The sequence below is a fragment of the Crocuta crocuta genome, unplaced genomic scaffold (assembly GCF_008692635.1).
Source record: "Crocuta crocuta isolate KB4526 unplaced genomic scaffold, BGI_CrCroc_1.0 scaffold36, whole genome shotgun sequence".
Taxonomy (NCBI): Eukaryota; Metazoa; Chordata; class Mammalia; order Carnivora; family Hyaenidae; genus Crocuta; species Crocuta crocuta.
In genome coordinates, this window is record NW_027532203.1 from 5,605,142 (window position 1) to 5,677,230 (window position 72,089).

General features: G+C 41.5%; 1 protein-coding gene across 1 annotated transcript; it reads right to left on the reverse strand.

Moving 5' to 3' along the window:
* Positions 1-873: 873 nt before the first annotated feature.
* CDH20 (cadherin 20) lies at positions 874-52,563 on the reverse strand. Its single transcript, XM_077777576.1, has 11 exons — positions 52,171-52,563; positions 43,985-44,279; positions 43,336-43,455; positions 40,546-40,713; positions 35,652-35,839; positions 26,040-26,293; positions 19,155-19,291; positions 16,399-16,520; positions 12,266-12,383; positions 7,154-7,405; positions 874-2,478 (listed from the first exon to the last, which is right to left on the reverse strand). The coding sequence occupies exons 1-11, from the start codon at positions 52,414-52,416 to the stop codon at positions 1,973-1,975; spliced, it is 2,406 nt and encodes an 801-aa protein (XP_077633702.1). The 5' UTR covers positions 52,417-52,563; the 3' UTR covers positions 874-1,972.
* Between the last annotated feature and the right edge of the window lie 19,526 nt (positions 52,564-72,089).

Below are 72,089 nucleotides of genomic sequence, written 5' to 3' on the forward strand. Positions count from 1 at the left end.
ATAGAGCATATGCTTCTGGCTCCTGGACCCTCAGCAGCCTTCTCACACATTTTATGGATGCAAAAAAATTTCACACCATTTTATGGAAGGGTTGGCCTCCAGAGCAAGTGGGCTGATAATCTAGTCTTCCTATGTTTGAGAGAGAGAGAGAGGCCATACACCATAGGTTCTGAAAGTGTGATCTCTGGACCAGCAGCATCAGCACCACCTAGAAACTTGTGAGAAATGCAAATTTCCCCAGAGGAACTAAACTCTAATCTTGGGGTTTGGGGGGAGGGTAAGGCCCATAAGCTATTGTTTAACAAGTGTTCCAGGAGATGCCGACACCCAATTAAATTTGGGAACGACTGCTATAAACAGGAGCCACAGAAAACAATTTTGTTCATGATCAATCAACTGTGGGGCAAAGAAAGAAGAATAAAAATATGGTCCCAATTCTGTGAACTCATCCAGTGTTGGTGAGCTGCACATATTTGCACACATTGACTTGTATATATTTGATTTGCCAATAGAGGAGAGATAAAAGTAGCATAGTGGCGTGTCTCCTTGGTGGCTATGTGTAAAACCCTTTCACAAAATGAAAAATATAGGCAAAATTCAGCATTATATCATTGATGTTATCAAACCATCCTTTACTCTTTTCAGAGATGGGGGAATGAAGTGTGTTCATGAAAAGCTTAATGGTTGGAACCATAACATTCATATGTCAACAACTGAAAAGGAATGCATATCTTCAGATTTCTTTGTTGCTGCCTTTGTCTTACGAATCAGCTCCAGCGCCAGGAACCTGAGGCCAGGTCAAGATCAGAAAGCCATTTTTGGGCTCAGCAATTAAACAAATGTGCAATAGACTTTCCCTTCTATTTAGCTTTTATTAAAAGAAGTGCTAGGGTACTGAGATGCAGTACATCATATTTATTACCAAAATTATTAACAAATATACAAAACTTATACATGTAATTTTCTTACATCCATTTATTCTCTATAATACTGATTTTTGTTCAAGTAGGTTATCTACAGTATGTAAACATCCCTTGGATTGACCTCACACAGATTAGGAAAGCCCTCTAACCCATGCTTTTATCAGATACTTTTTTATTTGGCTTTCATTTGTAGCATCTAATCTTCACATTTGGCACATGGAAGAGACATCTACAGTGCAAAAGAGGCAGATTTTCTGGTTTCGTTCTGAACAATTTTGCAGGGGCCAGTTAAAGAGCCGAGGAAACGGGCACTTTAACTTGATGGAGTTGGAGTCATCCTAACGCCAACAACTCTTGGTTCAGCCATTAAACTTGAGCACAAAGTCAATGCCTCTTCCTTCTCCCATCCCCCACCCACCCATCATGCAAGGCTGATTCGCCTTCACCTTGTCTCAAAAGGGTTAAAAGAAATTCCATCCATCCCAGGACAGGTAGGTTAATTTCACCGAATGACAATTTTTCAGTGTTCTTTTGTGTGGGTTGGTTTGTGCAGTTTGATGAGCCAGCAAAACTCTTAAGTGGCATATAAGGTAAGACTTAAAAAAAAAAAAAAGAAAAGGAGGGAAAGAGAAAAAGAACAGGATACAAGAATCAAACTTTCTTTCAGCCGCCACCTGTGTATGTAAGACCAGAAACTCTTAGTGGGTGGCGAGGGACCAAGGCCTCGGCGAGTGGCAGAGAGAAGTCAAGTTAATTTCGCCATAACCTAACCTTGGGCTCCAAGCCCTTGCATACAGTGTCACAAAATTTCAAAAGAAAAAAGGAAAAAGAAAAGAAAGGTAATTGGAGTTACTGCCCCCCTCTTCCTGTGTTTCCTTTCGATTACTTAACTTAATGTAACCAAGTAAAGCTGATCCAGAGAGAGCTCCCGTCGCCGCTCACCCCTTCTCGCTCTCCAGCACAGTATTGCTCGTGTGGTCGGCTGCGCCCACGGTGAGCGTCCACCGAGAACGTCTGGGTTTGGACGCGCGCCTGCCTCCCGGCTTCCGTCACCACAGGGGCGCCGGCCCCTCCGACGCCCCGTAGAGCTCCGCCAGCTTCCGGAAGCGGGGCCCCCAGTCCGTCAGGAAGTCGAAGCTCTGCTCCGAGTCCGACGTGGCCGACTGCAGCGAGCTCAGCGACCCGGCCACGGAGCCGTCCCCCTCGAACATGTACGTCTGGAGGGAGTCGAAGGGGGGTGCCCACAGGTCCATGTCGGCCTCGTAGAGCTTGGCCAGCACGTAGCTGTGGACCGTGCTGTTCACGGCGCACGTCTGAGGCACGTAGCGGGAGAGGCTCTCGATCTCGGGCAGCATGTCCTGCCGCGTCTTGGGGGCGCCTCCGCCCTGCGCCTCCCGCGGGTTCCACATGGCCGCGATGTCGAAGGCCTCGGTGTCTTCCTCGCCGCCGCCCTCGTCGTCGTAGCGGACGATGTTCTCGTGGATGTTCTCCTCGTCGTCGATGATGTACGGCTGTTTCCGGTGCCTCCGCATGGACAAAATGAGCAGCACCAGCACTGCCGGGAAACAAAGACGACAGGGTGTGTACCTGAGAGCCCTGGCTGTGTGTGCGCTGTGACGCGAACTGTCCACGATGGACCGCAGGTGTGGGGAGTGTTCTTTGAGTGGTGAGCTCAGAGACCGCGTTTGGGTGCTTTAAACCACAGGGGCTACCTCCTGCTCACACGTTCTGCAGGTCAAGTTGAGACTCTAGGCCCATGAAGCCTTACGGTTTTTCCAAATGGTCCATTTAGAAGAAGTTGTATATAAAATCTCTTTGCCTTCATTAGCTTATCGCTTTGAAATTGTGTGGGGGTGTGTGTGTACAGCCAGCCGCCCCAAATATAATCCCATTAACTAAGCACAAAGCATCCTGGCCCTCTATGGAGTCTGTGCTAAGTATACATTTCTCCTATTATAACGTGGGAATCTTATTATGTAGGTGGACTACAGCCTTTTTAAAAAAATTTACATTAGTATCTTAATAGGATTCTACTTTGTAAATATGCACTAATACGGATGCATATAGACATGGGCTGAGTATGAATCAAAGGCTTAGTCTTTTTATACCTCTTTCAAAAAACAAGTCTAAGTGACCTCTGTTTTCCGATAAACTCAGATCCTCAGAAAGCCTTCCATTACTGCGGTGGTTGTGACTCTGCATCCAGTGAGGTTCATGGAAGGGAGGGAATGAGCAGTGACATTTTATATAACTCATGTAATCAAAGAAGCACTGTGCTGTTAGATGTGCCTTTGCAGATTTGGGTAAAATTTTATCCTAACAAATATATTTTTTTTCCAGGGTGTGTTTGCTGGGGTTTAAGGGAGAGATAGAGATAATCCCATTGAACTGTTTATCTCTGTGACTGGAAATGTTTTCCAGGAAGTGTGGTGAGGTTTTAGCTGTAGAACTGCTATTGATTTCCCCCCACCCCCATATGCTTTGTTACAACTGGTGAACAGTAACAGCTTGACAACATTGCACAATAAAACTGCAGTTAACCCAGGGGGAGAAAAATGAAATATAGTTGTGTGCGCCCAGTAAGATTATGAACTGCTTAAAAAATTCGCAGTAATGATTTTAAAAATTTGAATGTAGAATGTGGTTTCTATAGATTGCATTTAATGTTAGTACCCAATCTATTCCCAGATAGCTTGGGTGACAAAATGCACACATAGGAAACAGTGATACATTCTCATGTATTTTTTCTGTGTGCCAGAATGCAGCTCGTGGACCACAGGATTGTGTGATTTCAGAGAAGTGGACTAATGAGGCTCTAAACAAGTAGGGGCTTAAACTGGGTGTGGAAGGCTGCCGTGTGATCTGGATGGATGCAGGCTGGATAAATGGGATTCTGTGTGAACGTGCTGTGTTTGTGGGGTTCAATAAACAGTTCCTAAACTCAAATTTTATTTTCAGCGCACCGTGCAAAGCAATAGAGAAAGAACACTGATGATTTTTGCTCTTATAAGTTTGTAATCTAAGGAGATTATAGATACTGATGATTAATGCAAGTAAGGCAGTGATAGGGGCTATCATAGGGTTCTAAGTGATGCAAAGGGAATAGAGAGGCAGGGCCAGGCAATTCTTCCTAGCGGACTGGAAAACCTTCACATAGATTATGTGGGAATTTCAGTAGGGGTGGTATTCTAGAAAATGCTAGAAAGCAAAATTAGAAGAGTGTTTGAATATCTGCTGGAAAGAATTCTGTAGATAAGAATTAGGCAGCTTATAGACCTGGTCCATCTTACATTTATCTTAACAGATATCTTACATGTATCTTACAAAATAAGGTACAAATATCTTATATTTTAGATAGTCTGATTTAAGTAACAAGTGTTGGATAATGCCCTGAAAAATCAGATTCTGGGAAACATGGTTGGTCCTATTCAACTGCAAGGCTTCCCTGACAGAAGAGAACAGTTCTAGGGGTGTTTTGTTCTTTAAATATTATAGGCTTTGTAATACTTAAAGGGCCAAAGGGCCTATGAAATTTTCTAGGAAGTAGATACATACTGGAGACAAGAAAAAAAATCCTATAAAGTCAAAATTATGTTTATTTAATTGTCCACAAAATGGATTTTACTGACAGATCCACTGCAATTGAATCTTACTCAGTTTTATGAATTATATTTAATTTAGGATGTGCATTCTTAGAAATACGAGTGCCTGAAACTATGAGGATTGTATATAAAGTTGCATAGCTCTGCTCAGTTTAGCTCCTGACAACTGTCTATTTATTCTGTACAATTCAAAAGATAAGACATAATGGGTTTGGGAAGCACAATATAAATTGCCCCTTGGACACCATTTCTAGCTTGAGAGCCTTTCTGTGCCAGTCTTTTTAAATCAATCATTCCGTAATGATGGCTTTTTCTACTCTTTGTGGGAAAGGGTGAAGTTATAATGTAGACATTTTCCGAGGAAAGAAGTAGGGACAGCCAGTCTGGAAATTTCTCCTAGGAGCAGGTTCCTGCAAAAGGCCTCTAGTAGTTTATACTGTTCTGCACTCAAGGACTCCCACTGCCATCTCATGGACAATCAGGGAATTGCAGGAAGGTGTTACTTGTCAGTGCAGACTGGGAGCAGAAACCAAACACTTCCCTCTGATCCCAGGGATCTGAGGACTTAGAAAAGTTAGGTATTTATATGACTTCTCCCTTTGTATTGCACTGAACTAAAGCAACAAAATCAAACCACATGCTGGTAAATGTTTTTTTGAGAAGCGTATTCCGTAGACCGACCTAGAAATTCAGTCAGGTGCTGATATTTTGCAATCAGAACCTTCTTTCTCTGGTCTGACTCAGCCTTGTGGTGTATAGGTAAACCTGGGATCAAGGGGTTATGTGGATTTCTGAATGTCTATTCTTTTTTTTTTTTTTAATGTTTTTATTTNTAACCGACTAAGCCACCCAGGCGCTCCTCTGAATGTCTATTCTAATTTAAATCTGCAGGGCTGTATCTTGTTCCTCGCAGAATGCTAGGAGTTCTCTCACATTGAATGATATGTCTCTACTAAGTCTGCTTTTTTCCGAAGCAAAATATGTGTGCAGTGANCGCAGGGCTGTATCTTGTTCCTCACAGAATGCTAGGAGTTCTCTCACATTGAATGATATAAGTCTCTACTAAGTCTGCTTTTTTCCGAAGCAAAATATGTGTGCAGTGAATTAATTCAATCAGAAAAGTCAAGATATGTGTACAGATATTTTTGTGGTTTCCAGAATTAGTTCAGGTGTTTTATTGTTTGTTTTTGAGTGTTGAGTTAAAAAAACAATTGCTCCAATGGCCTTGTGTGCAAGGGAGGTGGGTGGCAGCTTGGCTGAATGATTTGAGAGGAGGAATAAAGGCCCCCTCCCTCGCTAGTGCTCTCCCGCCAGCCTGTCCTTGCATCTCTGTGTTTCAGCAGCAGTGGCACCGCGGCCCTGTGGGCCCTGCGCGTGCTCCTCGGCAGATGGCCACAGTGCCGAGGGGCGCCGATGAGCCTGGGAGCTTATTGTCCCAGATATCCATGGGGCCACTCTGTCAGTCCTTTCAGGCCTCTGCCCAAAGGACTGCTTTTCAGTGAGGCCCGCCCTGACCACGTTGTTTAAAGTTTACTGATTTTGAGGAGAGAGAAAGTGTGTGTGTGTGTGTGTGTGTGTGTGTGTGTGTGTGTGTGTGAGGGGGGGGCATTTACGGAGAGAGAGAATCCCAGGCAGGCTCTGCATTGTCAGCCTAGAGCCCCATGTGGAGCTCAGACCCATGAACTGTGAGATCATTACGTGAGCCAAAATCAAGAGTCTGACGCTTAACCGACTGAGCCAGGCAGGCGCCCCCTGACCACTTTGTTTGAAATGACACCTTCCCTTGTCTCCTGTCCCCTGAGGATACCCTGCCCTCTTCTCTGTAACACCGCCTCCAGAATTTGGGGATGAACAGTTAGGAAAAGAGCCTTTACTGCTCAGATACAGGGATGCACAAGGTAGGGTCGGCCTGCATGTCACTTCCTGCTCTGCCTCTGACATTTGGCCTCTGACCTGTCACTGTCTCTTAATTTATCTGAAACGAAGGGGTTAAAAGAGGTGTTTCTCATATTCTGCCCCAAATTGTCCTGTTGTTTTCGTGCTGTTGAAATGAACTTGCTGTGTTCCGAGGTACACTTTGTGAAGGCTGGGGCATGTGTGTTTTGTCAGTCCCAGCACATGGAGAGGTACCCTGGCCCGTGGTCGACGCCAGATAAATAGGTTTGCTTTGATCTGGCCAAAGAGCCCATAAGTTCCTTGAAGGAAGGGCCTGTCTTCGGTTTCTTTATTCTTTCCCGGCCTTCCTCTGTCCTCTGTCACCTTTTCAGTAAGCATGGTGTAGAAAACCGGGTCTGAGCAGCGGTGTCAGAATGATAGCTGTAAGCCCTGGCAGGACCCCACGGGGTGGAAAGGAACCACCTCCTTACCTAAGAGGACAAAGATGCAGGCCAGGATGGCAATGAGGGCGCCCCGGCTCAGACTGACCGGGAGCATGTAGGCCTCAGGGCTGCAGGACAGGACGTGGCCGTCGTCGTCACAGCTGCACACCTGGATGGTCAGCGTGCCCGTGCTGCTCAGCNACCTTTTCAATAAGCATGGTGTAGAAAACCGGGTCTGAGCAGCGGTGTTAGAATGATAGCTGTAAGCCCTGGCAGGACCCCACGGGGTGGAAAGGAACCACCTCCTTACCTAAGAGGACAAAGATGCAGGCCAGGATGGCAATGAGGGCGCCCCGGCTCAGACTGACCGGGAGCATGTAGGCCTCAGGGCTGCAGGACAGGACGTGGCCGTCGTCGTCACAGCTGCACACCTGGATGGTCAGCGTGCCCGTGCTGCTCAGCACCGGCTGCCCGCTGTCTGCTATCAGGATGGGCAGGTAAAACACACTCTGCTCCTGCTGCCGGAAGCCAGACCTCCTGGTGAGAATCCGGGCAGTGTTATCTGCAGGTGACAGGGATTCCGGGGTTGAAAACGGGGAGAGGAAGAAAATGGAAGAACCAGTGAGTAAATTAATTTCTTGGGCCGAGGAAAGCAAGAGGGCAGGGGTGGGATGTGGGATGGCCAGAGAGGGCGGTCAGACATTGCCTGGAGGCGTTTAGCTGCGGCCACTTCTGGTTTGTCTAGATCAGCATTTGAATTCAGAAACCTCAGATTTTTGCTTGCTTCTAGGCAAAACCCTGAGGCCTCGGAGAGAAACCTTTTTTGAGAGTCTGTTTTACCCTGTGTGACATAAAGTGCCCAGGGCCAACTGTTAGACTTCAGATGTAACTGCAGTGTTCCTGTGAAAACTTGATATGAGTGAACAGTCACTGGCCACTTGTGGTCCCTGTTGTTCCCGCTCAGCAGCTTTCCAAGGCCAAGGGGCTGCTTTGTACCTCCAGGAAAGGGATGCCGCCGAGCTTCCGTGGCTGTGGCGGGTTGCTTATTTTTGCCACTTTGGCTGGAATTCATGTCTTCTGCTATTTTCTTTTCTGTCTCTGAAACACAGTCACCAGGTCCTGATCACATGAGTGATACGCCCGGTTCCTTCCCCCTACTTGATGGTCTGAGTTTACACAGTTAATATGAACGTGGTGAGAATTCGTTCCTGAGCAGCAATACTAGGCTTTTCCCTCCAGGTTTAAACGGGATTAGCAAAATTATTTAATGTGTTTCCACAACGGTGGGTTGTGTGTGTATTTATATTTATATTTGCCTAAGGTAGTGTTTTGGGATCTTTTATTTTTTAATCTGTGCTTTCAAGTTTCCTCAAGTGGGTTTGAATTCTAAGTCATATATTTTTTGCAAAGTCAGATCATTTTTAGCAGAAGAAAAGTTGGAGAGATGTGGTAGGACATGCAGGCAGTGACTCTCAAAGCTGATATCAACGTGGAAGTTCCTCTGGTCGTGTTTTATATTTCACAGGGAAGAGTCTAGAACTTCACAAAAACTTCTGAGAGCCTAACCAAACTAAACATTGTTAATATCAATATTTCTGGTTCTCTTTCCCTTCTTGGACATAGTAAAGGATTATACTTTTCTACCGTCTTGAATTCTGGCATGTCTACAGGATTTGCTTTTGATGATGATAAATGAGCAAAAGTGATTCTGGTCACTTCCAGGCAGAAGCACATGACAGCTGGTATGTGGGTCTCTGTGCTCTTCTCTGGGTGTGGCATTGTGCAGGAACGTGTAAGATGGAGGTCCAGGCAGCCTGGGACACCAAGTGACGTGGACAGCTGTCCTCATTGCTCAGACCCACGGTCTGCTTTATGTGAGCAAGAGATTAACTTTAGCTGTGTTAAGCCACTGAAATTTTTGTGCCACTTGTTGCTACAACATAGGCTAGCCTATTCTGATGAATATATTCTCCCTTCCAACTCCTCCTTGCCCTGCCTTTTCATGGTAGCAGTTACGGGTTACTGAATGCTTATGTGCAAATACTTAGTCTTTACACGAAGTATCTCATTTAATTTTCACATTTGATGAGATGGTGATAATCTGACCCTTTTACAGTGGGTGAGTTAAGGCCTAGAGAGATTATATAATTTGTTCAGTTTCTTAGTAGCAGAGCTGGGATTTGAACTCTGGCCTCTCTGACTCCACATATACATTTCTTCTATTGTGCTGTGTAGCTACTTATTTAGTTTAGTTGTACTAACTTTAGAAAATTATCCAGCCAGTGCAAATCCCTTCCTGTCTTGGTACAGACCCCTTTCCTCTTTTATTTCCTTGTCAAGTGGAGGAATATAGCAACTCATTGCTGACCTGAGAATTATATTAATCTTTCTACCTGCCGTACAACCCACCTACTTCTCTGTTTATCCAGATTTAGTAGCTAAGTATTATTAATTCTGTTTCACAGTGTTAATTTTGTTTTTCCAGAAACCAGGTTTTTCTCAAAAAGAATTCTGTTTTATTTTTATTTTTCAGTTTAATCAAGGCTAGGTTGTAAGACTTGTAGAAAGCTTGACCAGAGCTGAATTTCATAAAAGTATTATGTCATGCCTACTTAACACAACATGTTTCTTGATCTCAGAATTATTTAAGGTTAAGTAAAAAAGATCAGATCATTGTGTTGCTAAGTCTAGTCTTAGAAGGGATCTGGTATATAGTAGTCACTTGTAAAGATTTTGTTGCCTCTGATAACCAGGGCTTTAGTAACCTACTTGGAAGCATTATTTGTTTCCAAGGGGACACAAACATTCTTTTTCCTACAACAGTTCCCAATTTTTTTTTTTAATTTTTTTTTAATGTTTTTTAATTTATTTCTAGGAGAGAGAGAGAGAGTGAGAGACAGCGTGAGCAGGGGAGGGTCAGAGAGAGAGGGAATCACAGACTGAAACAGGCTCCAGGCGCTGAGCTGACAGTCAGCACAGAGCCCGACGCGGGGCTCGAACCCAAGAACCACGAGATCATGACCTAAGCGAAAGTTGGACGCTTAACCGACTAAGCCACCCAGGCGCCCCAACAGTTCCCAATTTTTAATCCTCCTCTTAATGCTTACTCACTTTCTTCTTCTTCTTTTTTTATAATATAATTTATTGTCAAGTTGGCTAACATACAGTTATACAGTATATAGTGTGCTCTTGGTTTTGGAAGTAGATTCCCAATATTCATTGCTTACATACAACACCCAGTGTTCATCCCAACAAGTGCCCTCCTCAGTGCCCATCACCCATTTTCCCCTCTTCCCCCCACCATCGACCCTCAGTTGGTTCTCTGTATTTGAGGGTCTCTTATGGTTTGCCTCCCTCCCTCTCTGTTTGTAGCTATTTTCCCCCCTTCCTTTCTCCCACGGTCTTCTGTTAAGTTTCTCAAGTTCCACATGAGTGAAAACATATGATATCTGTCTGTCTCTGACTGACTCTAGGAAAATACACTTTACTCCAGTGAAATGCCCTTAACTTTACTCACTTTCTAATCTTGGGGCATTTGCTTTCTTTCCTGATCTATCAAATGAGACAGTGAGAATCAGAGGGATTAGTAACTTCCTTGAAACCTTAGAGAATTATTATAAATATCAAACAAAGCAAAGTATGGGAAAATGTGTTTGAAACTGGAAAATGCTATATATGTACGGTCCTTTTAATAATGCTTTGAGGATTAACAAGGCTCTACTTGAGGTAATGCCTTGTTGTATTCATGAAAGGCTATCATGTTGAGGGCACGGGAGTTGAGGTCCTGACAATAGATCCACCAAACCAGATGTTTAGTTTTTAATGAGCCTTAGTAAAAGATACTCATGGGATAAAAAAAAAAACAAAAAAAAAAACTCATGAGGAAATTAAGAGTTCATTCATTCTATTGAAGATGTGCTGACTTTCATTTTGGAAAACCTTCCAAGTAATGAGTCATTTCTTTTATAGTCATCATGTTCTAGTGGCTCTTCTTTTTAAAGTATTGGCTCATGGATTGGTGTCCAAAGTCATCTTTAAGCAAGTTGCCACATTTTGCTGCATATGGTTTCTGCATTGGATCCGACAAATAGAGTGAGAGAACAGTGACATTTCACTGAAAATTTGGAGAAAGACTATAATGTATTATACGCCCCAACCCCAGGGTTTTCACTATAAAACCAATCCTAAGTGAGCTGAAATCACTTTTTGTAGGAAGGATTTCCCTGTGAGCAGATAAATGAATACTTCAAACTTTGATCCAATAAAAATGTTGGGATGTTTAATTGTAGTACTTCTGTTGTTAGGATTTATAGTATCCTTCCTTCCAGAATTAATAGAGTGATTTTATGATGACATGTAGAAGGTTAAAGGAAAGACTTGGAGGAATATTTCCATTTAAAAGAAAACGGGTTTAATAGTCTCAAGTTTAATGGCAGAATATGATTGAGGGGGGAGTGGAATTAATACTTTAAGTCTCAAATAATTGGTGTTTGAGACTCAGACCAGGCAGGCCTAATCACGACTTTTTGTTACCCTTTGTTTAGGTTGTTATACAGTGACAATTAATATTTTAGAATTGGAATAAAAAATGGGGCTGGTAGGGCCCAGAGAAGTGATGATCTCTGTCCACAAGGTCAGATAGAAGAGAGTTAATAACAGAAGGAGTTCACTTGACATTTCTAAATTTTTTTTTCTGATCTTCTTTGAAAATCATCAGGCTGGAGAACAGAAGCCCCTCCTTGTCCCCTCTGTGACCAGTGAAGAGTGTGCTCTTCATTTCTTAGCTGATCATAGTGCTTCCTGGAAAAGAGGGGTCTGGAATTTCCATTCCAGCTAAGTTGTAGTGGGGAGTGCTTTCTAGAATAGGAAGCCCCACCTGGCTCTCTCTTTTTAAAATCATTGTAAAGTAATAAAGTTGTTTCAGCGCCCAAACCACTCTTTGTGAGCCTCTGTTTGTCCTTTGTTACCTTAGGCTTTGTCTCCCTTTTGTTCTAGGAGCTCTTCACTGTTACCACCTTTGATGCTTGCCCAGACATGTTCCCTCAGGGTTCTCTCTTTGTCTAGTTCAATGTCTATCATCTTTCTCAGATTTTCCCCAGAGTTATAGAACATACAGACATGGCTTTTATCTGTGGGAATGAAAGAAGGCTTCTGCCTGTGTGCCTGGCACAGTGTCACACACAGAGCCAGCTCTAAACCATTTGTCAACCAACTGAAAGTTTCAGAATCAGTAGAGGGCATTTTTTTGTCTTTGATGTTTTGAGACAAAACTTTAAAAAATACTGCAAATGAGCATTAATGTCTTTGCTGCTACTAAAGAGCAGGTGACCTTTGACATGACGCTGTTTTCATGGTAGAGTAACCAAAAGTATTGAGCCCAAGCTATAGAAGGGCCTTGGTGGCCACCTGTCCACCTGGTTACCTTGGTTGTCCCGAATGGTGAAGTTGGGGTTGTTGGCAGCTTCTGGAGCCAAGCTGTAGTAGAAGTGCTGACCGCTGTGTGGGTCGTCAGGGTCCACTGCACTCACTGTCTGGATCAGCTGAGGGGGTGACATGGAATCACGTGAATCAGAGTCAGAGGAAAAATCTTAAGGACCCAGTGAGATCCCAGACCCTAAAATCCAATAGTGGATTGTTTTACCTACTGAGAAGACATCCTGTAACTTCCCTGGAAAATCTCCATGGCATCACACAACTCAGGATTGAATTTTGGTCTTTATTGTTGGGCCTGAGTACACTGACTGGCACATGGTGACTCTTACCTCAATACGTCAGGGGTTAGGCATCCACATAACAAATTCTCACACCAGCACCAGTCATTTTTAAGCAGTCTAAAGAGAAGACTGGGTAAGAAAACTGTGGGATGCCACAGGCCCTGCTTGTTTCTGTTTTTCATTTTTCCACTTTACCTACTTAATCTATCATTTGGGTAAATATTTCAGGGTCAGATTGCTATCTTTGAGAAGCCTCTGTTTAAAAATGACCAACACCTAGAAGAGAAATAGACACATCAACATCTACTGTGTCAGGTTAATGGAGCACAGATAGGAGGGGATGGGTCGCAGGGCAGTTGCTTTTTGTTGGCTGGAAGGAAAGCTAGGAAATGTGGAGAACCCAAGATCTAGGGTGGGAGGTGTGGAACAGACTAGAATCAGAAGCAGGACTTGGGGTTGAGGAGAACAGAAGAAAGGTTGGCTTTCTTTTGAGCTGTTTGACCCCAAACTTTGCTATTTCCATAGTGCTTTTTCAAAGTAGTAGGTTTCCATCAGGGTTATGAAGGCCATGATAAAAAAGCTACGAAGGGAAGCAGTGCAGAAAACACAATTGAAAAATTAGCAGGCCATCCGGGAGGGATATAGGAAAAGTGTTGCATGAGTGGTCGCCTTCCTCTGTGTTTCCTCTGCCAACCAATGCCACAGACACCTCCCACCCATCTTGGGCCTGGCCCTGTAGACTTGACATTTCTGCTGTTTAAAGTTGGTTATGCTTCTCTGCCACGGTAGGAACAAGGGCATCAAGGGTCATTTGGAGGGCTCAGGTGGGCTTGCTTATTAGTTATTTCTTCATCTGTAAATTAGTGCTACCCCTCAGTATACGGAAGGTTCAATAACAAGAGAGGGAGGCTCCCAGCTAAGGAATGACACTGTGTCATTCAGGTCCCCTTCAGTGAAGGATCTGATGCCCCAGACTTGTCAGTCTCTTTGAGGATTGTCTTATATGCTGAGAGTCACCTACCCACATTTACCACATTCTTCCAGGGCAACCCACATCAAATGACTGATGTAATAGTATAAAAGCCTGACCATCCCATCTAAACTTGGGAAAACTAGTTCTAGAACTCTTTGAAGTCATCCAAACCTTGTTAGTGGGTCTGCATCACAGCTGGAGTTCTCATTTGCCTAGACAAATCCTATATTTTCCCTCTTGCCCACAGTGCCAAATACATAAAGACAAAATCTCTCTCTCTCTCTCTACAGAACATATCTCTTAATGAGTGTTATAAATAGTCGATTACGTGTAACTTGGCAAACATAGTTGGGTAAATCATTTCAGAATATCTAACCTGTGGAATCATAAATATATTGGTGAGATGAGGGCCCTGAGCCATAGGACTGGTCCATTACAGGGTTTTTAAAGAATGAGGGAGCAAAGACCCTGCCTTGCTGGGTTAATTTCTGGAGTCTGAATTTGTTTGACGGCAAATTTGGTTATCTGTAGCAGCTGGGAACAGAGCAGCCTGCTCTCCTGCCCTCCGCTCCCCTGACAGATCAGACTGCATTCTCAGCCCCACTTGCCACACAATATTCTGCTTAGCTGGCTTCATTCTACCTTTAGCCAGCATCGGGTATGTTGTCTGACTGCTTTGTGAGCCTCTTTTCTGGCTGCTTGCTAGGAGGAATGCACATATTCTGACTTGGCAGACACACAGCTGACGACAGTACCCGACACCTCTAACACAGGAAGGCCTGATTCTTTATAGACCAGACATGCCTACTGAGCCGGGTGCTTTTGAAAAATCTTCAAAACATGTCCCAGAGTCAAAATCAAGGGGTAGCATTTTCAGGATCTTGGGCTAAAGATGATAAATATGACAGGCTTGTGGCTCATGACCTGAACTTTAAGTCACAAATAAATTGTGCTTCAAAGGACCGTCTAATAGGCCATTAAAAGATATATTTGGAATTGTAGAAATGGGAGATACATGTGTGTGCTCCAAAAACAAGAGAGGTAGTTCAAGTGCTATTGACCCATCAGAATGCAAATTCTATTCTGAAGAGCTTTAAGAAAGGAAGTGCTTCTTTTCCTGGGGAAGAGGAGGTTAATTTACTGTGCTGCTACTCACCTTCTTTATAATATAGACTAGTAATTAGCTTTGTCATGTATTATGTATTTGTCATATTATAGTAAAATTTTATAAAACAAAATTTTATATAGTATACTTCGTAAACTATATATGAAAATTTTATATTATAATATAAAATTATTAAAATAAAGGTCCAGACCTTCTCACTCAAAACTCAATTACCATAGCACAGTAGCTCTTGATGTTTTTGCATCCTGCCTCCAGCAATCTTTGTTCACAATCTTTGTCATAATTTTATATAACTGCAAGCGTATACATGTATTTTGATACTGTCTCTCTTTACTGATGATAACACAGATCATTTCTTACACTGTAAAGTCAGCATCGTAACTTTTATTAGCTGTATAATGTTTCAAGTCTTCCTAGAAATTCAATATATGTGGAAGGAAAATTATCCTAGACTTGTTGAAGAAAAGTTTTAGGAGTGCTATAGACCATTGCACTGAGTTTCAAGAATCAATGGATGAGATGATTTAGATCAGAATCATGATAGGACATTTTTTTTCCCCTGTGGAGGATGTGAATCACTTTTTCTTTTGAGTGAGAATGGCGAAGATGTGTTGACTTACTCTTGGTGAGTACAGGATGCTGATAGAAGTTTTGGGTGTATACACTAGTCTGTTTGTGCAGCAAGGTGCCACTCTCCAAGTGGAGAAGTGAAAGCAAAATCTACATTTCAGCCAGAAGGCCTGAATTACCAAAGCATGAGTCCTTGCCTTGTAGATATGTACTTCACAGACTCATAACTTTCATATTAAAACTATCCTGACCCATTTGCCTCACTTATCCCCAGGACCATAGAATAGACTTTGGAAGAAGAAATTGGGACAGTCAGGGGGTCTGTTGGGTTATAGGTAGAGACGAGAGCATCTTACAGAAGCAGGGACACGGCCTGTGCTCTGAGGTATAGAAGGGTGGGTACAGGGTGGTCAGCAGCCCATTGCACGCATGATTACATGGCTACTCCAAGCAGAGTTCTGGATATTTCTCAGTTACACCACTTGGAATTTGATCCACCAGATTATTCATTTACATTTAAAAACGTATTTTAAAAGAATATACAAATATGACTGCAGATTATAGAACTATGGTTATTTCATGTTGGTGAAAACTTGTTCCTTCAGATTTCTTTGCTCTCAAAATTTACATGACATGAACAACATTAGGAAAATGGTGTTTTAATTGAGGGAGGAGAGAGAGTGTAGGTATTCTAGGTAGCAAAGCATTCTGAGAACAGGACAGGCAGACCCTAAACAAGGTACCTGTTGTCAGAAGTTAAGAAAGGGAGGTGGGAAGATATAAAAGTAAACCTTCTCTGCTGCAGATATTTTCAGGTGTTAGTGCTCAACTGAGGAAAGAGGACTCTTCCCCTGATCCTCATGTTCCCTCGCTCCCAGGACCCAGAGGCACATATTCCTACAGCTGTTCACTCAGTAGATGGGTAGGTAACTTCAGGCCAGCCTGTGAATCAAGTTACCATCAAGCATTACTTTGGTCATAAAATGTAATGGGGGTCCCCATGCTTGTTAACAAACTGTTGCGCCATGATACTCTTGTAAACTAACAGTTTACTCTTGTAAACTGTTAGTTTCTGGAGTCTAAATTTCTTTGATGGCAAATTTGGTTATCTGTAATGGTTCTTTTCATGTGTTGGGAGTTAACCAACATGCACGCCACACAGACTGCCTTACCTGCCCTGCTTTGGCATTTTCACATACAAAAGCTTCGTAGAATCTGGGGAATTCTGGAGCATTGTCGTTCACATCTAAGACTTTGACTGTGACGGAAACACTTCCAACCTGGGAAGGATTGTCTAAAGAGAACACAAAGGAAACCAAAGGTGAGGAGTCAGCAGTACAAGAAGGTAGCTCTTTGCTGGTATAGGTATTTACCTTGTCTGTCTGTCTTTTTAAAAGAATGGATAAAGAACATGGAGATGGCAAGATAAATGTAGGATGCGTGTGCTGCCTAAGAGTGCGGTCAGAATATAAGGTGTGTGGGCAAACAGGTGTGTGTCTCAGAGAGTGTGTGATGTCAGGAGGAAGGGGAGAAGAGTCCGATTCCGAGGAGGGGGCAGGTATCATAAAATGCATCTTAAAAACAGGCTCACGCTTCAGGTTCTGGAATCAAAGACAGGTTAGTTCTGTAATTCTTGGCTTTAAAAGAGCCCATTTCTAATTGGATTCACACTCTGTGGCATTGCTTGGCTTTATTCCTGTGCAATAATCAGTTCTTTGAATTATATTTCAGAAGGTTTCAAGCTATTCATGGGAGTCCTGATAACACTGCACATTTATGTCTGCTTAGGGACTAAGGAGATATTACAGGATCAAACGCACACCAAATCTGAATCTTTCGGGCAGAAGTTACTCGTAGTCACTCATGGGGAAATGTGTCTCTTTGGTCTGACTTTTGCTTGGCAGTGCCACACAAGGACAATTTCACATCCCCAGGAGTGTCCCTCCTGTCCTTTTTTGTTTTGGCCACATCCCAAGAAGATAAAATAGACATTATAAGACACAGAAATTATTCTTCATAAATAGTTTTGTGAAATCTCAGAATGCCTTATTCTTTTGATTTATTTTTTCTTTCTTTCCCCCAAATACCAATGCTCTACTATATTTTCCCCTTAAATATTTCTATTGCCTGTTTACCAAAAGTGCTGACATACTTAAATTTGTTTCCATTATAACCATGGTACTTGTTTATAGAAGGAATAATGAAAGTACAAAAAAAATCAGGGTGCATATGATCCACAACCCTACCTCCGGATATATCCATTATGTAATATATGTGATATTACATATGTGTCCAAAAATATGGAGACACACATGCACAGACTGCAATTAAGCAAAATTAAAAAGCTGGATTTAGAACTTTTAGGGCAGTATTATCCTGTGTCATTGAAATATACTTTGAAAACATGTATATTAATATCTGCTGAGAAAGTTGTATTATTTGACTTTTCCCCCTGTGTTAAAGTAACACTGTGGTAGACATTTTGGTGCACAGATTTTTGTTGGTATCTATGATAAAGTCTTTAAGATGGTTATTATAAATAGGATTCTTGAGGAAAAAGGGTATGAATATTTTTGAGAATCTTAATTCAAAGCTTAATTACCCATGTTCCTCCCTGAATGGCTGTATGTAGTTCTGCCAGTACATCAGGGTCTATACATTTCCCTGAGACTTTACCATCATTAAGTGTTATGAAAAAAATTGAATGTAGTAGTAGGTAATCTACTTTTTTGTGAAGTTTATAATAAATATGTTAATCTAGTTTTCAGTAGTTTTCCAATTTTACGTTTATGTCCATAAATCTGCCTTTCATTTTTTTTAACATTTATTTTTGAGAGAGAGAGAGCAAGTGAGCGAGCATGAGTGGGGGAAGGGCAGAGAGAGATTCCCAAGCAGGCTCTGTGCTGTTAGTGCAGAGCCTGATATAGGGCTCAAACTCACGAACTGTAAGATCATGACTTGAGCCAAGATCAAGAGTCACATGCCTAACTGACTAAGCCATTCAGGTGTCCCATGAATCTCCCTTTTAGTGTAAGATGTCTCAACTTCTTATATTCATGTTTGTGTGTATGTATGTGCATAGTAAGGGTGATATGTTACAAATGCTACTTTTCATCCCATGGTAATATTTTATACTAAAGATGTTCAGGGCAGACTTGCATGTGGATTATTTTGAGCTGAAGGCACTTGAAACCCTGTGGGTTCAAGATAGACTTTTGTCCTTCCCTTAACCCCCAGAGAAGAATCTAAATTGGGATCTTTTCCCAGAATAAGGGTTATTTAACAGATTTTATCTGAGTGACCCATCTGTATGGTAGGGCTAACCTCTGATTATTAAACATCTGTTCTTCTTACAGCCCTGTAAAGACATTCCTTTCCTTTGACATCCCAAACTCCTACCCTCTTCTCCTTAGTTCAGAATACAGGTATATCTCCTTGTGCCTGTGTGTGGAATTTTTATGTCTGTGTGGATACCCTTTATGTATGCCTGTTAAATTTGATTTTCTCTTGTTAATCTGTCTCAGGTCAATTTGATTCTTAGTCCAACTAGAAGGACCCTTTAAGAGGACAGGAATTCTTGCTCCCTGACCATACTATTTGCATGCATTCCCAATCTTTTAAGGATTCAAAGCCTTTTAGGTTTCTCAGGAACTGTCCCTTTCTTTATACAGAAATCTAGCCCCTTGATTTAAGTATGCTAATTTTAGTACTGCTTTTGCATAGTGGTTTTCTTTTTAATCTCTAGCACAGGACTAGGTATATAGGAGATAGTATTTGAACTAAGTGTTTTCACTTACTTGTATAAACCATAATTTCTGTTTCTCCCCATAAAGAATGTAATTCTGTTCCAACAAGCTCTAGAAATGTCCACATTCTACATTGCTTCTACTTTGTCATATTATGGAGGGCAATTTATTGTGTTACTTACTCATTTCCATAGCAAGGACAGTGATATTATGCCAAGAAAACTCCTCCCGATCAAGGGGTCTTGCAGTCATTAGGGCACCTGTCGTAATGTCCACGTAGAAGAATCTTCCAGGGTCACTGCTTCTGTCAATGGAATATCTGTGAAAACACACATTAAATGTGTTGTTTTATTTAGATAAATCTACAGCATATTACATGAGAGAATTGAGTGCACACCATATGAAACATGGCTCAACTAGTCCTGAGTTATGGACACTTGAAAGACTGCATGTGCTGTTTTACCATGTCTAGAAACAATGCCCCCTCCAGACCCCCCCCCAAAAAAAAGTAAAAAACCAACAACAGAGTGTTACTGCTCGAATTTTCTCATTTATAAATGGAAATAAAACAGGGTACCAAGCTTTAGGGCAGTTTTAAGCCAATTAAAGATCAATTTCAGCTTTTTAAAACTTAATACTGTCCTAAGGCTTTTAAGACATTCTGAGTATCAATCTCTGCATGTCTTTGTTCAAAACAAATTTTATCCACTTAAGTTTTTGAAATGCTAGATTAGAACAGAGAAGTTATAGTTAGTGGTTCCAATCCCTATAATCAGTAGCAACTATTGAGAAGTAACGATTTTGCTTTTGGTCCTTTGTAAACATGCTAATGACTGACCTGCCGACAAACACAGTAATGGTATTTAATAGCTAGAGAGTCCTTATTCATGGAATATTTTTAGCAGGATGAATGAGGTTTGACTAGGTTGAATAATGTAAATAGACTTGGAATTTATGAATTTATGGGGCACAACTTGTTAGAAAATATCATGTGAGTTATATAATTAATGGGATATACAAAGCAGATGTTCTGTAACCCAGATGGCTCCTTTCCTATCCAGGCAGTGCACTTCATTGCTTATATCTTTCATGTTCGGTGTGGACCAAAATGCATCCTTACACAGGATATTTACCCAATGGTTTCAGACCTCTCCAAGGACAGAATGCTTGCCTCGTATTTTGCTATTGTCTGTATCTGTTGAGTCCTTATTTACGTGGGTACTCTGTAATTTCCTGTTAAATCTGATTTGGCATCTAACCCTTTGTGTTCTCTCACCTGCTCCACATTTTGGGAGATTCAGTTAGTGTGGAGGGAGATTCAGACATCTGTGGGTTTAAAACCCTCCATAATATGTAGCCATGATTAAGAACCATTCTTGAGAATCTATGTGGTCCCTGGTAATGGTAAATAATTATAATAGCTGCCATTTATGGAATACCAAATGTTTTACAGTTTCTTTTTAAATTCTTTAAACATTTTTTAAATTTTTTTTGTAGTTTTGAGAGAGAGATAGAGACAGCATGAGCAAGGGAGGGTCAGAGTGAGAGGGAGACACAGATTCTGAAGACAGGCTCCAGGCTCTGAGCTGTCAACACAGAGCCTGATGCGGGGCTTGAACCCATGAACCGTGAGATCATGACCTGAGTGGAAGTCAGACGCTTAACCAACTGAGCCACCCAGGTGCCCCTCTTTTTAAATTCTTCTTATTATCTTTAATTCTCATAATTCTTGGAGGTAGGTATTCTGTCAATTAGCAGAAAAGAAAACTAAGAGAAGTTAAGTCACTTTCATACAGTTAAACAGCTAATCATTTGCAGAGGTAACACACATATGTGTGGATATAAAACTACTGTAATATATTGGGTTCAAAGTTCTATTTAAAGTTCTCAGCGATTAGTCTATATCTTAAAGTTGTGTAAACTGGGAAACTGCCATTTTGAGGGGAGTGATAAGTTTCTCTAGTGCATTGTTTTTCAGATTGCAAGTTAGTAAAATAAATATGGTAGGTATGACTAGTGTTGAAAGAAGTTGAAATAGAACATATGCATGCCAGACTGCTCTAAAGGTAAATATTGATGGTAAAACTTTTGTTTCAAATATGTGCAAGGGTGTAGATACGTACATATGCATACACACACATACATATGTACGTAGTATGTTTTGTATATGTATTATTTGGTAAAATGTTTTTTCCAAAGATGTATTTTTTTTTTTCTGTGGGAATTCAGAATGGCTGTTCAGAGATTATGAATTAAAGGGAAAGGTGACTACTAAGGGCTAGAGAAGTTGGAATCATTTCAGGTACAATTCTCCAAGAGTTGGAAGTATAAGGAAGTACATTAATGCCTCTCTCTGCTTGTGACCCTGTTTAATGAACACTTTGTGTAGCCGGACACTGTTCGATACACCTCGCATATATTGGCTCATTTAATTCTTACCATATCCCTAAGAGTTAGGTACTGTATCTTGATTTTACAGGTAGGGAAACCAAGGCCTGGATTGGTTAAGTCACTTGCTCGAGATTGCAGTCAAGCCTAGGCAGTTTGGTTTCAGGTTCCTGCTCACCGCCATGCCATACTGCCTTACTGCACGTGGAATGTATGAAATTCTTTAAGGGAACAAGGCCTTCTCTCTTCTTGAAGATAGATTAAGCTATGATAGCAAACTGTTGACTTCTTAATAAAGAACAAACAATGCCGAAACATTTCATTTAAAATTAATTGGAGCATTCTAGGCATAATTAGTGATTTAGTTTTAAAGTTCACTGGCTATTTTAAGAGTTTAATTTGTCTTTGGAAAAAAAATACCGGTTGGCTCATGATAGTCTTTCCTTTGAGTCAGCCATTCAGCCCACGGAGCCATAACCCTGATGGCGGCTCTCCAAGCTGTGGGCCCAGTGCTGAGGCAGCCCCCAGCCTCTGTGATGAACCAGCTTTCTACACTCAGGCCTGCAGCGCCATAGCAGTGTCACAGATGGTGTGGGAGATGGGGTGGTACAAGTAACTGACAGAGCCCTGCCTCTACTGCCTGGTGACACACCGAGCAGAAACACCACAGGCTTGGCTCAGCGAGGCCTTCCTCGGCAAATGGAACCCCCTTCTGATTTCCCAAACCGGAAGTTACTGAATTGAGGTAGCAGTCGCATTCACTAGTCTGAATGGGACACTGGGCCAGTGTTCAGAAGGCAGGAGAACAAATAGAAGGTGTAGATACAAATGGAAAAAGGGGAAATTGGGACACACTAGTGAATTATGTAGGTGTTTTCCCTTTCTCTAACCATAATATTCTCCCCTGTTATGGGCAGAATAGGCGTACTATACACAGACAAAACTGCCTTCAGTGAACAATAGCTAGTGTTTGTTGGGCTCCCTGCTTAGTTGCTTGGCTGAGGACTTACTCAGAATTTGGGAGCGATTTGAAGGTAGGGTGTCATGGGCAGGCTTGCTGAACACACACACACACATACACACATACACACACACACACACACACACACTCTCTCTCTCTCTCTGTAGGAGAGGACAGGAGGGCAGGCTGTTTCCATACCAGCAGAAGTCTATTTCAGTTGCCAAATGGTTCAGTTTCCTGTTTGCCAGAAGTACCTGGGGCATTTATTAAAAAATTTAGGAGATCCTAAACATTATATTTTTCATGTATATATATCTAAATCTGGAGATTTGTTTTTGGGATTTACTAGTAAATCACGACCAGTTTGTATGCCTGAGTATGCCATAGACTTTCTAGAAAGAAGATTATAAAAAAGTCCTCATAATCTTTTTAAAAATGTAAATGGTCTTTTATCTATAACATTATAACTTCAGGTGATATATTGATTTTAGAGCAATTTAATATGTGTTTTCTTTTTAGGAATATAAATCTCATTTATTTTTAATAAAAATGTAGAAGATGAATTAGATAGCCGAGTGGCATATAACATGCAAATTATTTTAAAAGATAATAACTTTTTTAATGAAAAATAAGGATAAAGTGAACAATTTGGGGAAAGCTAACAGGATGGTAGTTTCCAAATGGGTTTGTTAAATGATACCCAGAGATTTGAATTTTATGTGCTTTTCCCCTCTGAGAATCCAGGACCCCTGATGTTCTACTTGGGTCTAGGGACCATTCTCTCTTCCTGTGAGGTCGTACAAAGAGTCAGGAACCCCAAAACTAGCAATGTGAATTCTCCTTTGCGACCACAGTGCAGAGGGAGGAATACCCCCAGTTCTGATAAGTGGGACCCCTTGCCCCCTCTGCCTGAGTGTTGTCTCCAGGCCTGTGGCTTTCATGCTGTTCTTGCCAGTTTCTCTTCCAGGACCTAGAGTTCTGCCCCAGAATAAGCCGGATGGACCCTGCTGTCTGCCTCTGGCTCTATTCAGTCACTCGTGGATTCCTCCTGACTGGGATCTCTTGGAATAGAAAGTCTCTCCATTATTGGCCTCCCTGCTGCTGGCCAGCTGATGGTTTTCAAAGGCTGGTCATCTGAAGCCGCATTTTCTGTTTGCCAGACAGGGTTTCTTTCTTTCTTTTTTTTTATTTTTAAATTTTTGAGAGACAGGGAGATAGAGCATGAGCAGGAGAGGGTCAGAGAGAGAGAGGGAGCCGCAGAATTCGAAGCAGGCACAGAGCCCAATGCAGGGCTTGAACTCACGAACCGTGAGATCATGACCTGAGCAAAGTTGGACTCTCAACTGACGGAGCCACCCCGGCGCCCCCAGACGGGGTCTCTTGTGTGTGCCTCACCGCTCCACGGCAGTAGTGGATGTGAGCCTGTTGGTGTTTTGCTTTCATTTCTACATATGTCTTGAGATCCTGGCTTTAGTCTTGAATACTGCACACACACTCTAGAGTGTGTATGTGTTTTCTGATTACATTCAGCCCCTTTTGCCTGTCATTTAGCAGTGTGACTCCTAACAGTCATGTTTCTGGTGCTTACCATGTGGAAGGCCAGAGTCAGAATCTGGAAAGATGTGGAAGTATCCACTGGATATTCTAATTGACTATTTTAGAAATGGGCTCTGATTTTTTTCAAGCTTGTGTTTGTTTTATTTCCCTCTTTCCTCCATAAAGTTTTATTCTCTAAAGTTTTCCCTACAGTATCTTCTCTAACATGAATAGGCTAACTAATTGATTATGTATCTATATCTATATATGTATATATCTATATATCTGTATATATAATATAATGTAAATATATGTATATTTTTGGCTTTCGAAAATAGGAATTTATAGAATTTGTTCCATTTATGTTGTGGTTATTATGTATCATTTATGTTGGGAATAATACAGTTTCACTAACTTCCTCCCTCCTTTTATACATTTAAAAAGCTTACGGTTGAAATACCACTTCTATAAAGTCAGTATAATTTATATTGGAAAGATTAGTTGCTTTCTAAAAATCAAAGATCAGAATTCAAACAAAATCATTTTAGCCATTTTTTTTTAATGCCTGAAATGTGAAATGTTTACTAATGGGTTAGACGAAGCAGATTTCCCCTACTATAGTTATTCTCAGGAGAGAACTATCCTCGTTAAGCTGAAAAAGCACATTTTCATTAAATACAAAATAGCACTAGGTGAAGGAAATAACTATGATAGAAAAGGCATTTGATAAATTGGGGTGCATTTAAAATGCGTTGTCTGCATGCGCTGAAGCCCCAGATCCGTTTTACCACGTGGCTTTCCACAATGAATGTGACAGATGGCCTCAAACAGCCTTGGAATCCTGATCTTTTGTGTCGAGCTTCAGAGGCTTGGCAGTTGCTCTGGAAGGTTGAGGTGTCAACCTGTCCACCAGCTGTTTGCACTTTGGTTCCAGAATTGATGGGGGAAATGGCCATGGCTATAAGAGCAGCTCTCCTCCACCTCTTGATGGGGAAGCATCTTGATTGGAATCTAAGTTCAGAACACACTTTAGAGAGACCGATACAGAGGCTTGCCCTGTCAGGCCATTCTACATGGCATCGAAGCCTTGGTCAGGAGTAGTTTCTTTTCTTTTCTTTTTAAAAATTTTTAATGTTTTATTTATTTCTGAGAGAGAAAGAGACAGACAGTGTGAGCAAGGGAGGGTGAGAGAGAGAGGGAGACACATAATCTGAAGCAGGCTCCAGGCTCTGAGCTGGCTGTCAGCACAGAGCCTGACGCGGGGCTCGAACCCATGAATTGTGAGATCATGACCTGAGCCGAAGCCAGACGCTTAGCCCACTGAGTCACCCAGGTGCCCCAGACATGAGTAGTTTCTATGTTCTTTCTATAGTATATGGAAATATATATAGTATACTTTTTCCCTCATTTTTTTAAAGTAGAAAAATCAAAGTTTCCTAAAAATTGAGTGTGCAGTGATCACTTTTGTATTCCTCATTATGATTTGACAATTAAAAAATGTTTTTTTAACGTTTATTTTTGAGAGAGAGAGAGAATGAGTAGGGGAGGGGCAGAGAGAGAGGGAGATACAGAATCCAAGGCAGGCTCCAGGCTCGAACTCATAAGCCATGTGATTATGACCTGAGCTGAAGTCAGATGCTTCACTGACTGAGCCACCCAGGTACTCCAAGCCAAGATTGTACAGATTTTTAAAATGTTTTGGTAATCTATGTGTCTATCTGTACTTTATCTGAATTAGTAGTTCTCAATTGGGGATGCTTTTGGCCCCCCCCCCATCCCTTCCTCCTGGGACATTGGTAAAATATGGGGACATTTTAGGCTGTCACAGCTCAGAGGTGCTACTGGCATTTAGTGGGATAGAGACCAGAGATGTTGTTAAACATTGAACCATGCCCAGAACAGCCCATCGCAACAAAGACTCCATCTGAAAATGTTGCTAGGGCCAGGACTGAAAACTAAGGGGTGTGTGTGTGTGCGTGTGTTTGTGCACGCGCGTGTGTACATGCGCGCACCTGTGTGCTTTTTGCTAAACCAATTGACAGTGAGTTACCAACATAGTGATACTTCTGAATAACATGAAAAGATCTTGTTACTTGAACAGGAAGAAGTAAGGAGAGTCTTCAGAATAAGCAAAGGGAAAAAGTGCTAGAAGATGTAATAAAGGTGAAATCTACGGAAAAACCTGATTGAGTTGTTGGTCACATCTGGGTCCTTGGCAGAAATGATCTGTATGGTTGTTCCAATCGCCACATCCTCAGGAACCTCCACAAAGTAAAAGGCAGGTTCAAATATGGGGGGCTCGTCCACATCTTCCACACTGATGTGCACTGTCGTTGTGTCCTGAAATGGGCCTAGGTTCAGAAAACGCATCTCTAGGTGAGGATTGGCTCCTTCCACTTTCAAGGTGTAACTTTTCTTGCTTTCAAAACTCAGGGGCTGAAAAGTAACAGGAACAGGAAGAATTGATTAGCCATGAGCATATATGTCAAGGTTCTAAAGGATGGCCAATATCGATAGCCAGGGTGTAGGTTCTCATCTTCATTAAAATGGTGGGAAAGGGGCAAAGGGAAAAACCAGGGAATTTTTCCTGTGTTCGGTAGTTCTTGATCTTAAGGTCATTTTCAACAAATTGGGTAAAGAAGGTAAGGAAGATGCTAGACACTTCAGAGAGTGAAGGCAGCCAGTGTACTGATCAGGACCTCCACTGCACTCTGCGCAGGCTCTACTTCAGTGTGCCTACTCTTTAATCAGCCTGATTACCTTATCTTCAGAGATGCTTATTTATCTAAAAGGTGTCGTGATAATTAAGAGAGATTTTGAGTTCAGTTTCAGAATATCCATATAACTGAGGCCTAAGTCTTTTCCATTTTCTTCTTTAAAAAATTCTTCTTAAGTACAAAGGCAATAGTGATTTTTTTTCCCCAAGAAACTACCATAAACACCTTACAGGAGTTCTCAGAGCACTGTGTTAGATCACTGTTTGTGTATTAAGTTTCCCATAGCTGTTCTCCTGTAAAAATCTTCTTTAAGAACCTAAACCAGTGCCTCATTTTACAATTGAAGAGACTGAGTCACAGGAAGCTCAGAATACTGGGCTAAGCAGACATGGTTACATAGTGTCAGAGTAGAAATGCTGCTCTAGATTTTTTTAATGTTTATTTATTTTAGAGAGAGAGAGAGACAGAGCACAAATGGGGAGGGGCAGAGAGAGAGGGAGACACATAATTTAAAGCTGGCTCTGGGTTTTGAGCTGTCAGCACAGAGCCTGATGTGGGGCTCGAACTTATGAACTGTGAGATCGTGACCTGAGATGAAGTCAGATACTTAACCTACTGAGCCACCCAGGCACCCTGCTGGTCTGGAGTTTTAAATTCCTCATCCAGAGGCACCCACAAAACTTTATCTTTGTCTGGTAACATTCCAAATCATACAGTTTTTTGATGATTCCTTTTTTCTTTAATCTATTCATACCATAAGAATGTTTTCTGTCAAAAAAATTACAACATTTTAGGGTAGAAAGTGAACTTGAATTGTATCCCTTAAGAATGATCCATTTATTAATGTAAAAACAGGGAGGGGGACAAAACATAAGAGACTCTGAAGAAGAAACAGGGTTCCTGGAGGGGTGGTTGGAGGGGGGTGGGCTAAATGGGTAAGGGGCATTAAGGAATCTACTCCTGAAATCATTGTTGCACTATATACTAACTACCTTGGATGTAAATTTAAAAAATAAATTAAAAATATGATACATGTATTTTTACATTAAAAAAAGAGTGATCCATTTATTTTTTTTCCAAAAAAATATCTAAATGTTTTGAGCAAAAATTCCCTCAAAACATCATCAATAATAAAAAAAAAATCATGGAAAGGCTGTCCTTTAAAATAATTACAGTGGATAGCAAAGGAGTAACTAAAGCAAAAAGTCACCTGTCCACTTAACAGTGACTTAAATTTTTCTAACTAAATATTCACTGGCACTTCTTTTCATAAAATATGCTGAATGTCAGCACATTTTATGTTAGAAGGAGGCATGTGTCCATTTAATTAAGTGCTTTGCTTTTGAGAAACAAACAGCAGTAGAAGCGGCTTTAATTAAATTGTGTATTTTCAGATTCTGACAAAAGAGTTTTATTTCGTTGTTTGGCTGCTGCATGTTTTGCATTTATTTATGCCATACGTTGTATTCCTTGTGTCCTTGGAGTCAGCGATGCCCATTTAAACCAGCTTGCCTGTCTCGCTAGTTCTTCATCAAAGGCAAGGCTTTAGGGGCCTTGGATGGCTCAGTCAGTAGAGCCTGAGGCTCTTAATCTCAGGGTTTTAAGTTTGAGCCCCATGTTGGGTTTAGAGATCATTTAGTAAATAAATAAATAAATTTTTAAAAAGGCAAGGTTTTATTAACGGGGAAATCTACCATTCAGATTATATGATAGGAAGGAATAGTTTTACTTGAAGGAATAGTTTTACCAATTTTACTTATCTATCTATCTATCCATTTATTTATTTAAAGTTTATTGGTTTATTTTGAGAGCGACAGAGACAGTGCTAGTGGGGCAGGGACAGAGAGAGAGGGAGACCAGAAATCCCAAGCAGGCTGTGCACCGTCAGTGCAGAGCCCAACAATGGGCTTGAATACACGGAACTGGGTGATCATGACCTGAGCCACGAGTCGAATGCTTAACCGACTGAGCCACCCAGGTGCCCTACCAATTTATTTTATTTATACTTACTCTCCAAATCTAGATATTCATCTTTTCCTGTTAAATTACATTATGTTCTCTTAAAATTCTTTCCTTAAATATGGGTCACCCAAAGTAGGCACTGTTGTTCATGGTAGGTTTGAGCTAGGTAAAGTTTGTTTTCCCCTTAATTTTAAGTCATTTTGTGATTTGGCATAAATTTGTACTATTTTTTTTAATGTTTATTTTTGACAGAGAGATTTATAGCGTGAGTCGGGGAAGGGCAGAGAGAGAGGGAGAGAGAGAGAGAGAGAGGGAGAGAGAGAATCCAAAGCAGGCTCCAGGCTCCAAGCTGTTAGCACAGAGCCCAGTGTGGGGCTCGAACCCACAAACTGTGGGATCATGACTTCAGCTGAAGTCGGATGCTCAACTGACTGAGCCACTCAGGCGTCCCATTTTGTTTTTTTTTTTCTTAAAGTATAATTTATGTACATTAAAGTTCATCTATTTTTAGTATAAAGTTTTGTAGGTTTTGACACAGAGTTAGGTGGAAACAGTCCATCACTGTGATCCCTCCATCATTACTCCTTGTCCAGTGGCTCCTTTGTGGTCAGTCCCTCCCCACTGGCAACCACTGATCTGTGTTCTGTCTCTATTATAAGAATGTTGTAGGGGCACCTGGGAGGCTCTGTTGGTTGAGCAGCCAACTTCAGCTCAGGTCATGACCTTGCAGTTTATGAGTTCAGGCCTGGCATTGGGCTCTGTGCCGACAGCTCCAAGCCTGGAGCCTGTTTCATATTGTGTCTCCCTCTCTCTCTGCCCCTCCACCACTCAGTGATCTGTCTGTCTCTCCCTCTCTCTCTCTCAAAAATAAAAATAAAAAGAACATAAAATATTAAAAAAATGTATAAATGTTGTATAAATGGAACTGTTTAGGAAATACTTTTTTGAATCTCTTCTTTTAGTTGGCGTGGTGTGTTTGAAATTCATTCATGTTGTTTTGTGAATGAATAGTCTGTCCCTTTTTATTACCAAGTACTATTTACTGTATGGGTGTACCACAGCTTATTTATCTATTCTCTACTTGAGGTACATTTGGGTTGTTTCTAGTTTCTGATGGTTATGAATAATTCTGCCATGAACATTGCATACAGGCTTTTGTGTGAACGTAGAGTTTTATTTAAGTTGGGTAAAAACCTAGGAATTGGATTGTTGGATTGTATGGTTAAATATATTTTAACATTATAAGAAACTTCCAAGCCAATGTTTATTTATTTATTTTTGTAAGTTCTTTTTTTTTTTTTTCAGTCTTTGTGAGAGAGAGTGTGAGTGGGGGAGTGGCAGAGAGAGAGGGAGACAGGATCCAAAGCAACAAAGTGGCTTTGCACTGACCACAGCGAACCTGATGTGGGGCTCAAACCCACAAATTGTGAGATCATGACCTGAGCTGAAGTCAGATGCTCAACTTACTGAGCCTCCCAGATACCCCCTGCACCAGTTTTTAAAGTGGCTGTATCATTTTGAATTCCTTCCAGGAATGTATGAAAGTTCTAACTGCTCAACATCCTTATCATTACTTGATTTCATCAGTTTTTCTGATTTTAGCCATTCTAGTGGGTATGAAGCAGTATCTCATTGTGATTTGTATTTCCCTAATGCCTAATGATGTTTAGCATTTTTGTATATCTTCTTGAAGAGTTCTTTATATAGTCTATATTCAAGTCCTTTATCAGACATGTGTTGGCAAATATTTATTCCCAATCTGTGATTAGTTTTAACAGTGCTTTTGAAGAGAAGAAACTTTTTTAGAGAGAGAGAGAGAGCATGTGTGTATGCTTGTGGAGGAGGGGCTGAGGGAGAGAAAAAGAGAGAATTTTAAGCAGGCTCCATGCCCAGTGCAGAGCTCTGTGTGGGGCTCGATCTCATGACCCTGAGATCAAGACCTGAGCTGAAATCATGAGCTGGACGCAGGTGCCTTGAAGAAAAGAAACTCTTCATTTTGATAGAGTCTTATTTATCACTTTCTTATTGTGGTTTTGGTGTCATATCTAAGAAATCTTTGCCCAATAAGGGTCAGAAAGATTCCCTTCCATGTTCCTTCTAGAAACTTTATAGGTTCAGTTTATTATATTTAGGTAGGTATATGATCCATTTTGAATTTGTTTTTGTGAGGTAGTAAAGTGTGTTTTTTTGTATATGGATATCCAGTTCCAATACTATCTGTTGAAGGGACTAAAGTGAGTTTTCAATTGCTAAAAATTTTTTTGAAAATAAATTACCCACTGATGATTACATTAAGATTGTCTCCCTCACTTAAATAATTTTATTATTTAAAATTGAAAGAAAACATTGCCCTAAATGCCCTAAGCTTTAAGTTGCTCACAATTGATATAGGAGTTTGACTTCTGTCTTGAAAAGTTTTTGTACTTGTTTTTTTAACATCAAAGAATTATTTCCATAGTTGTAATAGTAAATCATCGAAGAGTAATCCAGAACCCAAGTTCCAAATTCAAGAAACTTCCTAGACTTAAAGCACATAATATGATGAAGAGATATTATATTCTTGAAAATTGAACCACAAAAATTGGGCACAAAATAGTAATACTCTGTCTTTAGGCAGAATAAATTACTCCTTCCTCTGTTCCCATAGTACTTTGTCATATTTTGTGGTTCTTTTATTATGGTTCTTCTTTCTCTGTTTTACAAATGTTTCTGTGATGGTTCTTTTCACCAAACTAAGGGCAAAGGCTAAGAATTAGATGTTTATTCCCCAGTGCCTAGTAAGGGCCTAAAATCCAAAAGGCAGCAAAAAATGTTACATTGAGTAGTGTAAAAAAGTTTTCCACCACAAGTTTTGATGAGTATTGACAAGTACCATTTGGGTGATAATATACACAGATTTTATGTTACAATATTTTAGTGATCTTAAGGTATGCGTCTTTTCATATTTTGACATTTTGGAAATAGTGTTGCTTCTCCAATTGATGGCATCTTACAGTTGCTCTAGGCCCCGCAGGAGAGAGCATGCATGCATTTCACCTGAGCTCCACACATTGTTGGGATTACATGTGTTGAACTTTATTGTCTTCTAAAATGTCTTCAGAAAGATTGTACTAATATTTGACATTGAAACAAAAATTGTCGTATGGGCAGAGTGGCATGGAAACAACTCTGATGTTAGTGAAGCACATATATCTGTGCCAACAAGAGCATTTTTACAAAAAAGCTTTTATTTTCCTTACAAATAAGGAAGTAGAAAGCATTGTACCATTTGAATTGCAAGAGTTTTTTTTTTTTTTTTTTAAAGTGATATATAAAACAATGATGTGATTTCCATTTCATGGGCATCTTAGATTTGATGAAATACAGTTTTGCTTTTTGTGGCCTGCCTACGAGGAAAATGGACCCCAAACAATTGCTTGCTGTATGATGGGAGATGGAAGACATGCTGAAGACTGGAGTATAGCATGACAGCATGCTCCTCTAGAATAAAGAGCAATCTGAAAATTACGTATTTCAAGTTATCTTTCAAGCATTTGAGTTGAGACTGGAAATCAATTGATTGATTACTTAAAAGCCAAAAGACCCATGGTACTGGGTAGTAATCACTGTGGTTTTATGAAGACCCAATTACCCAATTCTATCAATTCAACTTAATTTTTCTTTTTGAAAAAGTATGTGCTTGTTAGACTAATAATAGGGCTTAGGGAAATAAATCAAAAGCAGAACTTCTGTTTCACTTTTATATGACATTATTAATGACAAATTGGGAAGATGAGTGTGGACCAGGCATCTTGAGTGAATGTTGTTCTGAAAGTATAGACTGAGCAGTCAGTAGCCTCGAAAGTATTTATTATCTTTGACTTGTCCATCTACCCAACGTATTGACCTCTTTTTTAATTCCATTTTCTATCACCTCCTAAGTTCAGAAGAGAAATCCAAATGACCTTGGCCAAACTGATGTCTGTTTTGATTAAATATGGATATAGATTTAGTAATGACAATGAAAGATAGTGGTCAATCTTAGAAGGTTTAATCTTTTCTCCATATAAGGGAGCTGGAGAAACAATATTTTGAGGTTCCCTTCAGATACAAAATTGTAATAGTTAATATTTTTTTAAAATGAATGGCCTATAATAAGGTCTAAGCTATAATAACTTGAAATACATTAGTATATTATTATTTAGAATTATATATTATTTTAAGATATAAAATAAAATTTAAAATATATTGAGAATCCCAAAAGCTTTTTTTCTGATTCATTTTTTTAAAGAAATTTTTTGCATTAAAGAAACACTAATTCTCCAAACCTTTGAGCATCTATCTTGTATTCAGTTACCAGACATAGTAAGCAGTGCATTATTAACTTTTTACTTGAGGCATACCACATCATAGGGGAATGATCTTAATCTTATGTCATACCCCAAGGTGGTATTGTTATTTCTAGTCATGTTTTATAATTCTAACATGTTATTAACTCAAAGGAGGAGAATAAAATAAGAAACTGTAATATTTAAATTACATCCAGGTTTATTTGATGATTCTGAAGTTGGTATCAGCATTTTATACTGTTTTGAGGTCATTGTGTGCTGGTTTATAAAGATTTCTGGTTGGTGAGATGCTGACTTATCTGTTCTTTTGGTGTATTTGTATATTGCTTATGTAAATATAGGACAAATATATGAACTCTTCACTTCTTTTTTTTTTTATACATATATTTTTTAATTTATTTCTAGGAGAGAGAGAGAGAGAGACAGCGTGAGCAGGGGAGGGTCAGAGAGAGAGGGAGTCACAGACTGAAACAGGCTCCAGGCTCTGAGCTGGCAGTCAGCACAGAGCCCGACGCGGGGCTCGAACCCACAAACCGCGAGATCATGACCCAAGCGAAAGTCGGACGCTCAACCGACTAAGCCACCCAGGCGCCCCTGAACTCTTCACTTCTAAAGCAGTGTTAATTCTACTCCGTGGAATAGCATGTAGTAAAGGTGTTGTTAAAGACATTATTAACTGGGTGCCCCATTCTGAGTTATGACTTTGTTGCTTTTGTGAAGGTCATCGATGATATCCATGTTCCTAAAGTCTGTGGTTGGTTTTCAATGTTCTTACATGATCTTCAACAGCATTTGTCTTTCCCTTCTCCTGGAGACAGTTTTTAATGCCTGGGCACCACACTCCCTTAATTTTCCTCCTGTTTTCCTGATCTCTCCTTCTTAGTCTCCTTGCTTATCCTTGCCCTTCTCTCTCACCTCTTCATGCTGGGGTGCTACGGGGCTCATTTTCACTGTCTTCTCCATCTGTGCCCAGTCCCTTGGAATGTCATTCTGTTGTATTTGCTTTAAGCACCATTTATATGCTTTTGACTCCCAAACTTATATTTCCAGCCCAGAACTCTTGTCTAAACTCCATATTCCTATACCCAGTAGCTACTACACATGTCCACTTGAGTGACATGTCCAGAACTTAAAACCAGTATTTGTCACTGCCTGCTACCTTCTCTATGTGTAGACTCCCCCATCTTAGTTAGAGGTAGCTCTGTTCTTGTTGCTCAGTTGATTTCTCTCTTTCTTTCATATTCTTATTCAGTTTGTTAGGAAATCCAGTGGGTGCTACTTTCAAAGTTTATCCAGATCCTGACCGCATCTCACCACCTCCATTCCTACCACCTTAGGCTGAGCCACCATCATCTCCTACCTGGATTATTGCTCCCCTCTTATGGTCTTTTTTCAACACAGCCTACAGAGCAATTATTTTATAATGAAAGTCCAGTTATACATGTTTTAAAGTTCTTTAGTTGTTCCCCACTTTACTCAGAGGAAAAAATACTTAGAGCAGCCTATAGGTTGTACATTTATAGGTCTGACTTTTTCCTCTACTAGTCTTCCCCTCTACTGAGCCTTATCAACCCCTTTGTTGCTTTTGAAACAGAGTAGGCAGAACCCATCTCTGGGCCTTGGTACTGGTTGTCCCTTTGCCTGGAACGCTTTTCCTCAACATCTCCATGCCCATTCCCTTGTCTTCAGGGCTGCGTAAAATTACTGAAAGTTGTTTGTAGGGCACCTCCCAGGGGTTTGCATTGTCAGTGTGTCCAGCTCTGTGCTGTAACTGTACCCACTTTAAATCTTTGTATAAATGTCACTTCTCTGTGAAGCCAATCCCAATTTAAATTTGACGTCATCTTGGCTTTTCTGATCTCACTTTATTCTGTTCTGCCCTTCTCCAATGTGGCATTTATCACTTTCTAGTACTGTATTACTTTATTGATTTATTTGGTATTTTGATTGTCTTCTTCCCCTTATTAGAATGTAAGCTCCACAAAGGCAGATATTTTTAGTTATTTTACTTACTCTCTATATTATACATGTAGAGTGATACCTGGAACATAGGTAGATGCTCAACAAATATTTGTTGAATAAATGAGATATCTTAGATGTATTTAAAATAGAAGAGATGGAAGATTAAATGAATGAGTTTTTGAGTTTCATCAGATATATAGCTACTAGGTCATTACAACTTTAGTTTTTTAAGGTTTTATTTTCCACCCCAATATATCCATATGTGTTTTATGTCACAGAAAAAGTTGATTGCTTATATTCATAAAACTTGGTAATTTATGAAGCAAAGGAATTTCAAGTGATAATGCCACTCAGTAGCTATGTTTGATAAAAGTTTTCCAAGTCTAATTAGCATCTGTGGATCTTCAAGTAGCAATGAAAAAAATCTCTGCATGTTACTTATTGATTCATAAATAATATTATAGCTTGCTTTATTATTTATGGTATAATATAGTAAGAAATGAGTGTTATTCAACTGTAGATATTGATCAAGTCATTAGCATCATTAGTGAATTAAGCTGCAACAGTTTTTTAAGTGATTAAGTAATGAATTGGGAGAAATGACATAATTATATTTTTATCATGACATAAGTACCCTCTCTACAAAATGATGACACACCCAGTATTTATGGGTAAGCAAAAGGAGTTTTTTTTTTTTTTAACAAGCAGAAAGAACATTTGTCTGAGGTTTTCAAACATTACATGTTGCTAGTGTAGCAGCCCTTACTGATCTGATATATATTCCCAGTCTCCATTAACATGATTTGGCAAGAGGGGTTGCCTTACCTTCTTCACAGTTATGATGCCTACTTGGAAATTTGGATCTGTGTTAATGTCAAACGCATCTGCACCATCTCCGTCCACAATGGTGTATTTCATCTCTGCATTGATTCCTTCATCCAAGTCCTTGGCAAACACTCTGCCCACAGTGGAGCTAACTGGAGCTGATTCCAACACACTCATCTGATAATGTTCTGTGAAGAAAGGTCAGAGCATGCGTTCATGTAATCTGTTGCTATAAAAAATGCCTCAGTAGTGTCAAATCATATCAGGCATGCTGGGCAAAATGCCTTTCTCCTGGTTTAAGAATTAAAACATGAGTTTTATAGAGGAAAACCTGAAATCCAGAGAGGCTGAGCATTATGAGGTCATAGTCTATACTGGATGTTTAATAAGGAGGGGCCAAAATAGCTTGACCTAATTTTAAGAATAGGACAGGATGAGGGGTGCCTGGGTGGTTCAGTTAGTTGAGAGTCTGACTTGAGCTCAGGTCATGATCTCACGGTTCGTGAGTTCAAGCCCCACGTCAGGCTTGCTGCTGTCAGAGCAGAGCCTGCTTTAGATCCTCTGTCCTCCTCTCTCTGCCCCTACCCAACTCACGCTCTCTCTCAAAAACAAACAAACAAACAAAACATTAAAAAAAGAATAGGATACGATGAAAACAAAAATATTTTTTCTCCTTCCCCCCCACTTTTTTACAGCTTATTTATTTTTGAGAGTGGGGGAAGGGCAGAGAGAGAGGGAGAGAGAATCCCAAGTGGGCTCCACACTGTCAGTGCAGAGCCCGATATGGGGCCTGAACCCATGAACTGTGAGATTACAACCTGAGCTGAAATCACGAGTCAGACGCTTAACCGACTGAACCACCCAGGCACTCCCAAAATATTTCTTCTCTTACTGACTCTACATTCAGAGTGAAGGAATTTTCTTGCTTTCTGATCTTTCAGTCCTTCCTAATGAACTATTTCCCCAAATGTTAATTCCTTCTCAGAAAGGAAAAAAAAAAAAAACCATGGTGATTGCCAAGTATATATTTATCCTGTTCACACTTGAAAATACCCACGGTTTCCTTTGTGGCCTGGCCAGTGTATGGAGTTTCTAGCTCTGTCCACCTGCCCAAAGTTAGTGGATCAGTGAGCTCTAAATGAGGAACAGCCTCAAAGAGCAGCTGCAGCTATTCTACTACCAGCTCCCAGCTCCTTGTGCTGTCCATCAGTGTGTCTTTGCCTTTGGCTCTGCCCCCGGCAGACCTCTGCTGTGGCTTGTTCTCTTGATCCAGATTAGAATACCCCAAACACCGTCACATATGTGAGAATCTCAGAGTTGGAAATGTTCTCCTTTTCAACTTGATTATTTTGAATTCACAGTTAAATGTAGTTCATTTTCATTTCCAAAGAGTTGTGTCTTCGCTACCTTACCATCTCTGGGGCTCAACTTTTTGATGTTCTTCATTATTTTGTCAATCAAAATGTGACTAACTAAAGAACAAAGAAAATCACACAATCACTTTTCAATATGTTCATAGTCTCTCATTCTAATATGTATTTCAAGCTACAGGGAAGCCTGGGATGTGAGGGCTTGAGTTTCACAAAGATTTGGGGAGGTTGACAGCACCCAACCAGCTCACAGCACCCTCCCTTGTGCAGGAGAAGAAATAAAGCCTGTTCTTTGCAAATAAGAGCCAGGAAATTGCTGATGTCTGTATTAAGCTGGCAGGCACGTGGATTTCATGATCTCTTTCCCTTTTCTTCCAAAGTTGTTGATGAATCAGACTTTGCTATTGCAGAACTTTTGGGAAAAACAAACAAGTATATTTCCCACACCAGGAAAGCTGTGTGTTCTGTGTTTAAACAAGCATATGTGTAAGATTTCTACACATGATGCGTTGTGTTAGAAATAAATAGCCTGAGGGGCGCCTGGGTGGCTTAGTCGGTTAAGCGTCCGACTTTCGCTTAGGTCATGATCTCGCGGTTCGTGGGTTCGAGCCCCGCATCGGGCTCTGTGCTGACTGCCAGCTCAGAGCCTGGAGCCTGTTTCAGTCTGTGACTCCCTCTCTCTCTGACCCTCTCCTGCTCACGCTGTCTCTCTCTCTCTCTCTCCTAGAAATAAATAAAAAATATTAAAAAAAAAAATAGCCTGAGATCTTGATACTCCGTTGTATTTGGTTCAGTTAAAGGTAACTGAGTTTGTTCAATGTAAAATAATAGTTGTTTCATTTTGTCACCATCCCATGATCATATTATGGTAGTAATTATAAGAAAGAAGGAGAATTGAATTTTTAAAATGAGCAGTCAAGGGGTGCCTGGGTGGCTCAGTTGGTTGAGCATCCAACTGTTGATTTCATCTCAGGTCATGATCCCAGGGTCGTGGGATCAAGCCCTACGTCAGGCTCTGTGCTCATGTGGAGGGAGAGAGGGGGAGAGAGAATCTCAAGCAGGCCCCGTGCTGATTGCACGGACAGAGTCTGACGCGGGGCTCAAACCCAGGAACCGTGAAATCACGACCCTAGCTGAAATCAGGAGTTCGATGCTTAACTGTCTGAGCCACCCAGGCGCCCCAATGACAATCACTGTTATGTATTTACATTTCATCCTCTGTGCAGCGTAGTCCATGCTTTTGCTCTATGCCAGATTCTCCATGATTTTGAAAAAGTGACAACTCAAAATGTTTGCTTTAGAATGGGTGTTAAGATGTTGACTTGCAGGGCAGGACTGAAACCCTGGCTCTTGTTGTGTTGTATTGTGCTGTTGTGAAGTTGGCAGGTTTGGGGTGATAGGACTTTCCTGTGGTTTGTCCAAATCCACACACTTAGGAGCTACACAATAACATGGTTCTTTTGACCTTTCTGTCTTCATCAGAGACCCCTCTAGTGTCTAATTTAAAAAGCCAAATAGGGTAGTTTAAGGATGTTCAGGAATCTGTATGGCAATGTGAGCCATTCGTGAAGTAATAAAGATAGAACCCACAGAATCGGCAAAGCAGTAAGAAACCAATCCATAGGACATTTCACCAGCTGCTCCATGATGCACTGCTGCTCTGTACGGTAGAGCCAGTCAGCTTCTCAGCCTGCTTGCCGAGTACTTACCTAGTATTCTGCCTTTTTGTTTCGTGAAATCTCCTGGGGTCTTTGTGTATACCAGTTGTATGTGAGTATTTGAACTTCCTTCCTAACTATACAGAGATAAAAGAGATGGCTCACTTGGTCTGGCTGATTCAGAATATAGCTACTCAGCTAATAGTCTGGCTTGACGCTGGTTTTAGTTTAGTTTAGTGTTTTTTTTTAACCTGATTTCCCTCATCAAGTCTTTCACCTGGAATTGTGGCTGCTATTCTCATTTCTCCCAACTGTTCCCTTTAGGTATCTGATTCTCACATTCCCTTCTCCATTTCTGGGCTCCATTCCACAGTTACAGCTCTTTATTTCCACCTTCCTTAAGGACATTCAATCAGACTGTCCTGCTGTCACTTCATATTCAAATCCGTATTTGTCTTCCTCCTTCCCTGCCACAGGTTGCATTTTGCATCCTCTCTTTCTGTCAGCACTACGATTCTGCTCCCTGTCACTTAGACCTAAAACATCGTAGTCATCTTTGACTCCACTCTCTGCCATGTTTCCTTCAGCCAGGAAATCAGGAGACAGAAGTCCCTGTTTTCTTACTGGTCTTACTCCATTCCTTCTGTTTCCTTAAGTCCTTATCAGTTCCAGTGTTGACCATTGCAAAAGCCCTCTGATGGCTTCCCCAGCTGCTAGTCCCCACTCTTAACCAACCCCTCCTGTACTTGGCTATCACATTAGCCTTCTTTCATGTCTCTGTCTTGCTCAAAAACTTTTCACTGACTTCCTTTAGAAAAGTAAGACATTTAAAACACGAAAGAGCAGGTCTCCACTTTCAGGGAGTCTTTGAACATAAAATTCTATTTGCTACTTTATTTCCAGGTCTTTCTATTGTAGATAAATATTTTCTCCCTTACATTCAGGTTCTACTCGAATGAGCTCTAGCAAAGCAGAGATTTTGTTTTGTAAACTAATCTATGTGTCATACCTAGATGGTGCCGGAAACAAATATTTTTTGAATGAATGAATGAATGAATGAATGGCTTTTGCCTTCTGGAATGTTTTCCTTTCTTCTGATTTAAATGTTTTATAGTTTTTAGTCCCCTGTTGAGGTATTGCCCTTCTGTGAAGGCTTCATAGTTTATTGTGACAGTTTCATTCTACGCTACTCAGGTGACACGGCAAATGCTACTACTTCTTGGTTAACTTTTGGGGAGGTTAGGCTGTGTACTCTCCAGCTGGATTTTAAGCTTCATAGGGCAGCGACTGGGTCTGAAGCATCTTGTATCCCTCATGGCCAGTGCCATTGCAAAACCGGTACTTGGTACTCTTGTGGGTTGACTGGTGAGGTAGTCAGATGGGCTGCTATGTGTTCACCTGCAGTTTTGGCTTAGTTTCTCTGTGTGCATTCTCAACAGGGCAGTATTGTCTCCTAGGGGACAAACATTGGTTTGGGGGAAAGGGGAGATCTGAAAAAAAAAAAACACTTAGATGCTGCAGTGGTTTGTAGCTTTCTAAGTTCACCCCTATCCAACAAAATCTTATTCCTTAGTATTTAATTTTATGGGGCAGGGTGCAGGGCATGGTGATCAAGAAAAAAAGAAAAAGTCTAAAAGAGCTCCAGAGAGAGGTGCTAATGAAAAAGGTGAGAAACACTAGTATAGTGCTATGGGATGTTGGGCCCAGAAGGGAAATGGTTGTGTGAGAATTGCATGATAAATGTAGGAAGGGAACCCATGGATAATTGAACTTAAGGAGGAACTCAGACTGGCCTCTTTCTTTCACTTCTGTAATAGGTGCATCCCTCTGGCCTGAGATCTGTACTCTCAATGGTTAGGTACTCACTCTGGGGAAAGCGGGGTGGGTTATCATTGACATCTGAGAGGGTGATGTTGACCGTCGTGGTCCCAGCTAACCCTCCAAGCTGCCCTCCCATGTCCTTGGCTTGGATAATCACTTCATAGTATTCTTTGGCTTCTCGGTCCATGTTCGTGAGAGCTGTCCTAATAACACCTGCAGGATAGAGAAGATTTTGTTTTCATTTTTATTTTTTCAAAAATTTATTTGTTTATTTTGAGAGGGAGAGAGCATGTGAATCAGGGAGGGGCAGAGAGAAAGGGAGAGAGAGAATCCCAAGTAGGCTCTGTGCTGTCAGTGGGAGCAGGAACCGAACTGTGAGATCATGACCTGGGCTGAAACCGAGAGTCAGATGCTTAACCAACTGAGCCACCCAGGCACCCAAGGGTTTTGTTTTTAAAAACAAAACCACAAATGCAGTGTTTAAGATTGGCTTCTAGGTTTCTTCCCTGTGCATTGTTAATATCTAGAGTCGAGATGCAAATCATCTGTATTTTATTAAACTTGAGGTCAGGATTCTAGCTCCAAAAAAATGCTGCGCTTAATTAACTAAGTGGGGAGTAGGCACTGGTCCTGCAGGAAGAGCTCAGGGCCGGTTTCCTTTGGCAGCATTACCGGGAGAGAACAGGAGGTGGCAGCAGTGGCTCTCCGGCAGGTTTAGGGACTGGCAGCCGGGGCGATTTCAGGGGTCGCTGTCGTACCAGAGACAACTGGGGCTTTGGGTCTGGAAAACAAAGCCTCGTATGTCTGCAAATCTGTGATTGTAGATCATTCTCTTTCAGCTCGCTCTTTACCCTAGAGCCCTTGTAGTGTGAATGACTTTTCTTTACGCAGCTCACTCCTAGTTGGCTTTTCCCTGCCTCCGCAATACCTGTGAGCAGGTTTGGAATTCTGATTTGCTGTCCTTTAGTTACAGATTCATTCGGTTTTGTTACATTCTGCTTACCTCTGTGCTTCACTGATTTCCATTCACATGAAAGATGCTCTGTTGAGTTGTTCATTTTTAACATGCATAAGGGATGAACTCCCCGAACAGTGAGTAGCAGCATTATACTGTGATGATACAGTGTCATTTAAGAAAAAGGGTCTAAATCAAAATCCAGTGAAAAGTGTTGTTTTGATCCTGCTAAGGATGTGCTGTTATGTTTTATCTCCTTTTTAGCCCTGCTACTTAGAAAAGTTGACTTCTCTGACACTCTAGGCAAAGATTAAAGGCTTGTTTACTGCAAGTTTACAGCATGACCCGTGGCTAAATAGACCTTTTGCATGCAAACGGAAGAGATTGGGAACCACAAACCTGTCTCCAGTTAACTCCTATAGTGTAGATCTTGCATTATAGTTACAACATTCTAAAGTGAAATATGCAGCATTTTCCTTTTTTAAATGCCCAGTGGGCACTGCAGTAACTATCTTTTCATGTATTTTTGACCTTAACACTAAAGATGCCCCCTGGGAGCTGTCAACATAATGTAAGGTTCCTCTTAGGCTATAAAGGACACATTACCCTCTTCCTGTCTGTATTTTTCTCCCCTGTGGGCATCCTCTCACTTTCCCTTGTCCCCCTCCCCCCTATTTGTAGAATTGTTAAAGTTACTATTTTATAGACATCCCTCACTGCAACCTCTTTTCTTTCCTCCTACTAATTTACACTCCTCCACTTTCTCCTTTTATGATATAATTTTCTGAATGCTTGGTTCCCCTTAGGACTTCTGGAAAAAAAAATCCTATCAGGTTGCTAATGGAAATGTATTTTTTCTCTTTCAAATGGAGAGGTATCTTTGAGTGTTCACCATTTACTCTGCCTCTGTGGCTCGAAGTTTCTTCGCTCAAGTTCCTTGTTAATTACTCTTAGGTCTTTAGTTTTCCTCTATGTGAAATGGACCTAATGGCACTTTCATGTGTTTCGTGAGTTCACAAGAATAATGGGAGACTCAAGTATGGTAACGTCTATGAAAGTATTTAAAAAGGAAGAAAGCTTGGCACAAATGCGAGATAATGATAAATTCTGTAGTCACAGCTCTCAGGTAAAATGGAAAGACAAAACAGAAAAACAAAACCAACTTCAGTTGATTTGTCCTTTTCTGCCACATTCCTCCTTAACCGTCCGGTTCTTTATGCCGGCTCCCCTGCTAGAGCTTCCCACTCAGCACCTGCCTTTTTGGGGGCCACATCCCATGCTCTGTGCTCTTCCCCCCATCTCAACAAAACCTGTGTGTCCCTGCATCCATTTATTCTGGCCGTGTTCTCTGCTTGGTGCAGGGTGGCTCAGTGGGAAGAACATCAGACCACATGTCAGGGGACATGTCTATAAATAGAAATACTCTGTTAGGCCTCGTTCCCGATTTCCTTATCTGTAAGTGACCAGTGATGGACTGGATGGTTCCCCTAAGGCTCTCCATAGTTTCAAAATCAATGATCCTAGTTCTCTAGCGAGCCCAGGTTAATGTGTCAATCCTCTCAGGTCTTCCTGGAGTGATTACAGACACTCCCTGGGGGCAAATTCAGCTGTAGGAGTTATTGAAGGCTAGTGAGGATATACCTTTGTGTAGGCAGGCTTTCTGGCCTCTCCAGTCATCCTCTGTACACTGTTTATATATAGCATTGCTCTTACCCACCAGGGCAGTGCTAGTTTCCTGTCTTAATCCTAAGGCTTGTAACAATCTTTTTGGTTAATACAGTCCCTAGAGTCCTTGAAAAGGAGAGTTGGGTTTGCCATGAGCAGCAGTTATGAATTAATAGGGAATAAAGCAACCACCTCTGACAACTTGCATCAGATACCTGTTTTGGAGTCCACAGAAAAATATGGCTGGCCCTGGAGAATGCTGTACACCACCCGGGCACTGTTGCCGTAGGTTGGATCATCAGCATCTGTGGCTGTCACCTGGATAACAGAGGTCCCTGAGGAAGAGAGATGGTGGAAACCTGTTCAGGTTGAATTGCTAAAGGCTGGGATGCAATCCTGAACGGGCAGTCTTACAGCATTTGGAATTGTTATGTTTGTTTCCTTGGGAACACCCCTTTTGAGGTCAGGCTTCCATACTCCTCTATCTTGTGCCTCTCTACTGGGACAAGAGTTATTTGTGTTTTAAATTCTTAGTAACCAGCAAGAGGAACACAGCCTTTGGGTTCTTCATGGCTCTTTTGATAATACCAAAATGCTTCTCCCTTATGAACCAAATATGTATCTGTCTATCATCTATCTTTTAAGAATCAGAACCGAATAACAATGCTAGGCTTATTATTACTGTTATTTTTTAATATGGCTGATTTTAGTGCCTACATAGTTTCCTGCCTAAGGACTTGGTTGTCATTTTTGGTCCAGTTCTCTAACTTGTGAGCTGTTCTGCACAATCTCTTTCTCTGTGTGTAGAGAGGACAATCTTCTGTAGAACTGCTCTTTGTGAGAATCAGTAACTCTCCACCTTACCCACTGGTGACATTTCTGGCACAGTGGCGACGTAAGGTCCATCCAGGAACTTGGGCTCGTTGTCATTGATGTCTTGGATTTTGATGATGAACTCAGACTCTGGCTCCATCGGCCTGCCTGTCCGTCTGTCTAGGGCTTGAGCCCTTAGGGTGTACTGGGCCCTTTCCTCTCGATCAAGCCTCTGAATGGCGTGGATGTCTCCAGTGGTATCGTCGATGGTGAACACGATGCCTGCACCTTCTCCTGAGAGGATGTATTTGATGGATCCATCCCCCCTGTCCATGTCTGAATGGAGCTGGGAAAACAAACGGAGAAACTCGAAATCTCATTATGGATATGAACAGGTGTTGGAAATAAATTGATTTTTCAGTTTGGTCCAAACTTATGACCTCCTTTCAAACAGGAATATATTTTTTTTTTCACTTAGATGTGTAAAATGTTGATCTACAAAGACCTAACATACATTGAATGTGATTGTATCAAGGAACAAGTACAGATTGATGAATAAGTAAAGTTTTTCCACATCACATTCGGTATCCTGGACTAACTAATATATTTTTAGGTTCTTTTCCCTGAGAAGTCCAAAAACAAGAGTTCTGGGAAGTATAGGCCCTGAAACATGAGAAGAGGAGCAAGTGGAACCGAGCACTTCCACTTAAGGAAAAAAATGAACAAGCCTAACATTTAAAAAGAAAGTGTTTGACATAAGTTTTTGTGTTTCAAAAACCTTCTGATGATTCCAGTTGCCTGAAAAACTGATGAACTGATTTAAAAATAGGCTCCGGCCACTATACTGGAAATTGTAAGTGACCTCCAGGGACTTTGGAAACTCTCTGATGCTGTGGTCCTAATCCAGTAATTGCGTACAGTAGCACTATGAGTGCTTACATTCCAGGTGTCAGCATGGATTTACTGGAGGTTGTTACTCTTTTGCATCACTGTATCTCTCTTTGGTGGGACCATTTCTGGGACTGGTAATTGAATCACTCAAATCTGAATGTGGATAGGACATGCTTTTATCTGCCCATCCGACTGTGTTTTCTCCTGGATTACTTGGTAATGACTGATGTACTCTCCAAAGGATTCCAGGGCCCTATTTTCATAGTAAGACTGGAAAGAAATTTCTGTATCTGTAATTATAGATATAGGTCTATGGCAAGAATCCTGGAATTTTGCATTACTTTATCATAACAGTTTCTCTCTAAAGGGGGCCGCCACTAAGTCTGTGGTTGCCTGGGTTTTAGTACTCTGCACAGTTTAGAGATTTAGTTTATAAAATAGGCACCCAGTGCTACACTTAGGCTAGCAGGGCAGATGTATGGGGGGGTGGTGTCTAAAACATGAAGGCAGTTATAAATTGAGCGCCCTGACAAAGTGTTGAATGTTTGTTGGTCTCACATTTCTGGTATTATATATATGGAGAACATCATTAATACTTACTTGGAAGGGTTGTTGGGATCATTAGAAATTAATGTATGTCAAGCACCTAGCCCACTGCCTTTCTCATAATAGGAACGCTGTAAATGGGGCCGATGATGATGATGATGATGATGATAATGGTGATGTGCACAGAGAAAAGGGTATTAACATCCCTAGCTCTTCTCTACTTCCTTCAAATCTCCAAGAGTTTAGCAGAGACGGCAGAAACCACCTGTTGGCTTTTTTATTATGCATAGTCTAACGGTAAAAGCAGCAGAAGGCCGCCTGCAGCATTGCCAGGACAGTGTTACTCTGAGGATTAAGCACCACAGATACCAGGAGGGGACCTGAAAATGTATTCACAGCATCCCCAGACAGGGGTGGGTTTGGAGGTTGTGGCTGGCTCTGAGGTGATCTCAAATGGACTCACGGCCAGATCACGCAGGCAGCTATTTTGCCGCCTAGAGGAATTCAGCTGTGTTTATCTAGAGAAACGAAATAAGGGAATAAAATTGGCTGAAAAAATAGATGTGGATTTTTTTTCTCCTTAAAGAATTCTATTTAGAATATGCACTTTTCACATTTCCTCATTCCGCATACAGTATTATTATTATTTGCAATCCAAACATTCTATTAATGTAGTTAAAACAGAAGCAGAGGTGGCCAGCTCTTAAGGTGTGGAATAGGAAGCCATTTTATTGGGACCCGGCCACGAAGAAATCATTCCATCTGGAACTGTGTTTCCAGGCTAAGGGATGGAATTGGGTGGAGGAGGAGGTTTTTTAATTAAAGAAAGTTGCTGAGTATTTTTATATATATATATAAGACACGTCATCTTAGGGCATGTGGCATAGAACGTTTACGTAGCACGAGATAGGTCCATTCAGGGCCTGGTGGATTATTTAGGGGGAAGAAAAAATAGCTGACATAAAGGAACTACACAGGACTGTTCTGGGTGTTCTGTGTATTATCTAAGAAGTTTTGTCCTGTGGTCCTTAAAAAAGCTAAACATGCTGTCTGTCATTATAGGCCAAACATAAGTGTTCTGCCTATGGAGAGAGCTTAGTAAGTAACCGAAGACTAAAATCATTGCTGCTGCAGAGGGTTCTAGTTCCTTAGGAGCCATCCGGTTGGCCGAGGTCGGTACAGTCTGGGCTGAACCTCAGATCTGTTCTCTTTGTTTTTGTCTGTATTGGGAGAAGAATTTGAGGAACTCTCCGTATGGTGGGTTCCTTGAAGGCAGGAACCATGTGGCTTTCATCTCAGTGTGGGTTCTCACATGCAGCAAATGCTCAGTAAAAGTGTAGTGAATGAGTGTGTAGGGTATAAGGTTAGGGTTAAAGCTTTTTGTGAAATCATGTTCCTTTTGTCTCAAAAGAGCTAGCAAGCATCTTTCAGGTAGCCTGTGTGTGTGTGTGTGTGTGTGTGTGAGCCACTGTGCAAAAGGGAGAGGAGAGGGAAGACAGAATGAGAGGACATCCACAAGGAAGCATGATGAGCCTCTGATGAACAGGAAGAAATGGGGACCAGCTATGAAAGGGACCAGAATCTGCTTACACAGGAGTATTTCTGAGGAATATAATTCTATCAGTTCGGGACCCAGTCGGAACAAAACCTAAATGACTTATGTTAGCAGAGTGAATTTAATATGGAGGATTGGAAAGGCAAAAAGGGAACACGGAAGTACTGGAGAGAGAGAGAAATTACAGGAAACAGCTAGTGTCCCTCTGGCTGGGGGACGGAGGGCAGCAGTTGGGGCTTCTGGAATCTAGATGTTTGGAGGAGGCTGGGCCTGAGGCATCAGAGGAGGAAGTGCTGCCACCTGGGGCTGGGGCTTCAGGAGTGTAGTGCGAGTGCCCCCTAGCACCCGCTTCTCTCGGACTTCAGACTCAGATTTCGGGAGAAGGGCGTGCCGTCCAGTCGTGCTGCTGTTGCCGACAGGGGTGTGATGAGGCTGGTGCTGTGCAGGGAGTGGGAAAAGCAGCCAGGAACTGGAGCCACCTGCTGGCTTTCAGGAACAAGTCCCTTCTCCCTCTTCTGCCTCTGGGTCTCCCTCTAGTATATTCTACTGTCAGAACCCAATGGGGAGCTGGTCGGAAAGAGTCCGCGTCCTGACATCACCATGGAGAGTATGGAAAGGTGGACACAGAGCTGAGAGACCCCAGCTTCAGAAGCTGCATGGTAGTGCGCATTTAACATTAGGATTTACCAGCTGTAGAAGACACATTTGGTTGTGACAGTTGTAAACACGAGACATTGACAGCTTTTCCCTAAGTCACCCAGCAAATTATCAGTGTAATAAAAATGTTTTTTCTATTTATCTGTATCTAATTCAACTAACTCTGACTAAGTACCAGCTCCTCTGAAGAAGGTAAGGAGCTTCTGGAATGGAGTTGGTGGCATGTGCTTATGTACATCTTGGGAAAACATTCTTCCCCCCTAAATCCAGACGGAATAAGACAGGTGGGTATCCTACTTACCCTAGCAATGCTTCAGTTTATAAGATCTTCAGCCAAAGGAGTAGTGAATGATGGACAGTCCATGTAGATTATGACAAATCTTGGTTGATTTAGGATTTTAAAAACAAGGGTGATTTTCACTCTTTTTTGTCATCATTTACCATGCCTTGTATGATTCCAGGAGTGCAGTAGTGTTTACACTTTGTGGTTGGACAGCATCCGTGCATGGAGCTGTGGACCTCAGCACACCTTGGAAGCACAGCTTTGTGCCCAGGCACAGGCTTTTTCCACCCCCCTCTTTGCATGTGTCAATGTAATCTAGCTTTAACTCGACGCTGCCTTGGCCCTGGAAGGCCCAGTGTGGATTTTATAAGGCCATACTAATTACAGCTGATAATTGTTGCCAGACTCCTTCTGCAATAAGCAAACACTCAGGCAAGCTCTCTAAACAGACAGCTTCCAGAGCTCAAGGTGACAAGCTGAATGACACTGGGNACTTCTCTTTCAAAGGGAAGTGAGGAGGGGAAAGTGCCTGGGTAAGTGAATATAAAATGTGGAGGTCACACCCCACTGCAGTGGCTGCTCAGGGTTGGTTGGATATGATGGCCGTAGAGATGTGCAGAGTGTTCTGTGTCTTTGGTTGGGGTAATTAGGAAAGGTTGGGCACTAATCATGAGTACTCGAGGGTGCTACACAGCTGAGTATTCCCAGCATCAGGAAGCAGTCAGGCTTGGTTGGATTCCTGGTGTCAGCCTAAAGCCATTGACTCTTCTGTGTATTTCATGGGGCCCAGTCTCAGGGGAATGAAAAGGAAAACTCATGACTTCAGTATCAGATTTCCTGGTACCTTCTTTCTAACTTTGGGCAGTAAGCATAACCTCTCTGAGTCGCGTTCGGTCGGCTAATTATTGGAAAGTGGTGAATCACACTCGCCTCACAGCATTGTTCTGATGAGTAAATGGCCCGCTCTGTGTGACCGTACCCGCACATGGTCCTGTGGTAGCCCAGCAAAACGTTAGACACCCTCATCTTTCAGTAGTTTTATGGGTCCCGCTCTGTGCTGGGTGCTCAGTGTTGGAGGAGCATAGGGAAGGCTACAGATGGCATCTCAGTTTCTGCCCATGGGAGGAGGGAAGGAGGCTCTAGATTGTACAAGCACACAAAGTAACTACTGAATACAAATGTATTTTCTGAAACGTACTTTAGCAGTAGCCATGTGTATCTAGTTGGAAGAGATATTTTACAAATAATGAGTAGTTAGAAGTCTTTGGAATTCTGAATAGATAAAAGATGGGTTCATGATGCAATGGCTTTTAAGCTAGGGCCCTGAGAAATCTGAATGTGATTGAACGGAGAGAGGGGTGGTTATTGTGTGTCCTGGGCAGGGCAGTAGCCCGAGTGCATGTCTGAGGTAGGGACAGATGCTGTAGGTGTGTCAGAGCCAGTAAGGAGGCCAGTGTGGCTGAGAGCAGGACTAGATTTGAGAAATCATGGGAGAGGGCAGTTAAGAGAGGAGGACTCATTTTCTGCAAGCCCTTGAACTGTATGCTAAGAGCTCTGATAAGCATTGGAGCTACAGCGCTTTCTTAATCAGAGGAGTGACATGACGGAAAGGGTGCTTCAAGGAGATGAATATCCGGAGTCCTGGGGGGAGGAAGGGGAAGATCCTCTCTACAGGGAGATGGGCAGTGGCTGCTTAGCTAAACTAATCATGAGGAGCAGAGGGACCACAAAAATGACAGAGCCTGGAGAGGATGAGGCGACTCTGAGAGAAACTGGCAAGGATATACTGACAGATGTGGTGACTGGTTGTGCATGAGGGAAGGACAGAAGGAAAGGAATAAGTCAAAGCCACAGATTTGGAGGCTAATTGATTTGCAGCTGCATTAGGTATATGCATCCTGAGTTACTTAGAGTTCCTATAACGAAATCCCTATCTACCGCTATTACCGCCACTACCACTACCACTACCACTACCACTGCCGAGTAGCTACAGAGTAATGTAATGGTTGTTAAGATCTTACTCTGGACCAAGTACTGTGCTAAGCACTTTACATGTGTTAGCTCATTTAATCCTTACTACACTATGAGGTGTTCATTTATTAAATATCTTTTTGAGTACCTTCTATGTGATAGGTGCTGTGTTAGGCCTTGGGGATAAAATGGGAGCAGTGTCCTTGCCCTTATTATAATCTAGTCCAAAGGCTTCAGACCAGTACTCCTGTAAATAAACGAATGAGATATTGTGGGTTGTGACTAGAGATCTGGAAAAAAAATGATGGTAGTGAGAGAGTCTAACCGAGGGCCCTAACTTAGAGAATGGTCAAGGAAGACCTAGATTCAAAATGAGCCAAGAAGAGCGAGGAGAAGCCAACCGCAAGAGAAGCCAGAGGAAGAACATTTTATTATGGAACAATAAGGCAAAGCTTGGCAAGTTGTGGGAAATATCAGGAGGCTATGTCCCTGGAACATGAGAGCAAGGGAAAGCAAGAGTGGCTTGTGGTGTGGCGGGAGGCCAGGCGGCAGGCTGGGTCAGAGAGGAATGGCCGTGGCAGCCGTGGGGAGGAGTCTGGATGATTCAGTGCTCAATGGGAAGACATTGAAGGATGGAAGCAGAGGGACATGGTCCGACTCTCACGTGTGTAGAATGGGTTGAAAAAAGTGTGGGTGGAGGTTCGGAAACTGGTTGGAAGTCTAGGTATTTGCACAGGTGAGAGGCAATAGTGGGAGTGGAGGTAGGAGAAGTGAAAGATTTTGGGATGTGTTTTGGCAAAGGACTGACAGTTTTGCAGGTGGAGAGCATGTGGGGGACAAGAGAAAGGTTTTGTAAACTGAGTGATGGCAGTGCGAACATGGAGAAGATGTAGGGGTGGGCAGACTCGGTTTGGGAGGAAACCAAGAATTCCTCAGCAGATATGCTACATTTAGGAGGGTTTTGAGCCAAAAATGGGGAGCTATCACATATGCAGTGGGTTTAGGAGTCTGAAGCCCAGACAAGTGGCCTGAGCCAGAGATGCAGGTGGTGTTCGTTGAGAAGTGATGGTTAAAATCATTGGGGATGGCAAATCCATCCAGAGACTGAATGTGGGTAGAGAAGAGACCCAGCGCAAAGCTGACTAGATGGACCACTAACAGAGGGGTCAGGTGAAGGGAGAAGACCAGCAAAGAGGCTGAGAAGGAAGGAAGGAACATGGGATTATGATGATCGTGAGGGAGAGAGAGAAAAGTGAGTCAAGAAGGAAGGACTAGTCTAGTCGGCAGCATCTGAGGTTGGGAGGTTCCTTAATATGAAACCATAAGATTTGGTAGGAGGGAGGTTCTTGTGAAAACACAACTTTAATACAGCAGACAAGTCAGATCTGAATCTGGAAGTGTGTGGGGGTTGAGCAAAGAGACAGACCTTGGGAAGTTGTAATTCTCTCATCCCCATTTGATGTTTGAGGAAACAGGCTAATGGCGCTCGTGTCCTGTCCAGAGTCACTCCTTAAGCGGTTGGCAAAGCTGGGTTTTGAACTCACATGTGTTTGACTCTGAAGCCCACATTCTTAGCCTCTGTGCTAATCGAGTGTTTAAGTTATCATTTGAATGAATTATTTATTTTCTAATTAGGTCCTTGTTTCCCCTTTTCTCTCACTTGGTTGCTTTCACAAAATGGTCTCTGATTAGCATCCAAATAAAGTAAACACAGGAGAAAGCCTGGATTAAAAATGAAATGATGATAGATAAATCAAGGGAATTCGAGTGTAAAGTTTATAAATATATTCATTGATTGTCTCCATCTATTCTAAAGTGCATGCTAGGATCTTCTGAAATGAAGAATGTTTTATTCTTTTTTTTTTCCATTAAATTTAGGCCCCAGGCAATACCTGTGGAAATACTTTGGAAAAAAAAAAAAAAAAAACCACACACACACCAAAACAAAGCAAAGTGAAACTCCCCCTTCCACTTCCCCCTCTGCAATTCCCAGTTTCATTCTTCCCCATCCTGTAATTCCCCAGGCTGCTGCTGCCTCTTTTGGGACTCGAATGTTTCTTGCAGGGTCCCCAGCTTTGCCTCCAAAATCCAATTCCTTGTTCCCCCCCCCACTTAGAACAGACGTATGAACAAGGAGAGAAATCTTTCCTTTTCTGACTGGTATCTGACAAAGCAAAAATTAGATTTCAACTAGCTGTCAAGTAACATACCGCTAGTTAAAATTGTTTTCAGGACCCAAACACAGGTTCGGTGACCTTTTCATACTCCGTTCACATTCATATTCTCTTTTCAGTATTCAGTACCCTGATAATGTGTCTATGTGGCCATTCTTACCTTGCCGACATACAAAGGGTCAGTTCCAGTGTACTCTTCCAGAACAAAAAACTGATTCCAAACCCAGCTCCTCTTTGTCCTCGAGTGTGACTGTGGCTTGTCTGACGGGAGCGCTTCTAATCTGCCTGGCGGTGTTGGCGTGCTGGAGAGAACGGTGGTTGTAAGGTCCATCAGTCCCCAGAAGTACAAGGACATGCCAAGTCCCAGCCAGCTCTTTGCATTGCTCATTCTACCAGCAGTCCACATGGGAGTGCCAGGTTTTCAGAAAGTGAAGTACAGGATGATAAAGCCACTGGAACTTGAGGATCTTCCAAATAAAAATAACTAATACCGTTTACCGGACACTTATGCTTCTCAAATGAGCTCTTGATTCAGGTCCGTCTGCTTGAAGTTGACTTCCTGTCAAGTTAAGGAGAACACACTGTGATGATGTCAGATTCTTTCCTGTGGGCTTATAGCAAGTTTTCAAGAAATGTCAGTAAATATTCCGCTTTCTACTCAACGAATTAAAGAGTCATAACATGTTATTGCTTTAGAAATGCTTGAGTAACAAATAATACTTTAATAAAAAGAAGACAGCCTATCTAGCTATAATCAATCACAAGCCTTTGGATATGGATTTCAATGGGAATAAAACTGATGAATAAATTTCTTCTCATTGGTATCATAGCTGGAGGGTTATGCTGTATTATTGATTGGCTTGAATTAATAGTGCTCTCTTTGAAATATTTATGATCAGACAGCGTCCTAAACTCTTAAAAATAGCATTCATTTCCAAAATTTACAGCTAGTAACTAATATTTTCATTAGTCCAACTGCTTTTCTTGGCTCATTAAAAAACCAAAAGCAAATCTAACTATCTTTTTTTGCCACCCACAATTATCTTGTGTCTATCCCATGTTATTGATAATATTAGAAACCTTGAACTTTATTTCTGAGCAGCCACAGATCACTTTCTGACTCTAATCATTCTGTGACCTGGTGGAATCTGAGCTTCACACTCTACTGCTTCGGCTCTGAAGCACCGAGAGGGGCTGCTAATGTGACCTTTCCAGGATTTGAATGGTCAGCTAATCATTATATCACTCACACCAGACTTTAAAGTGCCATTAGTCACATGCTACTGTAGGCATGTGAAGAGAGGCTAGCCAACAGATTTTTTCCTGATCTGAAAGAGTCATTTAGACAAAGGGATGTTGACTTCTACCCTGGGGACACCTTTTCATCAGTCAAACTTCTTTTGTTGCTATGAAGTCAGATTAGCTGGTGACCTCACTGCTGGGCTATGACCTCATCAACCTTTTCTTCCTTGACTTTGGCTGGGCCTAATGAAATGGCACGGCACTCCCACCGCTCTGTCAAAACAACCAAAGTGACTTCTGTGGGCTGCATATTTTCACTGTCCATGTGCAGAACTGCTGTAATCATCTCAGAACAAATGTGTGTATTTGGGGATTTCAGACCCCTGCAACTAAAGAATGCTCCATTTCTACAATGGGTTTAAAATGAGTGCATTGATGCCATCTCAATTACCACCTTCTACCTGTCATCAGAACTCGTTTTAGTGTCCTCTCAGATACTCACTGTTGAACAAAAGAATTAAAAAGGTATCTTATAATTGTTTCACACAATATGCCGTTTCATTCCTGTGTAAGAAATCCCTTCATTGAGAACTGATAAAGAGGACAAGCTGGGGGAGATCAAGGAATTTCTGTAACAGAATGGGAGGCTGTGCCTCAAGTTCTAGCTCTAAAGGCAGATTGTTAAGTAAAAGCAAGCTAGGTGTACCTTATTTATGGTGACGTGTTTGTTAATAAAGAACAATGGTGTGCTAGGAGGTTGCTTACCAGATATTAGTGATTTCCTCTTTGGACCATTAGGTAGAAACCCAGCTCCTGTTTCTCTGGTCACTGTCTAAGGAGACATGTTCTGGAAGGAGTCTTAACCCAAGGAGATGGATTAATGAAAAAGATTGACGAGAAAGAGCTGTGCTGTGTTAGGGACTTAGAAGATGGACTGAGGGGCATGACCCAAAAAGCTGTCGACAGAATACTGTGATGGGTCGTTACAAGGGCATTCTTCCATGTGTTGTGAGGTGCAAACCTATCTGTAACTTCCCCAGAGAGTGTTAGACTAAGTGTCCGATAGTTCGGCCCCTGGTTCTATTTTGCTTACCTCTGACTTATTCACTCTATGAACTTCCATTCCTTCTATTAAGTAGGGACACATAATTCTACCTCCTTCACAGGATACTAGGAGGATCTGTCTGCTGGGAGAAGGTAGGTGAACGTGCTCTGTAAATGCCTGGGCAGCCAGCTGACATTTGAATGGCCGCAGGTATAAAAATGACAGAGCTGAGCCTGAACCATATTTCATGGGCACTTTTTGGACCGAAATTCTGAAAGGACTTAATGTATATATATTATTTCACAGATTTCTATATCTGGGATAAGTACTATGGGATAGTAGATTCTGGCCCAGCCTAATTCTGTAATAACCAGCATTATTTTTTTTTTCCACATAAGGGAGCCTCATGAAGGACCAGCTAGCTATCAGAAAACTCTGTACAATAGAGAAAAATTCTTTTCTCAGATTGCGTTTATCAGAGTTAGAACTCAGTATATATACTTTATTTAATATATTTCCTTTAATGTCTGTGTTTCACATGTGTACGTTTTGTCTAAGCATTATTTTTGATGATTTTGTATTTTTTTCTGGCTAGTTTTAGCATCTGCTTTTGAATTCTAAGTGCCCAGGTGCATACGTGTTTGTGTGGGTGGGGCTTGCAGATGCCCACTTGTCTGCTTGTACTGGCTGAATTTTCTGGACAGAATGAGATTTGAGGAAATTTTGAGGGATTTTAAATACTGTCCCTTACATTCTCTCCTCTCTTACTAATTACGCATGCATACGTTCTTGCCAATTAACCCCCCCACCTTCCCTCGGTGTGCTATGAAGAGCTCCAGGGAAAAAAAAAGGTGTTCTTTGGAATCTTTGTGATGAATATTTTGTAGGCGGTTCAGCTGCCTCAGCTTTCATCTGTCTCTCCTGCCCACTTTGGCTTCCCACACACGAGTGCAAAGGCCTTACGTTCTTCGCTTTCCCTGGACACATCCAAGGGTGGCTTGTGGGTGTTGAGGACCTGTGGAGCCCCTCGGTGGTCCTGCGAAAGCCCTGGTGGTGGTCAGGGTGCCCCTCGCATGCTCCCTGTCACAGACGTGAAATATCAAAGCCCGCGGTGCCTGTAAACTCTTTTTTTGTGTTAAACAACTTGATAGCTGCAGTTGATGGAAAGCACTTTACTCCTGCTTCCTCGGGGCAGAGTACACGAAAAATACTCCCTGCATAACTTTTCAGAAAGTAAAAATTGGGTTATACAAAAGTTCCATTATCATTTCACAATTAGAACTGTTGATACATGCGAAGGGAAATCAATTCTATCAGAAATACTAACCCGTTTTCCCATTTTACAAGATATATGCTTCTCCTGTTCATGTTTTTCCTATGGGATAATGATAGCGATGCCGTGTTTGAAGGTGGGCTGATTTCTGTTGTTCGTATAAAGGAAGAGGCTAATGTATGTATGTTTGTATGTATAGATCTGCTTTGAAGGACACATATGCCACACCAAGAATACATTAGTGGAAATTGACTTCTGTGTTAAATGAGTCTTTTAAAAGTTTTCCCCCATCCTGCCTGAAGAAAGCAAACAGCTTGGTAATGAACACAGTAGGAAGAAATTAAAGTTGTAGATAAAGAGTGCTTTTGGTGAGTTGCTTATTTCATTACTTAGATTCGTTGTGATATTTAAAATGTAGGGGGAAGGGATGGTTACTGCTTTCTCCTTGAAATGAACAGGGCTTTTATGGTCTCCCTCTGATTTCTTTCTTCATTATTCCAGTTTTCCTGAGCTTTTACTACTCAGTAAAGCTCAAATGACATCTCTGTGGAAGCAGAAAGTCACTTGCCTCTGCCATAGGCTCTTTCTGTGAAGGGAAGGTGTTTTAATTTTCTGATGTGGCCTCATGCCTTGAAGAGGTAAATATAGGTGGTCGTGTTGTGGTTTTGGGTAGCTAAACTTCTTAAGCTATCGCTTTTAAGGAAAGAGCCTTAAAAATGTACTTAAAAAGAAAAAAAAAGAAACCTGTGAAGATCCTAGGTATGACAGTGAGCCGTGACAGTGTACCATGGCGTGCGTCGACACCGAATCGGAACGCATCTCAGTGTCACGATGCCGTCCCGCCTCTCAATCAAGGGTCTCACTTGAGAAGTACAAGCAAAAATACTTGACTTCGTAGGAGTCATAATTCTTCAGCATAGGATATAGAACCGACAGAGAACAAGGCAGGTGGCTGTGAGTATAAATTGGAGTGCAAAATTCATATGATGACGATATCTTTGAATATGTACAGTTCACAAACATGGGATTCTTTACAGAATTCCCACCATGGGATTCTGTAAAGAAAATACTTCCATTGCTCACGTAAATGAATTTGCAGAATTCCTGAATCTGGATTTGTAGGTCTGTGCTACTGACCAGTCTACCACTGGGGATGTGTTTTGGAGAGGGTGTGTCCTGTGGTTTTGTATGCTGAAAGAGGAGACACTTCTCTGATCAGAAGTTTTGTTTGTTTGTTTGTTTGCTACAGATGTGCCATCTTTAGTTTCCTCCCGGGCAGCCGTTAATGAGTTGAGGCTTCATCCCTCTCTTGTGGCCATCAGCATACCAGCCTGCACAAAGCTCCCCATGCATGGAGGCGATCGACCCTCAGTAGAGCCAGAAGAGGCTGTCCAGGTATGAGGTTTCCTGTATTTGGGCTGTGCTCTCACTTCTGCTCTGCTACTCCATGCCTCACCTGCCTCGTGACACTGTCCCTGTTCCCAGAGTTAGCATTTCTGGAATGGATAGTGCTAAGTGTCAGTGTGTTCATTTAATGTGGCCATATTTCCTCCCTTTATCGCTCCAAGAGGCTATTAATAAATTGATGGTGTGTCTAGAATTGAGGAATTTTGGTAGACTTTTTTTTTTTAATAGACCAGAAGGGGAAAAATAAAGAGTACTTAATTTCTGTGAAGATTTCTTAGAGAAAGTGGGGATCACTCTTGCTTACTCTTAACTTTGCTGATGTGTATTTCGATGAATTCCCTTTTCTCCAAGGTCCTCGGAAATTGGAAATTCTGAGCCTACAGGGTCAGTAGTTACAGTGTTCACTCAAGCTGTTACCGCCACGGACACCTTCCTTTTCTCACCGTTGCTTCTTTCTACTCTAATTCTCTTTCCCGCAACCAAACTGGTTTATGAGAGGGAGTGCTTTTAAGAAGTTCAAAAATGGAAGCATGGTGCTGACGTGGCTGAGGGGGAGGCACAGGGTAGCTGAACCAAAGAGTTTAGGAACAGTATCTGGTTTTATATGAGGGTGTGTGTGTGTGTGTGTGTGTCCACGTGTGGGTGAGAAGAGTAGAACAAAAAAAATGGCAGAAAACATGAATTATATAATTAGAAGCTGGCTTTGAAAAACCTGATGAACCCATAAAAAATTCCCGCTTTGTACATCCTGGTTATCTGCTGACCGTCCCTGCACCCCGCCCCTCCAGCTGTAAACTCCCTAGCTTGGGTCACGAATAAAGGCATTTCCACTTTAGAAATCCTTTCACTAGAGCTCATGCCAATTCCTCCTTGCTTTCATTCCCATTAGAATCAGTTTTTCCATTTGAGGTTGCCCTGTCATTCTTTCTGGATCTTCCAAGAATGTCAAATAGATTTTTGCAGATCCTTTCATGCATACTTAGTATCTAGTCCATGTTTGAATCCTAAAGGAGTCAGGAAGTTTTTGACCTACTTTACGCTTCCTCCAGTTTTCACTTTTAATCAGGCTAATGAAAGTACAGTTTAGTCCATGGGCGATTTCTTTGACTACTGTTAGACAAGAATGATCAATTTTGACTTTTCAGAGTTGTCTCGCATGCTCACTAATTTGTAGCCTTATGTGGCCTTTATAATTGCTTTAATTTGTGCTTGTTCATTTAAAAAACATGTGTTTGAAATGTAATTCTTCAGCTAAAGTTCTTTGAAAGAAGTTGCAAATCGTTGCTACTTAATGTTTTTCTCTTATAACTGTGTCTTTGTGCAGAACTTTGGGGACACAGGACAGTTCTTTTCCTGGATGATAGTCTTTCCTGAGCCATAAAGATTAATCCATAGGAAGAAGAGATTTTAGCAAAAGTCAGTGTGCTGTCTAAACTTAAGACTTAATTTATTAATTTGGTAAATATTGGAGCATCAACGATGCTTAATCGATAGTGGTTTGTGAAGCCAAACAAAATGGAGTTTCAGTTTTAGCACTACTGCTCCTTATCTGTGCAGCCTTGAGCAAGTGACTTACACTTTTTCAGTCTGTTTGTCATCTACAAACTGGAGATAATTGTAGACTTACAGGGTGATTGGCAGAATTAAGCAGAAAATATATTTGGAGCTCTCAGCACTGTATTAGGCAAATGGTTAAAGCCTTGGGTTTGAAAAACAGTAGGTGCTTAATAAATGTTCACTCCTTTTCTCTCCTTCAAGGAGTGTACAGCATAGTGGGGGAGATACTGCCATTAACACCGGTAGTGGAAACAGTAGTAGGAGTAGGCGTAGGCACGAGACTGTTGCTAGTGGCGGTGATGACGGTGCTGTAGCAGCAGGAATAACAGAAGCAATAGCAGCAGAAGTGGTAGCGTGGAGTGTTCATTTCACGCCAGGCTGTTAAGTCATTTACCTTTACTTTATCATTTGGTCTTTGCAAGAATTCCACGAAATGCTGTTCTTTTCCCTGTTTTACACAGAGACAAAGCGGTGTGCTGGGATGTGGCTCCTAGGCTCCCGCCAGCTCTCACCAGAGCTGGTTTGCACATCCCTTTGCAGCTCCTTAAAGCGGTCATGGTGTGCGTGTTGACACCACAGCTTTTGGCAGATGCTGTGGAGAGTGTGAGTGGATGAACTTGGACTCTTCCTCAGGAGCAGCTGTCGCGTGTGCTTTGCGCACAACTGGCTGTGGCACGGATCTGTTGTGAGAAGGTCCGCCAGAGCCCTGGAAACAGTACTAGGCCAGGTCAGGGAGGGGCAGCTGATGTGTGTCAGGGAGGAAAAGTTTAAGCTAGCGCATGAACGAGATCTTGAGGAGAGGAGGCCATTCCAAGTGAAAGAAAATCCAAGTGTCAAGGTGCAGACGCAGGGTCCAGAGGCCGGGCAGGAGAAGAATACTTGAATTTGTGTGCAGAATGGGGCCCGTTCAAGAGAGAATGAGAGATGAGGCAGGAGAGACAGGCAGAAACCAGTAGCTCGGAGCTGTGAACATTGCTGGACTGAAGTGTTTCGAGTATCTGTAGTTGCTCACAGTGGGCGATGAAAGGTTTCTGAGCATGCAGGCGGGCCGCAGCAGTCACTGTTGGGTGGTGTCGCTAGAGAGTGGGGGCAACCCTNNNCCCGGTCGAGGCGTTTGAGTCCAGGGAGACCTGTGAGGAGAACTTCAGCCAGGAGTCCTGGGGCAGAAAAGGGTTGGTGAGGAGTCCAAACCCTTGAGGAGGCAGAGTTGCCATCACTTGTAACCTGAATAGATGTGAAGGAACGTGGGAATGGGGCTGGGGGAGAGCGGGAGGACCAATGGCCGGAATCCTCTGTGCCTCCTTACAGCTGGGAGTTGGGAGGATGCGTTCGTTAGAGGCAAGGTAATAAAATTGGTTTTAGATTTAGGGATAAAAAATTCATCCTTCTATGCCTGATTATTTAAACAGGAAGAACTTTCCTTCTCTTTTTAGTCCAAAACTTCAAAGCAGCTTTGGGCATAAAGAATGCGAGCTCCTTCCTCTCCCTTAGAGCAGTTCTCGCTGCTTCCAGAGCGCACATTGCATCCAGGCCGCCTGCTCCGGACTCGGGCCGGACGTGCTGCAGGTGGCTTCCTGTGGCCGACTTGGTGAAACTGATCGGACGCTTCAGCTCATCTAGGGACTTTTTGACCTGTCAGCTCCCAGACGTGGTTCCCTTTATGTAATACCCACTGTCACGTTGGAGTTGTGTGTATTGTATCTTTCATTTCTCCAATGTGTACAGAATGTATACAAAGAGGCCAACTGGCTACTCGGCTCAAGGGAAGGAGAAACTGGTAAAACAGAACAAAATAAGACAAAAATCTCCACTGATGTTTATTATTTATTCTGTTAAAGGAAAAGAGAAACTTATCTTCTAATAAGTACTTAAAAAAACCCTCCCTCTCTTTTGGAAAATGATGCATAATTTGGACTCCGGACATCTTGGCTAAAGACACTTTCTAGCTCAGCCCCTTAATGGTGATGCTGGGTGTTTGTTTAATGTTTTTGAGGGTCAAATATCATCTTTAAGGGGTTGCAAGGCTTAAAGGTTTAAAGGGTTGTTGAAGATTATCACGATCTACTACTATAGATTAAGTTCTATTTTTATTTTTATTTTTTTACTTCCTCTGTGTTTCTCGTCTCGTCTCTCTTCTCAGAGTGCCTCATGCAACTCCTGTTGGCTCGTCATTATTCAGTCTGGTAATTATTTACTTGCCTCTCCCTTGCCCGTGTTGAAAGCTCCTTGAAGATACAGATAGTATCTGTGTAAAAGACACTACAGATAGTGTCTTTTATCCCTATATACTTGATGCCTAGTACAGTTTTTGACACATCCTAGGTGTTTAATAAATATTAACATGCCAACATGGGTTTTTAAAAAAGCTGTAAAGAAGTATTTAACAGTTTCATATTACTATTCTTTCTGCTTTCAGTCTTTTAATTAATAGTTTTTAATACTTATTTTAATATCTGTTCTTACCACCAACGTATTAAGAGGCATGCATAATCAGATGGTGTAAAGGAAATAAGTCCAGAAAACAATAACTTTTTGTGCATGATAATTTTACACTTGACTTAGCCAAAAAAAAAAGGCCAAGAAGCGATGTGCATGATATTTTTGTTTTTGGACAAAAACAGTAAGCACTGACATGTCAGAAGTGCTCTAGATCTTGGCATCATTTGTTGTAACGCAAAGTTAAAGAATCCTTTGTAGAGATGCTCAGAAACCTTATGAGAGAATTGGGATTTGAAACATTTCAATGGCCTAAAGTTCTGGGTTATTTTTCACTTGTCTGGTTAAAGGGATATGACCATGAAGTTATCTCTGGTGATTTGGCTTTTTACCTCTTTATTTCAGGGCAAAGGGGCTGATGTTAGATCTTTTCTTTCTAATTCTTTTTAAGGTCAACCCCTACCTGTTGGTTTGACAGTCTCCTCTTGAACCTAGGCGCCTCCTCTAATAGTCCAGTCTTCACCGTATGACTATATTTACATTTCATTTTAAAATGTTTGTATTCTATCTAGTTTGGTTGTGTGTAGAAGTCTATGATGAAAATTGCTCCATTGTCTTCTAGAACTGAGTCTTAGCATTGAGAAATTTAATGTTTCTTTAGCAAAATGATAAAGGAAAGTAAGAAAAAGATATGGGATTCCAGCGAAAGGAGATCCAATGTAGGGGACTAGCAAGGAGAGGCGCTAGTTAACAGGTGTGTCTTAGACCTCGACCCGGAAGCCATGCCAGGGGAGGGAGGGTGCCAGGAAAAAAAATGAAACTATTAGAGGGTTTGAGAAATTCTTGCAGTATTTGGAAAAATTATTGAGAGGCAGGAGACATATCTTTTGAATATTTGAAAAAAAATAGTGACACGCACATAAAGAAGAGGAGCAAAGAAAATGCTAGGCAGTTATTAATCCAGGAAAACAAAACTGTTGTAGAAAAAAGGAATTAGAATCTTAATGTACAACTTGATAGGAAACAACAGTAATTCACTATAAGGTAATATTGACTATTCTTTTAATGAAAATTGAAATAGAACTGTGTTGAGGCGAGGGAGAGGAGAATATACTTATTTTTATTTATTCTTTTGTATTTAGATGCTTTTTCTTTAAAGTTTATATATTAATTTTGAGAGAGAGAAATAGAGAATGAGCAGGGGAGAGGCAGAGAGGGAGAGAAAGGATCCTAAGTAGGCTCTGCCCTGTTAGTGCAGAGCCTGACGTGCGGCTCAAGCCCACAAACTATGCGATCATGACTTGAGCCAAAATCAAGAGTTGGATCCTCAACCGACTGAGCCACCTAGGCACCCTGGGAATATGTTTAAAGAGAACTAAATTCTCAACTATCCTACTGGAAAGTCCATTGCTGATATCTAAAAGATTTTTCAGGAAATATCTGTGTAAACATATTACTTAGAAATATATGGGCAGATATTTGAAGAAACAACTTCTCAGGTTGCCTTTGGGGATTGGGTTTGGGAATTGGGGCAAAGAACTGCTTTTTCTTTTATTAGCCGTCCAGTGCCATCTTGTTTTGTTTTTGACCAATGCAAATATTTTGCTTTTTTTTTTTAATGTTTGTTTATTTTGAGAGACAGAGCATGAGTGGGGAGGGGCAGAGAAAGTGGAGACAGAGAATCTCGAGCAGGCTTCAGGCTTTGAGCTGTCAGTACAGAGCCCAACATGGGTTTGAACCCACGGACTGTGACATCATGATCTGAGCCAAAGTTGGGTGCTTAACTGACTGAGCCACCCGGGTGCCCCCCAGATATTTTACTTTTAATGAATTAAAAGCTGATTAAAAATGTAAAAGTATTAAGCAAAATAGATATTGAAGAATTGAATAGAAAACCTCCAAACCTGTCTTATGAATATATTTTGTATTTTTTAGTATTTCTTAGATCAGAATGTATCTTATGATGATGAAGGTTATTAGTACTTACATTATTAGCCCTTATGTATAAGTGCCTTTCTCCTCCAACCAAAACTTGCAACTGTTATATTTCTGGTACCTTAAAATTTTTTTTTAAATATTTGTTTTTGAGAGAGAGAGAGAGAACATGTGCAAACAGGGGATGGGCAGAGGAAGGGATGCACAGAATCCAAAGCAGGCTCCAGGCTCTGAGCTGGCAGCACAGAGCCTGACATTGGGCTTGAACTAACTAACCATGAGATCATGACCTGAGCAGAAGTTGGACACTTAACCGACTGAGCCACCCAGGCGCCCCTATTTCTGGTACCCTTTAATTGTGGTTTAATAGGAGCAAGGAAGTGGAAATCCTATAGTAGAGGATTTTTTATTACTCTGCCCTTCTAGGCACTAGCAGTTCTAAAGCTTTTTCTGGGTGAAGTTGATAGACTCTGCCTCCCTCATATTTTTCCTTGTCTTTATTACTATATGCTCTTTACTAGGCTCTGTCTTAAACTGTATCATATATCTGGTGAGCAGACTTCTTCAGTAAGTTGGTTAACTGTGGTTGGAAATGTTGTCTCCAGTCCTTCACCATCCACCATCCCCTCTTCATTCATTGGAGAGTCAAATGGGAAAAATTAAACCATGCAGGTTAGTAGAACATGTTGAAAAAAATACTAAGAGAAGATATTGATGAATATTGCTTTTAGAATACTGGGTTGAAGAAGCCTTCCAAAGGATTTGCTAAGGTTGTGAAGGAAAATGTTAATAGAGTGAACTAAGTAATTATTAGATATTGTTATATTTTTAGTATAAAAATTAGACAGCATGCATGAGAAAACACAGACTTATCCTTAACATATTAAAGGCTTTATGTTCATTGTTAAAAATGATCATTCCAGTAGAAAATGATCAAATGACAATAAGAGAAATTCATAAAAGAGCAAGTAAAATGACCTATAGTATATGATAAACATTTTACTTCTGTACTTAGCTGAAGAAAACGAGTTATTTTTAGCCCATTAAATTGGAAAACATTCAAAATAAGCTAACCAATGTTGCTGGGAATATAAGAAACTAGACATATGAAAATATACTTCAGATAATAGTGTAGGTTGACAAAAGCTTTCTTGAAAGCAATTTTGCAAAATGTGTCATGTGTTTAAAATGAATACGTAATTGATCCTATGGAAATAATTATGATACACATTTTATTTGAATTTAAATATATTTATATTTATTATGGTATTCCTATTACAGCAAAAAAAACAAGACTCATCCAGATTTCTAACAGGAGATGATTTTACAAACTATGATATACTCATGCAAAGGGATACCATGCAACTCTGTCTTTGAAAGACAATTGAGAAGTGGTTTTAAAGCTGTTCTCAAGGGGCATGTGGGTGGCTCAGTCGGTTAAGCATCTGACTACAGCTCATGTTGTGATCTTACAGTTTGTGAGTTCGAGCCCCACATTGGGCTCTGCACTGTCAGTGCTTGGGATTCTCTCTCCCTCGGTCTCTGCCACCCTCCAACTTGTGCTCTCTCAAAATAATAAATAAATAAACCCACAAAAGAAATAAAAAGCTGTTCTCAAAAACAGCATTTATTGTCAACTTCTTAACATTGTTGCCATGTGTACTTCATTGGAGAAACAGAATTTAAACATTTCACAATTTTATCAGAAGCTGGGAAATCTACTCCAGAAATACCTCAAAATGAATTAACACTGTGAGTCAAGTTAAGTTAGAATTAGGGGATCCAAGGCTAGTATTGTCCATTATTTATAGATCCCAGTTACCTTATAGAAGGTGGTTGTAGAAGGCATTGTCTTTAAGCCTGAGATTCAATATTCTGTACTACTCCTGGATACCACTGTCTCTTGGCCGTCCCCATCTAGACCATGCCTAGCCTCGTACATATAGCCATGCACATATGGCAGGAGTGGTTATTTGATCTCAGGCTGCAGCAGCAACCTCCCTCTAATTACATGATAGTGATACAAGCACAGGGCGGACATTGCTTCAATGCCCTCATTTTTCTGGGTGGTGTTTATTCCCTGATGGTTCTTCAGTAGTGTTCTCTAGCTCAGTAATGGAACCACCTTCCAAGCAAATGTGTGCGATGGTCTTAATTTGAACTCTTGAATGAACTCTTCCTGCTCCCCCCAAAATCTGGTCCATTTAACTTCTGATAGACTCATTGAATATATACTTGACTTTGTGTTGTTACGGACATTTTACCATGTTAACAAGGGGTATATAAAAAAGGAGATTCCTAAATGGCTCAAGCAAAACAAACTGGTCCAAAGAGCCATCTGTCATGGGTTCCAGAAGTGACCAGTGGAATCATGAGGAGTGAGCACTGTTCTCAGTCTAGGATCTTCTAGTCATTCAGGCTCATCAGCGTCCAATCTAGTTTGGGCATCAAAGTCATCAGCTAGCCTCAGGCCTGGATCAGAAGGCACAAATGTAGCCTCATATAATGAGGTAAAGGGAATCTTATCCACTGACCCATCATCATTTGACCTTGTACTGGATCATTTTGGCATTAATTCCTGTGTTCTTGCTAGCTATTGCTATGAAACAAATCATCTCAAAATGTAGTAGCTTAAAACAGCACTTGTTTTTATTAATTTTTGTGCTTTCTGTGGGTCAGGGATTCAGATGTGTCTTGGCTGGCTGGCTCTGGCATGGGGTTTCTCAGGCATCTGCAGTCAGGTGGTGTCTATACTGGGATGCAGGGGTCTGGTGCAGCTGGAGGCTGCTGGTGCATCTGTCTCTTCCCACAGTCTCGTTCAGCACCTTCACATGTGATTTCCATGTGGACTAGTTTGGGCTTCCTCATGGCATAGTAGTTTCCAGGAGAGCATGTGGACTGTGTATGTGGCCAGGGATCCCATGTGAGGCTGTTTGTTCTCAATGCAGAAGAGGTATTATCTTTTATGACCCAGCCTTTGAATCCTTTCAACTTTACTTCTGCTGCATTTTCTTGGTTATCAGCCACTTCTAGGTCCATACACTGGAGGAATGGAATTAGATTCCACCTCCTGAAGGGGAGTGGCAAGGCTCTGGAAGAGCCTGTGGGATGGGACATATAATTGTGACCACCTTTAGAAAATACACTTTGCCACACCTGGAACATCAGTGAAGCCATCCAGCGCCACTGAGCTCAGTGTGGAAGAACTGTTGTAATCTCAGATAAGCAAAAACAGGTTTTTGTATTTGGAAAAAGATTTGATGGGGATGGGGGCGGGGGGAGTCATTCTTTGGTCTAGAAAAACAAAGCCATGTCCATATCCATATCCAGATCCAGATCCAGATCCAGATCCAGATCCAGGTGTCTGGGTGGCACATTCGGTTAAGCATTTGACTGTTGATCTCAGCTCAGGTCATGATCTCACGGTTGTGAGATTGAGCCCCTTGTCAGGTTCTGCTCTGGGCGTGGAACCTGCTTAAGATTTTCTTTCTCCCTCTCCCTTGAACCCTCCCTGGCTTGTGTATGCATGCTTGCACTCATTTGTGCATGCGTGCTCTCTCTCTCTCTCAAAAAAATAAAAGAAGCCCCAAACAAAAATCCAAAAACCAAAACCAAAACCAAAACCAAAACACCTGTATATAGAGAGCAGGTCCTGTTCCAGTGGCCTAATTGCCATGTACGTTGTGGTAGAGATGGGTGTATCTCTATGAGCTATCCATACACTACTTGTGGTTATGCCTGCTGAGGCAAGGAGATAAGGAAGTATGGTTCTGATTCCTTCCTTAGTACTGAGTGGCTAGAGAATTGTTATCACTGGATTATTCTCAACTTTAGTACAATGACAAGTAGTATTATAAAGGAATAAGTTCTGTATTGAATGTTTAATATTCATTCGTATTGTAAGGATATCTAAAGTCATAATCATTAAGCACTGAGATTTTACCAAAATGGAACAAGTTAAAGAGATGGTAGAAACGGATGTGGCCTGGCTTTAGGCTCTTTGAAGAAGTATTAGAATATAAACAGAACAATAATGAATAAAATAAAATCTGGTAATATCTGGAAATAAGAGCTCAGTGAACAAACATAAGGTTGGTTGGCCATCATGGATATCATTTCCTCCCAGTTTGACTCCTAATTGTTTTCTCTGTTGGGTCTCTTGCTCTGCTTACTTCAGCCTGTGGAACAAATGGCACTTCCAGCCATCCAAGTAGGAATCCAGAGGTAAGATTCCTTCTGTCCCCTCTCCAGCTGCCCCAGTAAACTTTCACACCTTTGCCACTGTAGCAGCCTCCTAACTGGTGTCCCTGTTCTCATCTGTTCTCTTATGAGCCAGAGGGATCTTATCAGGTCGCTCACCTGCTAAAAGGTCTCTGATGGCTCCTCATTTCTTAACTGATAAAAATCTGAACTTCTTGATGAGGTACTCAAGGATGTAAATGATCTGACTCCTTCTACCATTCCAGCCTCTTTTCATGTCCCTTCCCCTCTCACATTTTTTGGTCCGTTAAAATAAACTACAGACCCTGTGTTTTAATACCTTTATGATTTTGTTCAAACAAAAGTGCATTTCCCAGGCCCTTTGTTTGGCAACCTCTCTTCCAGGAAGTGTTTGTTCATTATGAGGCCTGTCTTTTGTGCCCCTCCCACTCTGTGCCCCTCCCACTCTGTCCATTGCACTGGCACAGCCCACATCAGTCTCTTTTCCCCACTAGCTTGTGAATTCTCTGAGGGCAGCGACTGTCACCGCTGTGTCTTCAGAATTAGCATGTGTCAGCACTAAGCAGGAATTTAATAAAACTTGGAAAAGAATGAAATTAAACAAAAAGTGAGCAATTCAGCAATGTAGCATTCTCATTTCAGTGAGAATCGTGGCACGTGTATGGCAACATTAACAGGGAAGGGTCCTGAGGGTCCACTGGGTGGGACTGGGATCCTCACCAGAACTTTCTCAGTTTCTGAGAAGGGCACCCCAAAAGAGGCTGTGGAGTGAGGCTGGAAGCTTGGATCGGATTCACTGGAGTCCACAAGGCTCTAAAGATGAAGACTGCAGTGTCCAAGGAAAGGACATCTTTAAGGCCAGAGGAAAAAATGTTGAGGTGCCACTTAATAATGGCATCCACATTTTAGAAATTCATCTCCACTGAAGATGGGTATCTCCTAGGAATCAGGAACAGGGAACATGGCCTTAATCAGTAGAGGAAGAGATTTAAACCAAGATTTCTAGACAGTGAAGCTTATAGACTGGGACAGATTGCTTATGGAAATCCAGAAGTCTGCCCTTTTCTGGGCGGGGGGAGAAGGCAGGGCCAGCACACTGCAGGCGGGCAGGCTTCCACAGGCTCAAGTCTGTCTGCCAGAGGTGGTGATGGAAGCAGAGGGCCTTCAGGCCTTTTACAAATCCCTCAAATCAGAGGTATTTTCACACGCTGACTTTACATCATAGTAAGCATTTATAACATTTCACTCATGTTTACCTAGAAGACATGTTGAATTTGTGAGCATTCAGTGAAAAGAATTGATAGTCCTTCTCTAAAGCAATCAGTTGGTGATGATACTGGCTATTTCTACTTTGACTTGCCATAAAGTAACTAAGTAACTTTTTTTTTTTTTTTTNACAGAAACTAAATCAACACTTTCACCTCCCAAGACAATCTTTCTATGTCACTGGCCAAGTTTAAACCAGATTTTGTGAAGCTATGTCATGGAAATCACAGATGGCACGGCTTTTTACAACTTACTTTTTTCTCCTTCTTCCACAGAGCACACTATGTTTGCATTTTCCTGAGCTCGTGACTTTAGTTGTGGAGTTCACTTCATGCTTCCAGCTGCCACTCTCTGTGAGAACAAGGTAACGTGGTCCTCCCTCTGCTGGTTTGAAATTGGTCTTTAAATTAAAATCAGCTCTGAAGGAGGCTGTTGGAGGTAGGGAATTCAGTCCCGAAACTTGGAGGGGAGAAGGCCACTCCGGGCTAGAGCTTTCTTTCCCCCTCTGCCAGGGCCATGGGGTCGGAAGGCGTCTCCGGGGGAGGAAGGCCCAGCCGGCCACAAGTTGCTAACGCACCCTCAGCCCCTTGGGACGGGAAGGAGAACAAAAGGCATCATTAAGGTGNAAATGACTATCTTAGCTCGCTTTGTTTGGCTCCCACAGAAACTAAATCAACACTTTCACCTCCCAAGAGGGGGGTGGGAAGGACAAAGAACGCTGTCCCTGAACATTTGAGGCCCTGGGGGATTTCTTAACGGAATCAAACGGCAGAGGACTATTAGCAGCCTTGCACAGTAAGAGCTAAAGTTCTCTGGACATGTTGGCCTCAGCTGAAAATACCTAGTGGCAAATACCTATCAGCTCCTTGCGTATTTCAGACAGATAATGGGAAGGCTAACACACTGCAAGTCTTTTCCACTACCATTGCTCAGTGTTTCCAGTAAGTACATGCAGTGTGTCTCAGCTGAGCTGCTCTTTCACATTATTGTTAATTAAATACTACTCCGTAAGAAATCTGTCATTACCGGCAGCCAGGAGCGGGTTTGTTTAGTTTGCCTGGGGCTATTAATGCTCTAACAAACAGGCTCTTAATTGCCAGAAGAGTTAATTTCGTTGGGGGTCGTAGTTCACTTTTCCCAACAATTTTATGGTATATTTTCTATCTGAAACTTTTTCCTTTTTGTTTCTCTGTCTGGAGTTCCATAAGGCCAGAGGGATCTTTCTCTAATGATTCATCCATTGAATTAGCCATTCTCCGTAATGGAAAAAAATGCATGTTATTGAATCTGTAATTTCCCCCCATTTCCATTATGACTAAAGAGAAGCAACTAATAACGGATTTTAAAATTAACTTAATTTTCCCCTGCTCATTTCATTACTTATCCTTTGAAATAAGCGACTTTTACTGGGAGAAATGATTTCTGGTATGTCACAGATGCAACTCTGACATTACTTCTTGTCAACTGTTTTCCTAGTAGACAGGAGTGGTGGATGGGTAGAGCAGTTATCATTAGATGTAGTTGAAAGGGGGAAAGATGAGGGCATTCGGCCCCAGAGAGGAACATGTGCTGTGGCCTAGAATTTAAAGTGACCTTATCTTCAAACATTTTCTTTCTGTTCATAAGCAGAGAAAAAGGACAAATATTAAGAAAAAGTCACCTTTTTTTCAGTGTTATAAAAGCCTTCATATGCCATTTCAAAAAGAAGTGCCATTTCAGCCTTTTCTTAAATGACCTCTTTTTCATCATAATATATTTTTTTCACCTTTTGACCGGTACTTTGGTTTTCTAATAAAGCTACATACTTATTTCAGAGAATTACACTTTAGAATGCATCTTGGTGGTACTTCATCCAACAGTTTCATTTGGCTGAATTAATGTGTGAGCGAGAGAGAGAGAGAGAGAGAGAATGTGGGGGAGAGAGAGAGGAGAGAGAAAACAGTAGAAACAAGAAACTCATGTAATCCAACCTCTACACGTAACTTTCTTCAATTTCACGTTGCAGTATCATTATAGTAACCTTTATCTGTTATAAAAGCATAATTTAGTCGGATAGTACTAAAACATATATATCCACATTTTATCAGTGATTTACTGTCCTGTGGTCAAAATAGTTTCCTTTCTTCCTCTTCCCCAAGTTCACATTTGGTTGTCTGGTGTCACTTGATAATCTTTCATTCTCCTTCCTCCCCACCCCCGCCTCGGCTCTTGTCTCTCTTTTTCCCCGTTAAGATGTGAATGGGTAGGCGTCTCAGCCAATATGTCTATACATGGCTGAGTACACTTGGAGAAAAGCAGGGTCTCCCTTTGTCTGGGCCCCGGATGGCTGCATGTCATTCTGCACCAGTGGGCAGGGCCTCCCTCACAGTAGGAACTTTGCAATAATTGCCAGGACAAATTGAGCTCAGGCTTATCGGTTCCTTTCCTTTTTCAGTTGGGAAATGGACAACTGAATGACAGTGACAATACAGCATAGAAATAGATTGGATACAGCCGGGGCCCAGTCATGTTGCAGACAACGGTCATTGGATATATTGTGTACAGGGACGATAAGATGTGACCCCACAACCATCAAGCTGAGCTTTGCTTTCCCCACACACCCTGGGCATTCCACCCTGTATGATCGGCACACATAGCAGTTGGCAGGGGAGTGAATGGACCTTATATATGGGCAGTTGGCAGAGGCAAGCAAGCCCAGATGCGACTGGTTGGTGCTTGTGTCCCTTCTGCACATTGTGTAGACCAGGACAGGCAATGCTCAGCTTGCTCTGCACTGGGGAGCAATGAGAAAACAGGTCTTTGGTAAGAAAGTTGAGTGCAGGGGAAAAAAAATTATTCACAAGTCAATTACATATTTTTTTCCTATACAATTTTTTGATCAGAATCTCCATGAACTATAAATGATATATGATATTTTCATTGTATTTAGATACATTAATATTTGGTATCATATGTCACATACAATGTCTGTAGTATGTCTAGATCCTGCTCTGTGTTTGGTATGTATTTGTGTGTGTGTGTGTGTGTGTGTGTGTGTGTGTGTGTGACACTACATGTTTTTATTCATTAAGTCCACAATATATGGATGTAGTTGGAAACTATAATGTGCCTATGTAAATGTAAATGCAAACATGCAATAGCAGAGGTGATTTTCATTTATATATATATAAAATGCATATAATTATATGCATTCGTACTCCAAGGCTTGATTCTAAACCTATGGAGCACCACACGCTCCCTTCCAGAAATCTTTCCATCTTAACGAGAGATGGTGGTAGGCTTGAGAGTTTCATGTACAACCAAGACTGTGTACTGTGTTGTCATTACAGGTTGGTTGAGAGGCAAGGCCTTTGGCAAACTGGGCGGTGAGCCTAGTGTATCAGAGCTGGCAAGACAGTCAGGCCACCTGTCTGTGTGACAGCCCAGCCTATATTTTTAAAAATATTGTCATTTTAATACACATTTGGAATTGTGTGTGTGTGTGTGTGTGTGTGTGTGAGAGAGAGAGAGAGAGAGAGAGAGAGAGAGAATGAGAATTCCCATTCAATGGGGCTAAGCTTTGCTCAGCTGCTTCCAGAGCAACTGGAGAAAGACAAGACACACACTACGGCCAACTGAATGGCTTTCCATCTGCCCTCCGCTTTGCTTGGAAATAACTAGCCAGACCAACGGTTTTTGCTTTGTTCGGCTTTTTTTT

Bases quoted from the DNA above. Each gene is read 5' to 3' on its own strand.
- CDH20 (XM_077777576.1), bottom strand. From the start codon at position 52,416: ATGTGGACTGCTGGTAGAATGAGCAATGCAAAGAGCTGGCTGGGACTT. The intron at 40,714-43,335 runs GTATCTGATGCA...TCTATCCTGCAG, and splicing joins TTCTGTGGACTCCAAAACAG to GTGTTATTAGGACAGCTCTC. The intron at 26,294-35,651 runs GTAAGGCAACCC...GTTACTTTTCAG, and splicing joins GCATCATAACTGTGAAGAAG to CCCCTGAGTTTTGAAAGCAA.